Source organism: Mixophyes fleayi, chromosome 4 (assembly GCF_038048845.1).
Source record: "Mixophyes fleayi isolate aMixFle1 chromosome 4, aMixFle1.hap1, whole genome shotgun sequence".
NCBI lineage: Eukaryota > Metazoa > Chordata > Amphibia > Anura > Limnodynastidae > Mixophyes > Mixophyes fleayi.
In genome coordinates this window covers 295,050,929-295,123,017 of record NC_134405.1, presented here as the reverse complement: position 1 = coordinate 295,123,017, position 72,089 = coordinate 295,050,929, and positions in this window count along the sequence as shown.

Genomic DNA, 72,089 nt, shown 5'->3' with positions numbered 1-72,089 from the left:
TATACAATAGGATTTGGACACCATTTAGCATATACCAATGCTTTATATGGTATTTCTCCATATTGCTTTACACATTAGTTACAACTTAAGATTTCCAACACATGTTTAATGTTTTATGATAACATTGAAAAATATTACAATTCATTAGGATCTTTAGTATATAAGATGTCAATTATCTACAGGAAGCAAGTTCCTTGGAATCTCTGGAATCATCTGATTGAAAGTTTCATCCAAGCCATGCCTATTGTTATGCAGAGAGTGTCTTGTATGCATATGTAAATGAAATAGGCACCTCCATTTGTCTTAAAGCCAGATTGCCCCACCCCTCTATTGGGGAAAGACAAAGAAAAGGTCATCTCACTTCAGATTGGCTGGTGACTGTATTGTTTAGGCTTATAAAAGGATTACAAGTGCATGGGAATTTTAGTTTAACTTGGAACTCAAACTGAAGATCAACCTGTTAGAACAGCTCCACTTCTTGACTGTAGGTAAGCAATTACCCCATTTGAAATAGGATACATGTAAGACTAATACATTTTTTGAGTCTTTGAAATCTCTGACTTTTCAATTTCCAAATTAAGTGCTTTCTGTTTGGTTTATCTGGGAACTGTAAATTCTTATCCACAATGGTTTCAAATTAATAGAGCTAATAAAGTAAGTGTAGCAAACATATTTACAGAGACATGAATGTGTTTGGCTTTTCTCACTTGTATTCATTTATTGTTCCTGAATATTCAGATTTACATCTACATTCATCCCAAGCTTAAATCACCCAAAACAAAGCTCTCTCTTTTGTTCCATTTCTGGTGAGAAAGTGCTTCCTGTTTTGGGCATTGTAGGCATTGGGCAACATCTTCCAGTCTGATATATTTATTTTGAAATCGGATACATGTGAGACTATTTCATTTTATTTTCGTCTTTGAAATCTCTGACTTTTCAATTTGCAAATTGTTATCAGTATATTTTATTAGAGCTGAACTATATGAAATGCTTCCTAGTTTGAATGATGGGAAACGCAGCAGGAAATCTTGAAATATTGTCAATTTCCTTTATTTTCTATAATTCAGGCAAATAACAATGTATTCAACACTCTAAACTAAGCACTTTCCTGTGTATCTTTTATAGGACAGTGCTGTGTTGTTTAGGGCATTGTATATGCAAATTCATCCTGTCTGTATGGTGTCAAAATGTAAGGAACAACAATTTTATGCTTTTGTAAATGTGGCTTTAAACATGAAAAATTAGGTGTTTATCTTCAAACTGTAAATCTGATAGGCAACTTAACTTCAACAACATTGGAATTAACAAGTTATCTCTCAAGGCAACTGCCAAAAAAAGAAGGCTTTCAAAGATGGATCCACAAAGCATGCACGATCCACAAAGCACAATCCATATAAATTCATTCCAAGCTTAAATCACCCAAAACAAAGCTCTCTCTTTTGTTCCATTTCTGGTGAGAAAGTGCTTCCTGTTTTGGGCATTGTAGGCATTGGGCAACATCTTCCAGTCGGATATATTTATTTTGGGTTGTATTGCCTTTTAGGTTTTCTAGATTTACATAGAAATCTAACGTCAGTGCTTCCCTTGACCATTTTTGAGCTTGAAAATCTAGTTCTTATACTTAGCTTGTTTGCATTCAGTTGTTATTTTGGGCATGTTAAACATCCTGCTCTAGAAATGGTGCATCACTATATTTGTTTAATGGCACAACACTTTCTATCCATAGCATTTTTAAAGGATTAATGTTTTAATCTGTTCATACATATATTTGCCAGTATTATTTACTGCAACAAAGCACCACAAAATGTATAGTTGCTAGACAGATATATTTGGAATGTTCAGATTTAGGGACATTGTTATGATGTCTTCTAGAACACTTGCTGGTTCTAGAATGCTTATATACAATAGGATTTGGACACCATTTAGCATATACCAATGCTTTATATGGTATTTCTCCATATTGCTTTACACATTAGTTACAACTTAAGATTTCCAACACATGTTTAATGTTTTATGATAACATTGAAAAATATTACAATTCATTAGGATCTTTAGTATATAAGATGTCAATTATCTACAGGAAGCAAGTTCCTTGGAATCTCTGGAATCATCTGATTGAAAGTTTCATCCAAGCCATGCCTATTGTTATGCAGAGAGTGTCTTGTATGCATATGTAAATGAAATAGGCACCTCCATTTGTCTTAAAGCCAGATTGCCCCACCCCTCTATTGGGGAAAGACAAAGAAAAGGTCATCTCACTTCAGATTGGCTGGTGACTGTATTGTTTAGGCTTATAAAAGGATTACAAGTGCATGGGAATTTTAGTTTAACTTGGAACTCAAACTGAAGATCAACCTGTTAGAACAGCTCCACTTCTTGACTGTAGGTAAGCAATTACCCCATTTGAAATAGGATACATGTAAGACTAATACATTTTTTGAGTCTTTGAAATCTCTGACTTTTCAATTTCCAAATTGTTAAGTGCTTTCTGTTTGGTTTATCTGGGAACTGTAAATTCTTATCCACAATGGTTTCAAATTAATAGAGCTAATAAAGTAAGTGTAGCAAACATATTTACAGAGACATGAATGTGTTTGGCTTTTCTCACTTGTATTCATTTATTGTTCCTGAATATTCAGATTTACATCTACATTCATTCCAAGCTTAAATCACCCAAAACAAAGCTCTCTCTTTTGTTCCATTTCTGGTGAGAAAGTGCTTCCTGTTTTGGGCATTGTAGGCATTGGGCAACATCTTCCAGTCTGATATATTTATTTTGAAATCGGATACATGTGAGACTATTTCATTTTATTTTCGTCTTTGAAATCTCTGACTTTTCAATTTGCAAATTGTTATCAGTATATTTTATTAGAGCTGAACTATATGAAATGCTTCCTAGTTTGAATGATGGGAAACGCAGCAGGAAATCTTGAAATATTGTCAATTTCCTTTATTTTCTATAATTCAGGCAAATAACAATGTATTCAACACTCTAAACTAAGCACTTTCCTGTGTATCTTTTATAGGACAGTGCTGTGTTGTTTAGGGCATTGTATATGCAAATTCATCCTGTCTGTATGGTGTCAAAATGTAAGGAACAACAATTTTATGCTTTTGTAAATGTGGCTTTAAACATGAAAAATTAGGTGTTTATCTTCAAACTGTAAATCTGATAGGCAACTTAACTTCAACAACATTGGAATTAACAAGTTATCTCTCAAGGCAACTGCCAAAAAAAGAAGGCTTTCAAAGATGGATCCACAAAGCATGCACGATCCACAAAGCACAATCCATCTAAATTCATTCCAAGCTTAAATCACCCAAAACAAAGCTCTCTCTTTTGTTCCATTTCTGGTGAGAAAGTGCTTCCTGTTTTGGGCATTGTAGGCATTGGGCAACATCTTCCAGTCGGATATATTTATTTTGGGTTGTATTGCCTTTTAGGTTTTCTAGATTTACATAGAAATCTAACGTCAGTGCTTCCCTTGACCATTTTTGAGCTTGAAAATCTAGTTCTTATACTTAGCTTGTTTGCATTCAGTTGTTATTTTGGGCATGTTAAACATCCTGCTCTAGAAATGGTGCATCACTATATTTGTTTAATGGCACAACACTTTCTATCCATAGCATTTTTAAAGGATTAATGTTTTAATCTGTTCATACATATATTTGGCAGTATTATTTACTGCAACAAAGCACCACAAAATGTATAGTTGCTAGACAGATATATTTGGAATGTTCAGATTTAGGGACATTGTTATGATGTCTTCTAGAACACTTGCTGGTTCTAGAATGCTTATATACAATAGGATTTGGACACCATTTAGCATATACCAATGCTTTATATGGTATTTCTCCATATTGCTTTACACATTAGTTACAACTTAAGATTTCCAACACATGTTTAATGTTTTATGATAACATTGAAAAATATTACAATTCATTAGGATCTTTAGTATATAAGATGTCAATTATCTACAGGAAGCAAGTTCCTTGGAATCTCTGGAATCATCTGATTGAAAGTTTCATCCAAGCCATGCCTATTGTTATGCAGAGAGTGTCTTGTATGCATATGTAAATGAAATAGGCACCTCCATTTGTCTTAAAGCCAGATTGCCCCACCCCTCTATTGGGGAAAGACAAAGAAAAGGTCATCTCACTTCAGATTGGCTGGTGACTGTATTGTTTAGGCTTATAAAAGGATTACAAGTGCATGGGAATTTTAGTTTAACTTGGAACTCAAACTGAAGATCAACCTGTTAGAACAGCTCCACTTCTTGACTGTAGGTAAGCAATTACCCCATTTGAAATAGGATACATGTAAGACTAATACATTTTTTGAGTCTTTGAAATCTCTGACTTTTCAATTTCCAAATTGTTAAGTGCTTTCTGTTTGGTTTATCTGGGAACTGTAAATTCTTATCCACAATGGTTTCAAATTAATAGAGCTAATAAAGTAAGTGTAGCAAACATATTTACAGAGACATGAATGTGTTTGGCTTTTCTCACTTGTATTCATTTATTGTTCCTGAATATTCAGATTTACATCTACATTCATTCCAAGCTTAAATCACCCAAAACAAAGCTCTCTCTTTTGTTCCATTTCTGGTGAGAAAGTGCTTCCTGTTTTGGGCATTGTAGGCATTGGGCAACATCTTCCAGTCTGATATATTTATTTTGAAATCGGATACATGTGAGACTATTTCATTTTATTTTCGTCTTTGAAATCTCTGACTTTTCAATTTGCAAATTGTTATCAGTATATTTTATTAGAGCTGAACTATATGAAATGCTTCCTAGTTTGAATGATGGGAAACGCAGCAGGAAATCTTGAAATATTGTCAATTTCCTTTATTTTCTATAATTCAGGCAAATAACAATGTATTCAACACTCTAAACTAAGCACTTTCCTGTGTATCTTTTATAGGACAGTGCTGTGTTGTTTAGGGCATTGTATATGCAAATTCATCCTGTCTGTATGGTGTCAAAATGTAAGGAACAACAATTTTATGCTTTTGTAAATGTGGCTTTAAACATGAAAAATTAGGTGTTTATCTTCAAACTGTAAATCTGATAGGCAACTTAACTTCAACAACATTGGAATTAACAAGTTATCTCTCAAGGCAACTGCCAAAAAAAGAAGGCTTTCAAAGATGGATCCACAAAGCATGCACGATCCACAAAGCACAATCCATCTAAATTCATTCCAAGCTTAAATCACCCAAAACAAAGCTCTCTCTTTTGTTCCATTTCTGGTGAGAAAGTGCTTCCTGTTTTGGGCATTGTAGGCATTGGGCAACATCTTCCAGTCGGATATATTTATTTTGGGTTGTATTGCCTTTTAGGTTTTCTAGATTTACATAGAAATCTAACGTCAGTGCTTCCCTTGACCATTTTTGAGCTTGAAAATCTAGTTCTTATACTTAGCTTGTTTGCATTCAGTTGTTATTTTGGGCATGTTAAACATCCTGCTCTAGAAATGGTGCATCACTATATTTGTTTAATGGCACAACACTTTCTATCCATAGCATTTTTAAAGGATTAATGTTTTAATCTGTTCATACATATATTTGGCAGTATTATTTACTGCAACAAAGCACCACAAAATGTATAGTTGCTAGACAGATATATTTGGAATGTTCAGATTTAGGGACATTGTTATGATGTCTTCTAGAACACTTGCTGGTTCTAGAATGCTTATATACAATAGGATTTGGACACCATTTAGCATATACCAATGCTTTATATGGTATTTCTCCATATTGCTTTACACATTAGTTACAACTTAAGATTTCCAACACATGTTTAATGTTTTATGATAACATTGAAAAATATTACAATTCATTAGGATCTTTAGTATATAAGATGTCAATTATCTACAGGAAGCAAGTTCCTTGGAATCTCTGGAATCATCTGATTGAAAGTTTCATCCAAGCCATGCCTATTGTTATGCAGAGAGTGTCTTGTATGCATATGTAAATGAAATAGGCACCTCCATTTGTCTTAAAGCCAGATTGCCCCACCCCTCTATTGGGGAAAGACAAAGAAAAGGTCATCTCACTTCAGATTGGCTGGTGACTGTATTGTTTAGGCTTATAAAAGGATTACAAGTGCATGGGAATTTTAGTTTAACTTGGAACTCAAACTGAAGATCAACCTGTTAGAACAGCTCCACTTCTTGACTGTAGGTAAGCAATTACCCCATTTGAAATAGGATACATGTAAGACTAATACATTTTTTGAGTCTTTGAAATCTCTGACTTTTCAATTTCCAAATTGTTAAGTGCTTTCTGTTTGGTTTATCTGGGAACTGTAAATTCTTATCCACAATGGTTTCAAATTAATAGAGCTAATAAAGTAAGTGTAGCAAACATATTTACAGAGACATGAATGTGTTTGGCTTTTCTCACTTGTATTCATTTATTGTTCCTGAATATTCAGATTTACATCTACATTCATTCCAAGCTTAAATCACCCAAAACAAAGCTCTCTCTTTTGTTCCATTTCTGGTGAGAAAGTGCTTCCTGTTTTGGGCATTGTAGGCATTGGGCAACATCTTCCAGTCTGATATATTTATTTTGAAATCGGATACATGTGAGACTATTTCATTTTATTTTCGTCTTTGAAATCTCTGACTTTTCAATTTGCAAATTGTTATCAGTATATTTTATTAGAGCTGAACTATATGAAATGCTTCCTAGTTTGAATGATGGGAAACGCAGCAGGAAATCTTGAAATATTGTCAATTTCCTTTATTTTCTATAATTCAGGCAAATAACAATGTATTCAACACTCTAAACTAAGCACTTTCCTGTGTATCTTTTATAGGACAGTGCTGTGTTGTTTAGGGCATTGTATATGCAAATTCATCCTGTCTGTATGGTGTCAAAATGTAAGGAACAACAATTTTATGCTTTTGTAAATGTGGCTTTAAACATGAAAAATTAGGTGTTTATCTTCAAACTGTAAATCTGATAGGCAACTTAACTTCAACAACATTGGAATTAACAAGTTATCTCTCAAGGCAACTGCCAAAAAAAGAAGGCTTTCAAAGATGGATCCACAAAGCATGCACGATCCACAAAGCACAATCCATCTAAATTCATTCCAAGCTTAAATCACCCAAAACAAAGCTCTCTCTTTTGTTCCATTTCTGGTGAGAAAGTGCTTCCTGTTTTGGGCATTGTAGGCATTGGGCAACATCTTCCAGTCGGATATATTTATTTTGGGTTGTATTGCCTTTTAGGTTTTCTAGATTTACATAGAAATCTAACGTCAGTGCTTCCCTTGACCATTTTTGAGCTTGAAAATCTAGTTCTTATACTTAGCTTGTTTGCATTCAGTTGTTATTTTGGGCATGTTAAACATCCTGCTCTAGAAATGGTGCATCACTATATTTGTTTAATGGCACAACACTTTCTATCCATAGCATTTTTAAAGGATTAATGTTTTAATCTGTTCATACATATATTTGGCAGTATTATTTACTGCAACAAAGCACCACAAAATGTATAGTTGCTAGACAGATATATTTGGAATGTTCAGATTTAGGGACATTGTTATGATGTCTTCTAGAACACTTGCTGGTTCTAGAATGCTTATATACAATAGGATTTGGACACCATTTAGCATATTCCAATGCTTTATATGGTATTTCTCCATATTGCTTTACACATTAGTTACAACTTAAGATTTCCAACACATGTTTAATGTTTTATGATAACATTGAAAAATATTACAATTCATTAGGATCTTTAGTATATAAGATGTCAATTATCTACAGGAAGCAAGTTCCTTGGAATCTCTGGAATCATCTGATTGAAAGTTTCATCCAAGCCATGCCTATTGTTATGCAGAGAGTGTCTTGTATGCATATGTAAATGAAATAGGCACCTCCATTTGTCTTAAAGCCAGATTGCCCCACCCCTCTATTGGGGAAAGACAAAGAAAAGGTCATCTCACTTCAGATTGGCTGGTGACTGTATTGTTTAGGCTTATAAAAGGATTACAAGTGCATGGGAATTTTAGTTTAACTTGGAACTCAAACTGAAGATCAACCTGTTAGAACAGCTCCACTTCTTGACTGTAGGTAAGCAATTACCCCATTTGAAATAGGATACATGTAAGACTAATACATTTTTTGAGTCTTTGAAATCTCTGACTTTTCAATTTCCAAATTAAGTGCTTTCTGTTTGGTTTATCTGGGAACTGTAAATTCTTATCCACAATGGTTTCAAATTAATAGAGCTAATAAAGTAAGTGTAGCAAACATATTTACAGAGACATGAATGTGTTTGGCTTTTCTCACTTGTATTCATTTATTGTTCCTGAATATTCAGATTTACATCTACATTCATTCCAAGCTTAAATCACCCAAAACAAAGCTCTCTCTTTTGTTCCATTTCTGGTAAGAAAGTGCTTCCTGTTTTGGGCATTGTAGGCATTGGGCAACATCTTCCAGTCTGATATATTTATTTTGAAATCGGATACATGTGAGACTATTTCATTTTATTTTCGTCTTTGAAATCTCTGACTTTTCAATTTGCAAATTGTTATCAGTATATTTTATTAGAGCTGAACTATATGAAATGCTTCCTAGTTTGAATGATGGGAAACGCAGCAGGAAATCTTGAAATATTGTCAATTTCCTTTATTTTCTATAATTCAGGCAAATAACAATGTATTCAACACTCTAAACTAAGCACTTTCCTGTGTATCTTTTATAGGACAGTGCTGTGTTGTTTAGGGCATTGTATATGCAAATTCATCCTGTCTGTATGGTGTCAAAATGTAAGGAACAACAATTTTATGCTTTTGTAAATGTGGCTTTAAACATGAAAAATTAGGTGTTTATCTTCAAACTGTAAATCTGATAGGCAACTTAACTTCAACAACATTGGAATTAACAAGTTATCTCTCAAGGCAACTGCCAAAAAAAGAAGGCTTTCAAAGATGGATCCACAAAGCATGCACGATCCACAAAGCACAATCCATCTAAATTCATTCCAAGCTTAAATCACCCAAAACAAAGCTCTCTCTTTTGTTCCATTTCTGGTGAGAAAGTGCTTCCTGTTTTGGGCATTGTAGGCATTGGGCAACATCTTCCAGTCGGATATATTTATTTTGGGTTGTATTGCCTTTTAGGTTTTCTAGATTTACATAGAAATCTAACGTCAGTGCTTCCCTTGACCATTTTTGAGCTTGAAAATCTAGTTCTTATACTTAGCTTGTTTGCATTCAGTTGTTATTTTGGGCATGTTAAACATCCTGCTCTAGAAATGGTGCATCACTATATTTGTTTAATGGCACAACACTTTCTATCCATAGCATTTTTAAAGGATTAATGTTTTAATCTGTTCATACATATATTTGCCAGTATTATTTACTGCAACAAAGCACCACAAAATGTATAGTTGCTAGACAGATATATTTGGAATGTTCAGATTTAGGGACATTGTTATGATGTCTTCTAGAACACTTGCTGGTTCTAGAATGCTTATATACAATAGGATTTGGACACCATTTAGCATATACCAATGCTTTATATGGTATTTCTCCATATTGCTTTACACATTAGTTACAACTTAAGATTTCCAACACATGTTTAATGTTTTATGATAACATTGAAAAATATTACAATTCATTAGGATCTTTAGTATATAAGATGTCAATTATCTACAGGAAGCAAGTTCCTTGGAATCTCTGGAATCATCTGATTGAAAGTTTCATCCAAGCCATGCCTATTGTTATGCAGAGAGTGTCTTGTATGCATATGTAAATGAAATAGGCACCTCCATTTGTCTTAAAGCCAGATTGCCCCACCCCTCTATTGGGGAAAGACAAAGAAAAGGTCATCTCACTTCAGATTGGCTGGTGACTGTATTGTTTAGGCTTATAAAAGGATTACAAGTGCATGGGAATTTTAGTTTAACTTGGAACTCAAACTGAAGATCAACCTGTTAGAACAGCTCCACTTCTTGACTGTAGGTAAGCAATTACCCCATTTGAAATAGGATACATGTAAGACTAATACATTTTTTGAGTCTTTGAAATCTCTGACTTTTCAATTTCCAAATTAAGTGCTTTCTGTTTGGTTTATCTGGGAACTGTAAATTCTTATCCACAATGGTTTCAAATTAATAGAGCTAATAAAGTAAGTGTAGCAAACATATTTACAGAGACATGAATGTGTTTGGCTTTTCTCACTTGTATTCATTTATTGTTCCTGAATATTCAGATTTACATCTACATTCATTCCAAGCTTAAATCACCCAAAACAAAGCTCTCTCTTTTGTTCCATTTCTGGTGAGAAAGTGCTTCCTGTTTTGGGCATTGTAGGCATTGGGCAACATCTTCCAGTCTGATATATTTATTTTGAAATCGGATACATGTGAGACTATTTCATTTTATTTTCGTCTTTGAAATCTCTGACTTTTCAATTTGCAAATTGTTATCAGTATATTTTATTAGAGCTGAACTATATGAAATGCTTCCTAGTTTGAATGATGGGAAACGCAGCAGGAAATCTTGAAATATTGTCAATTTCCTTTATTTTCTATAATTCAGGCAAATAACAATGTATTCAACACTCTAAACTAAGCACTTTCCTGTGTATCTTTTATAGGACAGTGCTGTGTTGTTTAGGGCATTGTATATGCAAATTCATCCTGTCTGTATGGTGTCAAAATGTAAGGAACAACAATTTTATGCTTTTGTAAATGTGGCTTTAAACATGAAAAATTAGGTGTTTATCTTCAAACTGTAAATCTGATAGGCAACTTAACTTCAACAACATTGGAATTAACAAGTTATCTCTCAAGGCAACTGCCAAAAAAAGAAGGCTTTCAAAGATGGATCCACAAAGCATGCACGATCCACAAAGCACAATCCATCTAAATTCATTCCAAGCTTAAATCACCCAAAACAAAGCTCTCTCTTTTGTTCCATTTCTGGTGAGAAAGTGCTTCCTGTTTTGGGCATTGTAGGCATTGGGCAACATCTTCCAGTCGGATATATTTATTTTGGGTTGTATTGCCTTTTAGGTTTTCTAGATTTACATAGAAATCTAACGTCAGTGCTTCCCTTGACCATTTTTGAGCTTGAAAATCTAGTTCTTATACTTAGCTTGTTTGCATTCAGTTGTTATTTTGGGCATGTTAAACATCCTGCTCTAGAAATGGTGCATCACTATATTTGTTTAATGGCACAACACTTTCTATCCATAGCATTTTTAAAGGATTAATGTTTTAATCTGTTCATACATATATTTGCCAGTATTATTTACTGCAACAAAGCACCACAAAATGTATAGTTGCTAGACAGATATATTTGGAATGTTCAGATTTAGGGACATTGTTATGATGTCTTCTAGAACACTTGCTGGTTCTAGAATGCTTATATACAATAGGATTTGGACACCATTTAGCATATACCAATGCTTTATATGGTATTTCTCCATATTGCTTTACACATTAGTTACAACTTAAGATTTCCAACACATGTTTAATGTTTTATGATAACATTGAAAAATATTACAATTCATTAGGATCTTTAGTATATAAGATGTCAATTATCTACAGGAAGCAAGTTCCTTGGAATCTCTGGAATCATCTGATTGAAAGTTTCATCCAAGCCATGCCTATTGTTATGCAGAGAGTGTCTTGTATGCATATGTAAATGAAATAGGCACCTCCATTTGTCTTAAAGCCAGATTGCCCCACCCCTCTATTGGGGAAAGACAAAGAAAAGGTCATCTCACTTCAGATTGGCTGGTGACTGTATTGTTTAGGCTTATAAAAGGATTACAAGTGCATGGGAATTTTAGTTTAACTTGGAACTCAAACTGAAGATCAACCTGTTAGAACAGCTCCACTTCTTGACTGTAGGTAAGCAATTACCCCATTTGAAATAGGATACATGTAAGACTAATACATTTTTTGAGTCTTTGAAATCTCTGACTTTTCAATTTCCAAATTGTTAAGTGCTTTCTGTTTGGTTTATCTGGGAACTGTAAATTCTTATCCACAATGGTTTCAAATTAATAGAGCTAATAAAGTAAGTGTAGCAAACATATTTACAGAGACATGAATGTGTTTGGCTTTTCTCACTTGTATTCATTTATTGTTCCTGAATATTCAGATTTACATCTACATTCATTCCAAGCTTAAATCACCCAAAACAAAGCTCTCTCTTTTGTTCCATTTCTGGTGAGAAAGTGCTTCCTGTTTTGGGCATTGTAGGCATTGGGCAACATCTTCCAGTCTGATATATTTATTTTGAAATCGGATACATGTGAGACTATTTCATTTTATTTTCGTCTTTGAAATCTCTGACTTTTCAATTTGCAAATTGTTATCAGTATATTTTATTAGAGCTGAACTATATGAAATGCTTCCTAGTTTGAATGATGGGAAACGCAGCAGGAAATCTTGAAATATTGTCAATTTCCTTTATTTTCTATAATTCAGGCAAATAACAATGTATTCAACACTCTAAACTAAGCACTTTCCTGTGTATCTTTTATAGGACAGTGCTGTGTTGTTTAGGGCATTGTATATGCAAATTCATCCTGTCTGTATGGTGTCAAAATGTAAGGAACAACAATTTTATGCTTTTGTAAATGTGGCTTTAAACATGAAAAATTAGGTGTTTATCTTCAAACTGTAAATCTGATAGGCAACTTAACTTCAACAACATTGGAATTAACAAGTTATCTCTCAAGGCAACTGCCAAAAAAAGAAGGCTTTCAAAGATGGATCCACAAAGCATGCACGATCCACAAAGCACAATCCATCTAAATTCATTCCAAGCTTAAATCACCCAAAACAAAGCTCTCTCTTTTGTTCCATTTCTGGTGAGAAAGTGCTTCCTGTTTTGGGCATTGTAGGCATTGAGCAACATCTTCCAGTCGGATATATTTATTTTGGGTTGTATTGCCTTTTAGGTTTTCTAGATTTACATAGAAATCTAACGTCAGTGCTTCCCTTGACCATTTTTGAGCTTGAAAATCTAGTTCTTATACTTAGCTTGTTTGCATTCAGTTGTTATTTTGGGCATGTTAAACATCCTGCTCTAGAAATGGTGCATCACTATATTTGTTTAATGGCACAACACTTTCTATCCATAGCATTTTTAAAGGATTAATGTTTTAATCTGTTCATACATATATTTGGCAGTATTATTTACTGCAACAAAGCACCACAAAATGTATAGTTGCTAGACAGATATATTTGGAATGTTCAGATTTAGGGACATTGTTATGATGTCTTCTAGAACACTTGCTGGTTCTAGAATGCTTATATACAATAGGATTTGGACACCATTTAGCATATACCAATGCTTTATATGGTATTTCTCCATATTGCTTTACACATTAGTTACAACTTAAGATTTCCAACACATGTTTAATGTTTTATGATAACATTGAAAAATATTACAATTCATTAGGATCTTTAGTATATAAGATGTCAATTATCTACAGGAAGCAAGTTCCTTGGAATCTCTGGAATCATCTGATTGAAAGTTTCATCCAAGCCATGCCTATTGTTATGCAGAGAGTGTCTTGTATGCATATGTAAATGAAATAGGCACCTCCATTTGTCTTAAAGCCAGATTGCCCCACCCCTCTATTGGGGAAAGACAAAGAAAAGGTCATCTCACTTCAGATTGGCTGGTGACTGTATTGTTTAGGCTTATAAAAGGATTACAAGTGCATGGGAATTTTAGTTGAACTTGGAACTCCAACTGAAGATCAACCTGTTAGAACAGCTCCACTTCTTGACTGTAGGTAAGCAATTACCCCATTTGAAATAGGATACATGTAAGACTAATACATTTTTTGAGTCTTTGAAATCTCTGACTTTTCAATTTCCAAATTAAGTGCTTTCTGTTTGGTTTATCTGGGAACTGTAAATTCTTATCCACAATGGTTTCAAATTAATAGAGCTAATAAAGTAAGTGTAGCAAACATATTTACAGAGACATGAATGTGTTTGGCTTTTCTCACTTGTATTCATTTATTGTTCCTGAATATTCAGATTTACATCTACATTCATTCCAAGCTTAAATCACCCAAAACAAAGCTCTCTCTTTTGTTCCATTTCTGGTGAGAAAGTGCTTCCTGTTTTGGGTATTGTAGGCATTGGGCAACATCTTCCAGTCTGATATATTTATTTTGAAATCGGATACATGTGAGACTATTTCATTTTATTTTCGTCTTTGAAATCTCTGACTTTTCAATTTGCAAATTGTTATCAGTATATTTTATTAGAGCTGAACTATATGAAATGCTTCCTAGTTTGAATGATGGGAAACGCAGCAGGAAATCTTGAAATATTGTCAATTTCCTTTATTTTCTATAATTCAGGCAAATAACAATGTATTCAACACTCTAAACTAAGCACTTTCCTGTGTATCTTTTATAGGACAGTGCTGTGTTGTTTAGGGCATTGTATATGCAAATTCATCCTGTCTGTATGGTGTCAAAATGTAAGGAACAACAATTTTATGCTTTTGTAAATGTGGCTTTAAACATGAAAAATTAGGTGTTTATCTTCAAACTGTAAATCTGATAGGCAACTTAACTTCAACAACATTGGAATTAACAAGTTATCTCTCAAGGCAACTGCCAAAAAAAGAAGGCTTTCAAAGATGGATCCACAAAGCATGCACGATCCACAAAGCACAATCCATCTAAATTCATTCCAAGCTTAAATCACCCAAAACAAAGCTCTCTCTTTTGTTCCATTTCTGGTGAGAAAGTGCTTCCTGTTTTGGGCATTGTAGGCATTGGGCAACATCTTCCAGTCGGATATATTTATTTTGGGTTGTATTGCCTTTTAGGTTTTCTAGATTTACATAGAAATCTAACGTCAGTGCTTCCCTTGACCATTTTTGAGCTTGAAAATCTAGTTCTTATACTTAGCTTGTTTGCATTCAGTTGTTATTTTGGGCATGTTAAACATCCTGCTCTAGAAATGGTGCATCACTATATTTGTTTAATGGCACAACACTTTCTATCCATAGCATTTTTAAAGGATTAATGTTTTAATCTGTTCATACATATATTTGCCAGTATTATTTACTGCAACAAAGCACCACAAAATGTATAGTTGCTAGACAGATATATTTGGAATGTTCAGATTTAGGGACATTGTTATGATGTCTTCTAGAACACTTGCTGGTTCTAGAATGCTTATATACAATAGGATTTGGACACCATTTAGCATATACCAATGCTTTATATGGTATTTCTCCATATTGCTTTACACATTAGTTACAACTTAAGATTTCCAACACATGTTTAATGTTTTATGATAACATTGAAAAATATTACAATTCATTAGGATCTTTAGTATATAAGATGTCAATTATCTACAGGAAGCAAGTTCCTTGGAATCTCTGGAATCATCTGATTGAAAGTTTCATCCAAGCCATGCCTATTGTTATGCAGAGAGTGTCTTGTATGCATATGTAAATGAAATAGGCACCTCCATTTGTCTTAAAGCCAGATTGCCCCACCCCTCTATTGGGGAAAGACAAAGAAAAGGTCATCTCACTTCAGATTGGCTGGTGACTGTATTGTTTAGGCTTATAAAAGGATTACAAGTGCATGGGAATTTTAGTTTAACTTGGAACTCAAACTGAAGATCAACCTGTTAGAACAGCTCCACTTCTTGACTGTAGGTAAGCAATTACCCCATTTGAAATAGGATACATGTAAGACTAATACATTTTTTGAGTCTTTGAAATCTCTGACTTTTCAATTTCCAAATTGTTAAGTGCTTTCTGTTTGGTTTATCTGGGAACTGTAAATTCTTATCCACAATGGTTTCAAATTAATAGAGCTAATAAAGTAAGTGTAGCAAACATATTTACAGAGACATGAATGTGTTTGGCTTTTCTCACTTGTATTCATTTATTGTTCCTGAATATTCAGATTTACATCTACATTCATTCCAAGCTTAAATCACCCAAAACAAAGCTCTCTCTTTTGTTCCATTTCTGGTGAGAAAGTGCTTCCTGTTTTGGGCATTGTAGGCATTGGGCAACATCTTCCAGTCTGATATATTTATTTTGAAATCGGATACATGTGAGACTATTTCATTTTATTTTCGTCTTTGAAATCTCTGACTTTTCAATTTGCAAATTGTTATCAGTATATTTTATTAGAGCTGAACTATATGAAATGCTTCCTAGTTTGAATGATGGGAAACGCAGCAGGAAATCTTGAAATATTGTCAATTTCCTTTATTTTCTATAATTCAGGCAAATAACAATGTATTCAACACTCTAAACTAAGCACTTTCCTGTGTATCTTTTATAGGACAGTGCTGTGTTGTTTAGGGCATTGTATATGCAAATTCATCCTGTCTGTATGGTGTCAAAATGTAAGGAACAACAATTTTATGCTTTTGTAAATGTGGCTTTAAACATGAAAAATTAGGTGTTTATCTTCAAACTGTAAATCTGATAGGCAACTTAACTTCAACAACATTGGAATTAACAAGTTATCTCTCAAGGCAACTGCCAAAAAAAGAAGGCTTTCAAAGATGGATCCACAAAGCATGCGCGATCCACAAAGCACAATCCATCTAAATTCATTCCAAGCTTAAATCACCCAAAACAAAGCTCTCTCTTTTGTTCCATTTCTGGTGAGAAAGTGCTTCCTGTTTTGGGCATTGTAGGCATTGGGCAACATCTTCCAGTCGGATATATTTATTTTGGGTTGTATTGCCTTTTAGGTTTTCTAGATTTACATAGAAATCTAACGTCAGTGCTTCCCTTGACCATTTTTGAGCTTGAAAATCTAGTTCTTATACTTAGCTTGTTTGCATTCAGTTGTTATTTTGGGCATGTTAAACATCCTGCTCTAGAAATGGTGCATCACTATATTTGTTTAATGGCACAACACTTTCTATCCATAGCATTTTTAAAGGATTAATGTTTTAATCTGTTCATACATATATTTGCCAGTATTATTTACTGCAACAAAGCACCACAAAATGTATAGTTGCTAGACAGATATATTTGGAATGTTCAGATTTAGGGACATTGTTATGATGTCTTCTAGAACACTTGCTGGTTCTAGAATGCTTATATACAATAGGATTTGGACACCATTTAGCATATACCAATGCTTTATATGGTATTTCTCCATATTGCTTTACACATTAGTTACAACTTAAGATTTCCAACACATGTTTAATGTTTTATGATAACATTGAAAAATATTACAATTCATTAGGATCTTTAGTATATAAGATGTCAATTATCTACAGGAAGCAAGTTCCTTGGAATCTCTGGAATCATCTGATTGAAAGTTTCATCCAAGCCATGCCTATTGTTATGCAGAGAGTGTCTTGTATGCATATGTAAATGAAATAGGCACCTCCATTTGTCTTAAAGCCAGATTGCCCCACCCCTCTATTGGGGAAAGACAAAGAAAAGGTCATCTCACTTCAGATTGGCTGGTGACTGTATTGTTTAGGCTTATAAAAGGATTACAAGTGCATGGGAATTTTAGTTTAACTTGGAACTCAAACTGAAGATCAACCTGTTAGAACAGCTCCACTTCTTGACTGTAGGTAAGCAATTACCCCATTTGAAATAGGATACATGTAAGACTAATACATTTTTTGAGTCTTTGAAATCTCTGACTTTTCAATTTCCAAATTGTTAAGTGCTTTCTGTTTGGTTTATCTGGGAACTGTAAATTCTTATCCACAATGGTTTCAAATTAATAGAGCTAATAAAGTAAGTGTAGCAAACATATTTACAGAGACATGAATGTGTTTGGCTTTTCTCACTTGTATTCATTTATTGTTCCTGAATATTCAGATTTACATCTACATTCATTCCAAGCTTAAATCACCCAAAACAAAGCTCTCTCTTTTGTTCCATTTCTGGTGAGAAAGTGCTTCCTGTTTTGGGCATTGTAGGCATTGGGCAACATCTTCCAGTCTGATATATTTATTTTGAAATCGGATACATGTGAGACTATTTCATTTTATTTTCGTCTTTGAAATCTCTGACTTTTCAATTTGCAAATTGTTATCAGTATATTTTATTAGAGCTGAACTATATGAAATGCTTCCTAGTTTGAATGATGGGAAACGCAGCAGGAAATCTTGAAATATTGTCAATTTCCTTTATTTTCTATAATTCAGGCAAATAACAATGTATTCAACACTCTAAACTAAGCACTTTCCTGTGTATCTTTTATAGGACAGTGCTGTGTTGTTTAGGGCATTGTATATGCAAATTCATCCTGTCTGTATGGTGTCAAAATGTAAGGAACAACAATTTTATGCTTTTGTAAATGTGGCTTTAAACATGAAAAATTAGGTGTTTATCTTCAAACTGTAAATCTGATAGGCAACTTAACTTCAACAACATTGGAATTAACAAGTTATCTCTCAAGGCAACTGCCAAAAAAAGAAGGCTTTCAAAGATGGATCCACAAAGCATGCACGATCCACAAAGCACAATCCATCTAAATTCATTCCAAGCTTAAATCACCCAAAACAAAGCTCTCTCTTTTGTTCCATTTCTGGTGAGAAAGTGCTTCCTGTTTTGGGCATTGTAGGCATTGGGCAACATCTTCCAGTCGGATATATTTATTTTGGGTTGTATTGCCTTTTAGGTTTTCTAGATTTACATAGAAATCTAACGTCAGTGCTTCCCTTGACCATTTTTGAGCTTGAAAATCTAGTTCTTATACTTAGCTTGTTTGCATTCAGTTGTTATTTTGGGCATGTTAAACATCCTGCTCTAGAAATGGTGCATCACTATATTTGTTTAATGGCACAACACTTTCTATCCATAGCATTTTTAAAGGATTAATGTTTTAATCTGTTCATACATATATTTGCCAGTATTATTTACTGCAACAAAGCACCACAAAATGTATAGTTGCTAGACAGATATATTTGGAATGTTCAGATTTAGGGACATTGTTATGATGTCTTCTAGAACACTTGCTGGTTCTAGAATGCTTATATACAATAGGATTTGGACACCATTTAGCATATACCAATGCTTTATATGGTATTTCTCCATATTGCTTTACACATTAGTTACAACTTAAGATTTCCAACACATGTTTAATGTTTTATGATAACATTGAAAAATATTACAATTCATTAGGATCTTTAGTATATAAGATGTCAATTATCTACAGGAAGCAAGTTCCTTGGAATCTCTGGAATCATCTGATTGAAAGTTTCATCCAAGCCATGCCTATTGTTATGCAGAGAGTGTCTTGTATGCATATGTAAATGAAATAGGCACCTCCATTTGTCTTAAAGCCAGATTGCCCCACCCCTCTATTGGGGAAAGACAAAGAAAAGGTCATCTCACTTCAGATTGGCTGGTGACTGTATTGTTTAGGCTTATAAAAGGATTACAAGTGCATGGGAATTTTAGTTTAACTTGGAACTCAAACTGAAGATCAACCTGTTAGAACAGCTCCACTTCTTGACTGTAGGTAAGCAATTACCCCATTTGAAATAGGATACATGTAAGACTAATACATTTTTTGAGTCTTTGAAATCTCTGACTTTTCAATTTCCAAATTAAGTGCTTTCTGTTTGGTTTATCTGGGAACTGTAAATTCTTATCCACAATGGTTTCAAATTAATAGAGCTAATAAAGTAAGTGTAGCAAACATATTTACAGAGACATGAATGTGTTTGGCTTTTCTCACTTGTATTCATTTATTGTTCCTGAATATTCAGATTTACATCTACATTCATTCCAAGCTTAAATCACCCAAAACAAAGCTCTCTCTTTTGTTCCATTTCTGGTGAGAAAGTGCTTCCTGTTTTGGGCATTGTAGGCATTGGGCAACATCTTCCAGTCTGATATATTTATTTTGAAATCGGATACATGTGAAACTATTTCATTTTATTTTCGTCTTTGAAATCTCTGACTTTTCAATTTGCAAATTGTTATCAGTATATTTTATTAGAGCTGAACTATATGAAATGCTTCCTAGTTTGAATGATGGGAAACGCAGCAGGAAATCTTGAAATATTGTCAATTTCCTTTATTTTCTATAATTCAGGCAAATAACAATGTATTCAACACTCTAAACTAAGCACTTTCCTGTGTATCTTTTATAGGACAGTGCTGTGTTGTTTAGGGCATTGTATATGCAAATTCATCCTGTCTGTATGGTGTCAAAATGTAAGGAACAACAATTTTATGCTTTTGTAAATGTGGCTTTAAACATGAAAAATTAGGTGTTTATCTTCAAACTGTAAATCTGATAGGCAACTTAACTTCAACAACATTGGAATTAACAAGTTATCTCTCAAGGCAACTGCCAAAAAAAGAAGGCTTTCAAAGATGGATCCACAAAGCATGCACGATCCACAAAGCACAATCCATCTAAATTCATTCCAAGCTTAAATCACCCAAAACAAAGCTCTCTCTTTTGTTCCATTTCTGGTGAGAAAGTGCTTCCTGTTTTGGGCATTGTAGGCATTGGGCAACATCTTCCAGTCGGATATATTTATTTTGGGTTGTATTGCCTTTTAGGTTTTCTAGATTTACATAGAAATCTAACGTCAGTGCTTCCCTTGACCATTTTTGAGCTTGAAAATCTAGTTCTTATACTTAGCTTGTTTGCATTCAGTTGTTATTTTGGGCATGTTAAACATCCTGCTCTAGAAATGGTGCATCACTATATTTGTTTAATGGCACAACACTTTCTATCCATAGCATTTTTAAAGGATTAATGTTTTAATCTGTTCATACATATATTTGCCAGTATTATTTACTGCAACAAAGCACCACAAAATGTATAGTTGCTAGACAGATATATTTGGAATGTTCAGATTTAGGGACATTGTTATGATGTCTTCTAGAACACTTGCTGGTTCTAGAATGCTTATATACAATAGGATTTGGACACCATTTAGCATATACCAATGCTTTATATGGTATTTCTCCATATTGCTTTACACATTAGTTACAACTTAAGATTTCCAACACATGTTTAATGTTTTATGATAACATTGAAAAATATTACAATTCATTAGGATCTTTAGTATATAAGATGTCAATTATCTACAGGAAGCAAGTTCCTTGGAATCTCTGGAATCATCTGATTGAAAGTTTCATCCAAGCCATGCCTATTGTTATGCAGAGAGTGTCTTGTATGCATATGTAAATGAAATAGGCACCTCCATTTGTCTTAAAGCCAGATTGCCCCACCCCTCTATTGGGGAAAGACAAAGAAAAGGTCATCTCACTTCAGATTGGCTGGTGACTGTATTGTTTAGGCTTATAAAAGGATTACAAGTGCATGGGAATTTTAGTTTAACTTGGAACTCAAACTGAAGATCAACCTGTTAGAACAGCTCCACTTCTTGACTGTAGGTAAGCAATTACCCCATTTGAAATAGGATACATGTAAGACTAATACATTTTTTGAGTCTTTGAAATCTCTGACTTTTCAATTTCCAAATTGTTAAGTGCTTTCTGTTTGGTTTATCTGGGAACTGTAAATTCTTATCCACAATGGTTTCAAATTAATAGAGCTAATAAAGTAAGTGTAGCAAACATATTTACAGAGACATGAATGTGTTTGGCTTTTCTCACTTGTATTCATTTATTGTTCCTGAATATTCAGATTTACATCTACATTCATTCCAAGCTTAAATCACCCAAAACAAAGCTCTCTCTTTTGTTCCATTTCTGGTGAGAAAGTGCTTCCTGTTTTGGGCATTGTAGGCATTGGGCAACATCTTCCAGTCTGATATATTTATTTTGAAATCGGATACATGTGAGACTATTTCATTTTATTTTCGTCTTTGAAATCTCTGACTTTTCAATTTGCAAATTGTTATCAGTATATTTTATTAGAGCTGAACTATATGAAATGCTTCCTAGTTTGAATGATGGGAAACGCAGCAGGAAATCTTGAAATATTGTCAATTTCCTTTATTTTCTATAATTCAGGCAAATAACAATGTATTCAACACTCTAAACTAAGCACTTTCCTGTGTATCTTTTATAGGACAGTGCTGTGTTGTTTAGGGCATTGTATATGCAAATTCATCCTGTCTGTATGGTGTCAAAATGTAAGGAACAACAATTTTATGCTTTTGTAAATGTGGCTTTAAACATGAAAAATTAGGTGTTTATCTTCAAACTGTAAATCTGATAGGCAACTTAACTTCAACAACATTGGAATTAACAAGTTATCTCTCAAGGCAACTGCCAAAAAAAGAAGGCTTTCAAAGATGGATCCACAAAGCATGCACGATCCACAAAGCACAATCCATCTAAATTCATTCCAAGCTTAAATCACCCAAAACAAAGCTCTCTCTTTTGTTCCATTTCTGGTGAGAAAGTGCTTCCTGTTTTGGGCATTGTAGGCATTGGGCAACATCTTCCAGTCGGATATATTTATTTTGGGTTGTATTGCCTTTTAGGTTTTCTAGATTTACATAGAAATCTAACGTCAGTGCTTCCCTTGACCATTTTTGAGCTTGAAAATCTAGTTCTTATACTTAGCTTGTTTGCATTCAGTTGTTATTTTGGGCATGTTAAACATCCTGCTCTAGAAATGGTGCATCACTATATTTGTTTAATGGCACAACACTTTCTATCCATAGCATTTTTAAAGGATTAATGTTTTAATCTGTTCATACATATATTTGCCAGTATTATTTACTGCAACAAAGCACCACAAAATGTATAGTTGCTAGACAGATATATTTGGAATGTTCAGATTTAGGGACATTGTTATGATGTCTTCTAGAACACTTGCTGGTTCTAGAATGCTTATATACAATAGGATTTGGACACCATTTAGCATATACCAATGCTTTATATGGTATTTCTCCATATTGCTTTACACATTAGTTACAACTTAAGATTTCCAACACATGTTTAATGTTTTATGATAACATTAAAAAATATTACAATTCATTAGGATCTTTAGTATATAAGATGTCAATTATCTACAGGAAGCAAGTTCCTTGGAATCTCTGGAATCATCTGATTGAAAGTTTCATCCAAGCCATGCCTATTGTTATGCAGAGAGTGTCTTGTATGCATATGTAAATGAAATAGGCACCTCCATTTGTCTTAAAGCCAGATTGCCCCACCCCTCTATTGGGGAAAGACAAAGAAAAGGTCATCTCACTTCAGATTGGCTGGTGACTGTATTGTTTAGGCTTATAAAAGGATTACAAGTGCATGGGAATTTTAGTTTAACTTGGAACTCAAACTGAAGATCAACCTGTTAGAACAGCTCCACTTCTTGACTGTAGGTAAGCAATTACCCCATTTGAAATAGGATACATGTAAGACTAATACATTTTTTGAGTCTTTGAAATCTCTGACTTTTCAATTTCCAAATTAAGTGCTTTCTGTTTGGTTTATCTGGGAACTGTAAATTCTTATCCACAATGGTTTCAAATTAATAGAGCTAATAAAGTAAGTGTAGCAAACATATTTACAGAGACATGAATGTGTTTGGCTTTTCTCACTTGTATTCATTTATTGTTCCTGAATATTCAGATTTACATCTACATTCATTCCAAGCTTAAATCACCCAAAACAAAGCTCTCTCTTTTGTTCCATTTCTGGTGAGAAAGTGCTTCCTGTTTTGGGCATTGTAGGCATTGGGCAACATCTTCCAGTCTGATATATTTATTTTGAAATCGGATACATGTGAAACTATTTCATTTTATTTTCGTCTTTGAAATCTCTGACTTTTCAATTTGCAAATTGTTATCAGTATATTTTATTAGAGCTGAACTATATGAAATGCTTCCTAGTTTGAATGATGGGAAACGCAGCAGGAAATCTTGAAATATTGTCAATTTCCTTTATTTTCTATAATTCAGGCAAATAACAATGTATTCAACACTCTAAACTAAGCACTTTCCTGTGTATCTTTTATAGGACAGTGCTGTGTTGTTTAGGGCATTGTATATGCAAATTCATCCTGTCTGTATGGTGTCAAAATGTAAGGAACAACAATTTTATGCTTTTGTAAATGTGGCTTTAAACATGAAAAATTAGGTGTTTATCTTCAAACTGTAAATCTGATAGGCAACTTAACTTCAACAACATTGGAATTAACAAGTTATCTCTCAAGGCAACTGCCAAAAAAAGAAGGCTTTCAAAGATGGATCCACAAAGCATGCACGATCCACAAAGCACAATCCATCTAAATTCATTCCAAGCTTAAATCACCCAAAACAAAGCTCTCTCTTTTGTTCCATTTCTGGTGAGAAAGTGCTTCCTGTTTTGGGCATTGTAGGCATTGGGCAACATCTTCCAGTCGGATATATTTATTTTGGGTTGTATTGCCTTTTAGGTTTTCTAGATTTACATAGAAATCTAACGTCAGTGCTTCCCTTGACCATTTTTGAGCTTGAAAATCTAGTTCTTATACTTAGCTTGTTTGCATTCAGTTGTTATTTTGAGCATGTTAAACATCCTGCTCTAGAAATGGTGCATCACTTTATTTGTTTAATGGCACAACACTTTCTATCCATAGCATTTTTAAAGGATTAATGTTTTAATCTGTTCATACATACATTTGCCAGTATTATTTACTGCAACAAAGCACCACAAAATGTATAGTTGCTAGACAGATATATTTGGAATGTTCAGATTTAGGGACATTGTTATGATGTCTTCTAGAACACTTGCTGGTTCTAGAATGCTTATATACAATAGGATTTGGACACCATTTAGCATATACCAATGCTTTATATGGTATTTCTCCATATTGCTTTACACATTAGTTACAACTTAAGATTTCCAACACATGTTTAATGTTTTATGATAACATTGAAAAATATTACAATTCATTAGGATCTTTAGTATATAAGATGTCAATTATCTACAGGAAGCAAGTTCCTTGGAATCTCTGGAATCATCTGATTGAAAGTTTCATCCAAGCCATGCCTATTGTTATGCAGAGAGTGTCTTGTATGCATATGTAAATGAAATAGGCACCTCCATTTGTCTTAAAGCCAGATTGCCCCACCCCTCTATTGGGGAAAGACAAAGAAAAGGTCATCTCACTTCAGATTGGCTGGTGACTGTATTGTTTAGGCTTATAAAAGGATTACAAGTGCATGGGAATTTTAGTTTAACTTGGAACTCAAACTGAAGATCAACCTGTTAGAACAGCTCCACTTCTTGACTGTAGGTAAGCAATTACCCCATTTGAAATAGGATACATGTAAGACTAATACATTTTTTGAGTCTTTGAAATCTCTGACTTTTCAATTTCCAAATTAAGTGCTTTCTGTTTGGTTTATCTGGGAACTGTAAATTCTTATCCACAATGGTTTCAAATTAATAGAGCTAATAAAGTAAGTGTAGCAAACATATTTACAGAGACATGAATGTGTTTGGCTTTTCTCACTTGTATTCATTTATTGTTCCTAAATATTCAGATTTACATCTACATTCATTCCAAGCTTAAATCACCCAAAACAAAGCTCTCTCTTTTGTTCCATTTCTGGTGAGAAAGTGCTTCCTGTTTTGGGCATTGTAGGCATTGGGCAACATCTTCCAGTCTGATATATTTATTTTGAAATCGGATACATGTGAGACTATTTCATTTTATTTTCGTCTTTGAAATCTCTGACTTTTCAATTTGCAAATTGTTATCAGTATATTTTATTAGAGCTGAACTATATGAAATGCTTCCTAGTTTGAATGATGGGAAACGCAGCAGGAAATCTTGAAATGTTGTCAATTTCCTTTATTTTCTATAATTCAGGCAAATAACAATGTATTCAACACTCTAAACTAAGCACTTTCCTGTGTATCTTTTATAGGACAGTGCTGTGTTGTTTAGGGCATTGTATATGCAAATTCATCCTGTCTGTATGGTGTCAAAATGTAAGGAACAACAATTTTATGCTTTTGTAAATGTGGCTTTAAACATGAAAAATTAGGTGTTTATCTTCAAACTGTAAATCTGATAGGCAACTTAACTTCAACAACATTGGAATTAACAAGTTATCTCTCAAGGCAACTGCCAAAAAAAGAAGGCTTTCAAAGATGGATCCACAAAGCATGCACGATCCACAAAGCACAATCCATCTAAATTCATTCCAAGCTTAAATCACCCAAAACAAAGCTCTCTCTTTTAATAGAGCTAATAAAGTAAGTGTAGCAAACATATTTACAGAGACATGAATGTGTTTGGCTTTTCTCACTTGTATTCATTTATTGTTCCTAAATATTCAGATTTACATCTACATTCATTCCAAGCTTAAATCACCCAAAACAAAGCTCTCTCTTTTGTTCCATTTCTGGTGAGAAAGTGCTTCCTGTTTTGGGCATTGTAGGCATTGGGCAACATCTTCCAGTCTGATATATTTATTTTGAAATCGGATACATGTGAGACTATTTCATTTTATTTTCGTCTTTGAAATCTCTGACTTTTCAATTTGCAAATTGTTATCAGTATATTTTATTAGAGCTGAACTATATGAAATGCTTCCTAGTTTGAATGATGGGAAACGCAGCAGGAAATCTTGAAATGTTGTCAATTTCCTTTATTTTCTATAATTCAGGCAAATAACAATGTATTCAACACTCTAAACTAAGCACTTTCCTGTGTATCTTTTATAGGACAGTGCTGTGTTGTTTAGGGCATTGTATATGCAAATTCATCCTGTCTGTATGGTGTCAAAATGTAAGGAACAACAATTTTATGCTTTTGTAAATGTGGCTTTAAACATGAAAAATTAGGTGTTTATCTTCAAACTGTAAATCTGATAGGCAACTTAACTTCAACAACATTGGAATTAACAAGTTATCTCTCAAGGCAACTGCCAAAAAAAGAAGGCTTTCAAAGATGGATCCACAAAGCATGCACGATCCACAAAGCACAATCCATCTAAATTCATTCCAAGCTTAAATCACCCAAAACAAAGCTCTCTCTTTTGTTCCATTTCTGGTGAGAAAGTGCTTCCTGTTTTGGGCATTGTAGGCATTGGGCAACATCTTCCAGTCGGATATATTTATTTTGGGTTGTATTGCCTTTTAGGTTTTCTAGATTTACATAGAAATCTAACGTCAGTGCTTCCCTTGACCATTTTTGAGCTTGAAAATCTAGTTCTTATACTTAGCTTGTTTGCATTCAGTTGTTATTTTGAGCATGTTAAACATCCTGCTCTAGAAATGGTGCATCACTTTATTTGTTTAATGGCACAACACTTTCTATCCATAGCATTTTTAAAGGATTAATGTTTTAATCTGTTCATACATACATTTGCCAGTATTATTTACTGCAACAAAGCACCACAAAATGTATAGTTGCTAGACAGATATATTTGGAATGTTCAGATTTAGGGACATTGTTATGATGTCTTCTAGAACACTTGCTGGTTCTAGAATGCTTATATACAATAGGATTTGGACACCATTTAGCATATACCAATGCTTTATATGGTATTTCTCCATATTGCTTTACACATTAGTTACAACTTAAGATTTCCAACACATGTTTAATGTTTTATGATAACATTGAAAAATATTACAATTCATTAGGATCTTTAGTATATAAGATGTCAATTATCTACAGGAAGCAAGTTCCTTGGAATCTCTGGAATCATCTGATTGAAAGTTTCATCCAAGCCATGCCTATTGTTATGCAGAGAGTGTCTTGTATGCATATGTAAATGAAATAGGCACCTCCATTTGTCTTAAAGCCAGATTGCCCCACCCCTCTATTGGGGAAAGACAAAGAAAAGGTCATCTCACTTCAGATTGGCTGGTGACTGTATTGTTTAGGCTTATAAAAGGATTACAAGTGCATGGGAATTTTAGTTTAACTTGGAACTCAAACTGAAGATCAACCTGTTAGAACAGCTCCACTTCTTGACTGTAGGTAAGCAATTACCCCATTTGAAATAGGATACATGTAAGACTAATACATTTTTTGAGTCTTTGAAATCTCTGACTTTTCAATTTCCAAATTGTTAAGTGCTTTCTGTTTGGTTTATCTGGGAACTGTAAATTCTTATCCACAATGGTTTCAAATTAATAGAGCTAATAAAGTAAGTGTAGCAAACATATTTACAGAGACATGAATGTGTTTGGCTTTTCTCACTTGTATTCATTTATTGTTCCTGAATATTCAGATTTACATCTACATTCATTCCAAGCTTAAATCACCCAAAACAAAGCTCTCTCTTTTGTTCCATTTCTGGTGAGAAAGTGCTTCCTGTTTTGGGCATTGTAGGCATTGGGCAACATCTTCCAGTCTGATATATTTATTTTGAAATCGGATACATGTGAGACTATTTCATTTTATTTTCGTCTTTGAAATCTCTGACTTTTCAATTTGCAAATTGTTATCAGTATATTTTATTAGAGCTGAACTATATGAAATGCTTCCTAGTTTGAATGATGGGAAACGCAGCAGGAAATCTTGAAATGTTGTCAATTTCCTTTATTTTCTATAATTCAGGCAAATAACAATGTATTCAACACTCTAAACTAAGCACTTTCCTGTGTATCTTTTATAGGACAGTGCTGTGTTGTTTAGGGCATTGTATATGCAAATTCATCCTGTCTGTATGGTGTCAAAATGTAAGGAACAACAATTTTATGCTTTTGTAAATGTGGCTTTAAACATGAAAAATTAGGTGTTTATCTTCAAACTGTAAATCTGATAGGCAACTTAACTTCAACAACATTGGAATTAACAAGTTATCTCTCAAGGCAACTGCCAAAAAAAGAAGGCTTTCAAAGATGGATCCACAAAGCATGCACGATCCACAAAGCACAATCCATCTAAATTCATTCCAAGCTTAAATCACCCAAAACAAAGCTCTCTCTTTTGTTCCATTTCTGGTGAGAAAGTGCTTCCTGTTTTGGGCATTGTAGGCATTGGGCAACATCTTCCAGTCGGATATATTTATTTTGGGTTGTATTGCCTTTTAGGTTTTCTAGATTTACATAGAAATCTAACGTCAGTGCTTCCCTTGACCATTTTTGAGCTTGAAAATCTAGTTCTTATACTTAGCTTGTTTGCATTCAGTTGTTATTTTGGGCATGTTAAACATCCTGCTCTAGAAATGGTGCATCACTTTATTTGTTTAATGGCACAACACTTTCTATCCATAGCATTTTTAAAGGATTAATGTTTTAATCTGTTCATACATATATTTGCCAGTATTATTTACTGCAACAAAGCACCACAAAATGTATAGTTGCTAGACAGATATATTTGGAATGTTCAGATTTAGGGACATTGTTATGATGTCTTCTAGAACACTTGCTGGTTCTAGAATGCTTATATACAATAGGATTTGGACACCATTTAGCATATACCAATGCTTTATATGGTATTTCTCCATATTGCTTTACACATTAGTTACAACTTAAGATTTCCAACACATGTTTAATGTTTTATGATAACATTGAAAAATATTACAATTCATTAGGATCTTTAGTATATAAGATGTCAATTATCTACAGGAAGCAAGTTCCTTGGAATCTCTGGAATCATCTGATTGAAAGTTTCATCCAAGCCATGCCTATTGTTATGCAGAGAGTGTCTTGTATGCATATGTAAATGAAATAGGCACCTCCATTTGTCTTAAAGCCAGATTGCCCCACCCCTCTATTGGGGAAAGACAAAGAAAAGGTCATCTCACTTCAGATTGGCTGGTGACTGTATTGTTTAGGCTTACAAAAAGGATTACAAGTGCATGGGAATTTTAGTTTAACTTGGAACTCAAACTGAAGATCAACCTGTTAGAACAGCTCCACTTCTTGACTGTAGGTAAGCAATTACCCCATTTGAAATAGGATACATGTAAGACTAATACATTTTTTGAGTCTTTGAAATCTCTGACTTTTCAATTTCCAAATTGTTAAGTGCTTTCTGTTTGGTTTATCTGGGAACTGTAAATTCTTATCCACAATGGTTTCAAATTAATAGAGCTAATAAAGTAAGTGTAGCAAACATATTTACAGAGACATGAATGTGTTTGGCTTTTCTCACTTGTATTCATTTATTGTTCCTGAATATTCAGATTTACATCTACATTCATTCCAAGCTTAAATCACCCAAAACAAAGCTCTCTCTTTTGTTCCATTTCTGGTGAGAAAGTGCTTCCTGTTTTGGGCATTGTAGGCATTGGGCAACATCTTCCAGTCTGATATATTTATTTTGAAATCGGATACATGTGAGACTATTTCATTTTATTTTCGTCTTTGAAATCTCTGACTTTTCAATTTGCAAATTGTCATCAGTATATTTTATTAGAGCTGAACTATATGAAATGCTTCCTAGTTTGAATGATGGGAAACGCAGCAGGAAATCTTGAAATGTTGTCAATTTCCTTTATTTTCTATAATTCAGGCAAATAACAATGTATTCAACACTCTAAACTAAGCACTTTCCTGTGTATCTTTTATAGGACAGTGCTGTGTTGTTTAGGGCATTGTATATGCAAATTCATCCTGTCTGTATGGTGTCAAAATGTAAGGAACAACAATTTTATGCTTTTGTAAATGTGGCTTTAAACATGAAAAATTAGGTGTTTATCTTCAAACTGTAAATCTGATAGGCAACTTAACTTCAACAACATTGGAATTAACAAGTTATCTCTCAAGGCAACTGCCAAAAAAAGAAGGCTTTCAAAGATGGATCCACAAAGCATGCACGATCCACAAAGCACAATCCATCTAAATTCATTCCAAGCTTAAATCACCCAAAACAAAGCTCTCTCTTTTGTTCCATTTCTGGTGAGAAAGTGCTTCCTGTTTTGGGCATTGTAGGCATTGGGCAACATCTTCCAGTCGGATATATTTATTTTGGGTTGTATTGCCTTTTAGGTTTTCTAGATTTACATAGAAATCTAACGTCAGTGCTTCCCTTGACCATTTTTGAGCTTGAAAATCTAGTTCTTATACTTAGCTTGTTTGCATTCAGTTGTTATTTTGGGCATGTTAAACATCCTGCTCTAGAAATGGTGCATCACTTTATTTGTTTAATGGCACAACACTTTCTATCCATAGCATTTTTAAAGGATTAATGTTTTAATCTGTTCATACATATATTTGCCAGTATTATTTACTGCAACAAAGCACCACAAAATGTATAGTTGCTAGACAGATATATTTAGAATGTTCAGATTTAGGGACATTGTTATGATGTCTTCTAGAACACTTGCTGGTTCTAGAATGCTTATATACAATAGGATTTGGACACCATTTAGCATATACCAATGCTTTATATGGTATTTCTCCATATTGCTTTACACATTAGTTACAACTTAAGATTTCCAACACATGTTTAATGTTTTATGATAACATTGAAAAATATTACAATTCATTAGGATCTTTAGTATATAAGATGTCAATTATCTACAGGAAGCAAGTTCCTTGGAATCTCTGGAATCATCTGATTGAAAGTTTCATCCAAGCCATGCCTATTGTTATGCAGAGAGTGTCTTGTATGCATATGTAAATGAAATAGGCACCTCCATTTGTCTTAAAGCCAGATTGCCCCACCCCTCTATTGGGGAAAGACAAAGAAAAGGTCATCTCACTTCAGATTGGCTGGTGACTGTATTGTTTAGGCTTATAAAAGGATTACAAGTGCATGGGAATTTTAGTTTAACTTGGAACTCAAACTGAAGATCAACCTGTTAGAACAGCTCCACTTCTTGACTGTAGGTAAGCAATTACCCCATTTGAAATAGGATACATGTAAGACTAATACATTTTTTGAGTCTTTGAAATCTCTGACTTTTCAATTTCCAAATTAAGTGCTTTCTGTTTGGTTTATCTGGGAACTGTAAATTCTTATCCACAATGGTTTCAAATTAATAGAGCTAATAAAGTAAGTGTAGCAAACATATTTACAGAGACATGAATGTGTTTGGCTTTTCTCACTTGTATTCATTTATTGTTCCTGAATATTCAGATTTACATCTACATTCATTCCAAGCTTAAATCACCCAAAACAAAGCTCTCTCTTTTGTTTCATTTCTGGTGAGAAAGTGCTTCCTGTTTTGGGCATTGTAGGCATTGGGCAACATCTTCCAGTCTGATATATTTATTTTGAAATCGGATACATGTGAGACTATTTCATTTTATTTTCGTCTTTGAAATCTCTGACTTTTCAATTTGCAAATTGTTATCAGTATATTTTATTAGAGCTGAACTATATGAAATGCTTCCTAGTTTGAATGATGGGAAACGCAGCAGGAAATCTTGAAATATTGTCAATTTCCTTTATTTTCTATAATTCAGGCAAATAACAATGTATTCAACACTCTAAACTAAGCACTTTCCTGTGTATCTTTTATAGGACAGGGCTGTGTTGTTTATGGCATTGTATATGCAAATTCATCCTGTCTGTATGGTGTCAAAATGTAAGGAACAACAATTTTATGCTTTTGTAAATGTGGCTTTAAACATGAAAAATTAGGTGTTTATCTTCAAACTGTAAATCTGATAGGCAACTTAACTTCAACAACATTGGAATTAACAAGTTATCTCTCAAGGCAACTGCCAAAAAAAGAAGGCTTTCAAAGATGGATCCACAAAGCATGCACGATCCACAAAGCACAATCCATCTAAATTCATTCCAAGCTTAAATCACCCAAAACAAAGCTCTCTCTTTTGTTCCATTTCTGGTGAGAAAGTGCTTCCTGTTTTGGGCATTGTAGGCATTGGGCAACATCTTCCAGTCGGATATATTTATTTTGGGTTGTATTGCCTTTTAGGTTTTCTAGATTTACATAGAAATCTAACGTCAGTGCTTCCCTTGACCATTTTTGAGCTTGAAAATCTAGTTCTTATACTTAGCTTGTTTGCATTCAGTTGTTATTTTGGGCATGTTAAACATCCTGCTCTAGAAATGGTGCATCACTATATTTGTTTAATGGCACAACACTTTCTATCCATAGCATTTTTAAAGGATTAATGTTTTAATCTGTTCATACATATATTTGCCAGTATTATTTACTGCAACAAAGCACCACAAAATGTATAGTTGCTAGACAGATATATTTGGAATGTTCAGATTTAGGGACATTGTTATGATGTCTTCTAGAACACTTGCTGGTTCTAGAATGCTTATATACAATAGGATTTGGACACCATTTAGCATATACCAATGCTTTATATGGTATTTCTCCATATTGCTTTACACATTAGTTACAACTTAAGATTTCCAACACATGTTTAATGTTTTATGATAACATTGAAAAATATTACAATTCATTAGGATCTTTAGTATATAAGATGTCAATTATCTACAGGAAGCAAGTTCCTTGGAATCTCTGGAATCATCTGATTGAAAGTTTCATCCAAGCCATGCCTATTGTTATGCAGAGAGTGTCTTGTATGCATATGTAAATGAAATAGGCACCTCCATTTGTCTTAAAGCCAGATTGCCCCACCCCTCTATTGGGGAAAGACAAAGAAAAGGTCATCTCACTTCAGATTGGCTGGTGACTGTATTGTTTAGGCTTATAAAAGGATTACAAGTGCATGGGAATTTTAGTTTAACTTGGAACTCAAACTGAAGATCAACCTGTTAGAACAGCTCCACTTCTTGACTGTAGGTAAGCAATTACCCCATTTGAAATAGGATACATGTAAGACTAATACATTTTTTGAGTCTTTGAAATCTCTGACTTTTCAATTTCCAAATTAAGTGCTTTCTGTTTGGTTTATCTGGGAACTGTAAATTCTTATCCACAATGGTTTCAAATTAATAGAGCTAATAAAGTAAGTGTAGCAAACATATTTACAGAGACATGAATGTGTTTGGCTTTTCTCACTTGTATTCATTTATTGTTCCTGAATATTCAGATTTACATCTACATTCATTCCAAGCTTAAATCACCCAAAACAAAGCTCTCTCTTTTGTTCCATTTCTGGTGAGAAAGTGCTTCCTGTTTTGGGCATTGTAGGCATTGGGCAACATCTTCCAGTCTGATATATTTATTTTGAAATCGGATACATGTGAGACTATTTCATTTTATTTTCGTCTTTGAAATCTCTGACTTTTCAATTTGCAAATTGTTATCAGTATATTTTATTAGAGCTGAACTATATGAAATGCTTCCTAGTTTGAATGATGGGAAACGCAGCAGGAAATCTTGAAATATTGTCAATTTCCTTTATTTTCTATAATTCAGGCAAATAACAATGTATTCAACACTCTAAACTAAGCACTTTCCTGTGTATCTTTTATAGGACAGTGCCGTGTTGTTTAGGGCATTGTATATGGAAATTCATCCTGTCTGTATGGTGTCAAAATGTAAGGAACAACAATTTTATGCTTTTGTAAATGTGGCTTAAAACATGAAAAATTAGGTGTTTATCTTCAAACTGTAAATCTGATAGGCAACTTAACTTCAACAACATTGGAATTAACAAGTTATCTCTCAAGGCAACTGCCAAAAAAAGAAGGCTTTCAAGGATGGATCCACAAAGCATGCACGATCCACAAAGCACAATCCATCTAAATTCATTCCAAGCTTAAATCACCCAAAACAAAGCTCTCTCTTTTGTTCCATTTCTGGTGAGAAAGTGCTTCCTGTTTTGGGCATTGTAGGCATTGGGCAACATCTTCCAGTCGGATATATTTATTTTGGGTTGTATTGCCTTTTAGGTTTTCTAGATTTACATAGAAATCTAACGTCAGTGCTTCCCTTGACCATTTTTGAGCTTGAAAATCTAGTTCTTATACTTAGCTTGTTTGCATTCAGTTGTTATTTTGGGCATGTTAAACATCCTGCTCTAGAAATGGTGCATCACTATATTTGTTTAATGGCACAACACTTTCTATCCATAGCATTTTTAAAGGATTAATGTTTTAATCTGTTCATACATATATTTGCCAGTATTATTTACTGCAACAAAGCACCACAAAATGTATAGTTGCTAGACAGATATATTTGGAATGTTCAGATTTAGGGACATTGTTATGATGTCTTCTAGAACACTTGCTGGTTCTAGAATGCTTATATACAATAGGATTTGGACACCATTTAGCATATACCAATGCTTTATATGGTATTTCTCCATATTGCTTTACACATTAGTTACAACTTAAGATTTCCAACACATGTTTAATGTTTTATGATAACATTGAAAAATATTACAATTCATTAGGATCTTTAGTATATAAGATGTCAATTATCTACAGGAAGCAAGTTCCTTGGAATCTCTGGAATCATCTGATTGAAAGTTTCATCCAAGCCATGCCTATTGTTATGCAGAGAGTGTCTTGTATGCATATGTAAATGAAATAGGCACCTCCATTTGTCTTAAAGCCAGATTGCCCCACCCCTCTATTGGGGAAAGACAAAGAAAAGGTCATCTCACTTCAGATTGGCTGGTGACTGTATTGTTTAGGCTTATAAAAGGATTACAAGTGCATGGGAATTTTAGTTTAACTTGGAACTCAAACTGAAGATCAACCTGTTAGAACAGCTCCACTTCTTGACTGTAGGTAAGCAATTACCCCATTTGAAATAGGATACATGTAAGACTAATACATTTTTTGAGTCTTTGAAATCTCTGACTTTTCAATTTCCAAATTAAGTGCTTTCTGTTTGGTTTATCTGGGAACTGTAAATTCTTATCCACAATGGTTTCAAATTAATAGAGCTAATAAAGTAAGTGTAGCAAACATATTTACAGAGACATGAATGTGTTTGGCTTTTCTCACTTGTATTCATTTATTGTTCCTAAATATTCAGATTTACATCTACATTCATTCCAAGCTTAAATCACCCAAAACAAAGCTCTCTCTTTTGTTCCATTTCTGGTGAGAAAGTGCTTCCTGTTTTGGGCATTGTAGGCATTGGGCAACATCTTCCAGTCTGATATATTTATTTTGAAATCGGATACATGTGAGACTATTTCATTTTATTTTCGTCTTTGAAATCTCTGACTTTTCAATTTGCAAATTGTTATCAGTATATTTTATTAGAGCTGAACTATATGAAATGCTTCCTAGTTTGAATGATGGGAAACGCAGCAGGAAATCTTGAAATGTTGTCAATTTCCTTTATTTTCTATAATTCAGGCAAATAACAATGTATTCAACACTCTAAACTAAGCACTTTCCTGTGTATCTTTTATAGGACAGTGCTGTGTTGTTTAGGGCATTGTATATGCAAATTCATCCTGTCTGTATGGTGTCAAAATGTAAGGAACAACAATTTTATGCTTTTGTAAATGTGGCTTTAAACATGAAAAATTAGGTGTTTATCTTCAAACTGTAAATCTGATAGGCAACTTAACTTCAACAACATTGGAATTAACAAGTTATCTCTCAAGGCAACTGCCAACAAAAGAAGGCTTTCAAAGATGGATCCACAAAGCATGCACGATCCACAAAGCACAATCCATCTAAATTCATTCCAAGCTTAAATCACCCAAAACAAAGCTCTCTCTTTTGTTCCATTTCTGGTGAGAAAGTGCTACCTGTTTTGGGCATTGTAGGCATTGGGCAACATCTTCCAGTCGGATATATTTATTTTGGGTTGTATTGCCTTTTAGGTTTTCTAGATTTACATAGAAATCTAATGTCAGTGCTTCCCTTGACCATTTTTGAGCTTGAAAATCTAGTTCTTATACTTAGCTTGTTTGCATTCAGTTGTTATTTTGAGCATGTTAAACATCCTGCTCTAGAAATGGTGCATCACTTTATTTGTTTAATGGCACAACACTTTCTATCCATAGCATTTTTAAAGGATTAATGTTTTAATCTGTTCATACATACATTTGGCAGTATTATTTACTGCAACAAAGCACCACAAAATGTATAGTTGCTAGACAGATATATTTGGAATGTTCAGATTTAGGGACATTGTTATGATGTCTTCTAGAACACTTGCTGGTTCTAGAATGCTTATATACAATAGGATTTGGACACCATTTAGCATATACCAATGCTTTATATGGTATTTCTCCATATTGCTTTACACATTAGTTACAACTTAAGATTTCCAACACATGTTTAATGTTTTATGATAACATTGAAAAATATTACAATTCATTAGGATCTTTAGTATATAAGATGTCAATTATCTACAGGAAGCAAGTTCCTTGGAATCTCTGGAATCATCTGATTGAAAGTTTCATCCAAGCCATGCCTATTGTTATGCAGAGAGTGTCTTGTATGCATATGTAAATGAAATAGGCACCTCCATTTGTCTTAAAGCCAGATTGCCCCACCCCTCTATTGGGGAAAGACAAAGAAAAGGTCATCTCACTTCAGATTGGCTGGTGACTGTATTGTTTAGGCTTATAAAAGGATTACAAGTGCATGGGAATTTTAGTTTAACTTGGAACTCAAACTGAAGATCAACCTGTTAGAACAGCTCCACTTCTTGACTGTAGGTAAGCAATTACCCCATTTGAAATAGGATACATGTAAGACTAATACATTTTTTGAGTCTTTGAAATCTCTGACTTTTCAATTTCCAAATTGTTAAGTGCTTTCTGTTTGGTTTATCTGGGAACTGTAAATTCTTATCCACAATGGTTTCAAATTAATAGAGCTAATAAAGTAAGTGTAGCAAACATATTTACAGAGACATGAATGTGTTTGGCTTTTCTCACTTGTATTCATTTATTGTTCCTGAATATTCAGATTTACATCTACATTCATTCCAAGCTTAAATCACCCAAAACAAAGCTCTCTCTTTTGTTCCATTTCTGGTGAGAAAGTGCTTCCTGTTTTGGGCATTGTAGGCATTGGGCAACATCTTCCAGTCTGATATATTTATTTTGAAATCGGATACATGTGAGACTATTTCATTTTATTTTCGTCTTTGAAATCTCTGACTTTTCAATTTGCAAATTGTTATCAGTATATTTTATTAGAGCTGAACTATATGAAATGCTTCCTAGTTTGAATGATGGGAAACGCAGCAGGAAATCTTGAAATGTTGTCAATTTCCTTTATTTTCTATAATTCAGGCAAATAACAATGTATTCAACACTCTAAACTAAGCACTTTCCTGTGTATCTTTTATAGGACAGTGCTGTGTTGTTTAGGGCATTGTATATGCAAATTCATCCTGTCTGTATGGTGTCAAAATGTAAGGAACAACAATTTTATGCTTTTGTAAATGTGGCTTTAAACATGAAAAATTAGGTGTTTATCTTCAAACTGTAAATCTGATAGGCAACTTAACTTCAACAACATTGGAATTAACAAGTTATCTCTCAAGGCAACTGCCAAAAAAAGAAGGCTTTCAAAGATGGATCCACAAAGCATGCACGATCCACAAAGCACAATCCATCTAAATTCATTCCAAGCTTAAATCACCCAAAACAAAGCTCTCTCTTTTGTTCCATTTCTGGTGAGAAAGTGCTTCCTGTTTTGGGCATTGTAGGCATTGGGCAACATCTTCCAGTCGGATATATTTATTTTGGGTTGTATTGCCTTTTAGGTTTTCTAGATTTACATAGAAATCTAACGTCAGTGCTTCCCTTGACCATTTTTGAGCTTGAAAATCTAGTTCTTATACTTAGCTTGTTTGCATTCAGTTGTTATTTTGGGCATGTTAAACATCCTGCTCTAGAAATGGTGCATCACTTTATTTGTTTAATGGCACAACACTTTCTATCCATAGCATTTTTAAAGGATTAATGTTTTAATCTGTTCATACATATATTTGCCAGTATTATTTACTGCAACAAAGCACCACAAAATGTATAGTTGCTAGACAGATATATTTAGAATGTTCAGATTTAGGGACATTGTTATGATGTCTTCTAGAACACTTGCTGGTTCTAGAATGCTTATATACAATAGGATTTGGACACCATTTAGCATATACCAATGCTTTATATGGTATTTCTCCATATAACTTTACACATTAGTTACAACTTAAGATTTCCAACACATGTTTAATGTTTTATGATAACATTGAAAAATATTACAATTCATTAGGATCTTTAGTATATAAGATGTCAATTATCTACAGGAAACAAGTTCCTTGGAATCTCTGGAATCATCTGATTGAAAGTTTCATCCAAGCCATGCCTATTGTTATGCAGAGAGTGTCTTGTATGCATATGTAAATGAAATAGGCACCTCCATTTGTCTTAAAGCCAGATTGCCCCACCCCTCTATTGGGGAAAGACAAAGAAAAGGTCATCTCACTTCAGATTGGCTGGTGACTGTATTGTTTAGGCTTATAAAAGGATTACAAGTGCATGGGAATTTTAGTTTAACTTGGAACTCAAACTGAAGATCAACCTGTTAGAACAGCTCCACTTCTTGACTGTAGGTAAGCAATTACCCCATTTGAAATAGGATACATGTAAGACTAATACATTTTTTGAGTCTTTGAAATCTCTGACTTTTCAATTTCCAAATTGTTAAGTGCTTTCTGTTTGGTTTATCTGGGAACTGTAAATTCTTATCCACAATGGTTTCAAATTAATAGAGCTAATAAAGTAAGTGTAGCAAACATATTTACAGAGACATGAATGTGTTTGGCTTTTCTCATTTGTATTCATTTATTGTTCCTGAATATTCAGATTTACATCTACATTCATTCCAAGCTTAAATCACCCAAAACAAAGCTCTCTCTTTTGTTCCATTTCTGGTGAGAAAGTGCTTCCTGTTTTGGGCATTGTAGGCATTGGGCAACATCTTCCAGTCTGATATATTTATTTTGAAATCGGATACATGTGAGACTATTTCATTTTATTTTCGTCTTTGAAATCTCTGACTTTTCAATTTGCAAATTGTTATCAGTATATTTTATTAGAGCTGAACTATATGAAATGCTTCCTAGTTTGAATGATGGGAAACGCAGCAGGAAATCTTGAAATATTGTCAATTTCCTTTATTTTCTATAATTCAGGCAAATAACAATGTATTCAACACTCTAAACTAAGCACTTTCCTGTGTATCTTTTATAGGACAGTGCTGTGTTGTTTAGGGCATTGTATATGCAAATTCATCCTGTCTGTATGGTGTCAAAATGTAAGGAACAACAATTTTATGCTTTTGTAAATGTGGCTTTAAACATGAAAAATTAGGTGTTTATCTTCAAACTGTAAATCTGATAGGCAACTTAACTTCAACAACATTGGAATTAACAAGTTATCTCTCAAGGCAACTGCCAAAAAAAGAAGGCTTTCAAAGATGGATCCACAAAGCATGCACGATCCACAAAGCACAATCCATCTAAATTCATTCCAAGCTTAAATCACCCAAAACAAAGCTCTCTCTTTTGTTCCATTTCTGGTGAGAAAGTGCTTCCTGTTTTGGGCATTGTAGGCATTGGGCAACATCTTCCAGTCGGATATATTTATTTTGGGTTGTATTGCCTTTTAGGTTTTCTAGATTTACATAGAAATCTAACGTCAGTGCTTCCCTTGACCATTTTTGAGCTTGAAAATCTAGTTCTTATACTTAGCTTGTTTGCATTCAGTTGTTATTTTGGGCATGTTAAACATCCTGCTCTAGAAATGGTGCATCACTTTATTTGTTTAATGGCACAACACTTTCTATCCATAGCATTTTTAAAGGATTAATGTTTTAATCTGTTCATACATATATTTGCCAGTATTATTTACTGCAACAAAGCACCACAAAATGTATAGTTGCTAGACAGATATATTTAGAATGTTCAGATTTAGGGACATTGTTATGATGTCTTCTAGAACACTTGCTGGTTCTAGAATGCTTATATACAATAGGATTTGGACACCATTTAGCATATACCAATGCTTTATATGGTATTTCTCCATATTGCTTTACACATTAGTTACAACTTAAGATTTCCAACACATGTTTAATGTTTTATGATAACATTGAAAAATATTACAATTCATTAGGATCTTTAGTATATAAGATGTCAATTATCTACAGGAAGCAAGTTCCTTGGAATCTCTGGAATCATCTGATTGAAAGTTTCATCCAAGCCATGCCTATTGTTATGCAGAGAGTGTCTTGTATGCATATGTAAATGAAATAGGCACCTCCATTTGTTTTAAAGCCAGATTGCCCCACCCCTCTATTGGGGAAAGACAAAGAAAAGGTCATCTCACTTCAGATTGGCTGGTGACTGTATTGTTTAGGCTTATAAAAGGATTACAAGTGCATGGGAATTTTAGTTTAACTTGGAACTCAAACTGAAGATCAACCTGTTAGAACAGCTCCACTTCTTGACTGTAGGTAAGCAATTACCCCATTTGAAATAGGATACATGTAAGACTAATACATTTTTTGAGTCTTTGAAATCTCTGACTTTTCAATTTCCAAATTAAGTGCTTTCTGTTTGGTTTATCTGGGAACTGTAAATTCTTATCCACAATGGTTTCAAATTAATAGAGCTAATAAAGTAAGTGTAGCAAACATATTTACAGAGACATGAATGTGTTTGGCTTTTCTCACTTGTATTCATTTATTGTTCCTGAATATTCAGATTTACATCTACATTCATTCCAAGCTTAAATCACCCAAAACAAAGCTCTCTCTTTTGTTCCATTTCTGGTGAGAAAGTGCTTCCTGTTTTGGGCATTGTAGGCATTGGGCAACATCTTCCAGTCTGATATATTTATTTTGAAATCGGATACATGTGAGACTATTTCATTTTATTTTCGTCTTTGAAATCTCTGACTTTTCAATTTGCAAATTGTTATCAGTATATTTTATTAGAGCTGAACTATATGAAATGCTTCCTAGTTTGAATGATGGGAAACGCAGCAGGAAATCTTGAAATATTGTCAATTTCCTTTATTTTCTATAATTCAGGCAAATAACAATGTATTCAACACTCTAAACTAAGCACTTTCCTGTGTATCTTTTATAGGACAGGGCTGTGTTGTTTAGGGCATTGTATATGCAAATTCATCCTGTCTGTATGGTGTCAAAATGTAAGGAACAACAATTTTATGCTTTTGTAAATGTGGCTTTAAACATGAAAAATTAGGTGTTTATCTTCAAACTGTAAATCTGATAGGCAACTTAACTTCAACAACATTGGAATTAACAAGTTATCTCTCAAGGCAACTGCCAAAAAAAGAAGGCTTTCAAAGATGGATCCACAAAGCATGCACGATCCACAAAGCACAATCCATCTAAATTCATTCCAAGCTTAAATCACCCAAAACAAAGCTCTCTCTTTTGTTCCATTTCTGGTGAGAAAGTGCTTCCTGTTTTGGGCATTGTAGGCATTGGGCAACATCTTCCAGTCGGATATATTTATTTTGGGTTGTATTGCCTTTTAGGTTTTCTAGATTTACATAGAAATCTAACGTCAGTGCTTCCCTTGACCATTTTTGAGCTTGAAAATCTAGTTCTTATACTTAGCTTGTTTGCATTCAGTTGTTATTTTGGGCATGTTAAACATCCTGCTCTAGAAATGGTGCATCACTATATTTGTTTAATGGCACAACACTTTCTATCCATAGCATTTTTAAAGGATTAATGTTTTAATCTGTTCATACATATATTTGCCAGTATTATTTACTGCAACAAAGCACCACAAAATGTATAGTTGCTAGACAGATATATTTGGAATGTTCAGATTTAGGGACATTGTTATGATGTCTTCTAGAACACTTGCTGGTTCTAGAATGCTTATATACAATAGGATTTGGACACCATTTAGCATATACCAATGCTTTATATGGTATTTCTCCATATTGCTTTACACATTAGTTACAACTTAAGATTTCCAACACATGTTTAATGTTTTATGATAACATTGAAAAATATTACAATTCATTAGGATCTTTAGTATATAAGATGTCAATTATCTACAGGAAGCAAGTTCCTTGGAATCTCTGGAATCATCTGATTGAAAGTTTCATCCAAGCCATGCCTATTGTTATGCAGAGAGTGTCTTGTATGCATATGTAAATGAAATAGGCACCTCCATTTGTCTTAAAGCCAGATTGCCCCACCCCTCTATTGGGGAAAGACAAAGAAAAGGTCATCTCACTTCAGATTGGCTGGTGACTGTATTGTTTAGGCTTATAAAAGGATTACAAGTGCATGGGAATTTTAGTTTAACTTGGAACTAAAACTGAAGATCAACCTGTTAGAACAGCTCCACTTCTTGACTGTAGGTAAGCAATTACCCCATTTGAAATAGGATACATGTAAGACTAATACATTTTTTGAGTCTTTGAAATCTCTGACTTTTCAATTTCCAAATTAAGTGCTTTCTGTTTGGTTTATCTGGGAACTGTAAATTCTTATCCACAATGGTTTCAAATTAATAGAGCTAATAAAGTAAGTGTAGCAAACATATTTACAGAGACATGAATGTGTTTGGCTTTTCTCACTTGTATTCATTTATTGTTCCTGAATATTCAGATTTACATCTACATTCATTCCAAGCTTAAATCACCCAAAACAAAGCTCTCTCTTTTGTTCCATTTCTGGTGAGAAAGTGCTTCCTGTTTTGGGCATTGTAGGCATTGGGCAACATCTTCCAGTCTGATATATTTATTTTGAAATCGGATACATGTGAGACTATTTCATTTTATTTTCGTCTTTGAAATCTCTGACTTTTCAATTTGCAAATTGTTATCAGTATATTTTATTAGAGCTGAACTATATGAAATGCTTCCTAGTTTGAATGATGGGAAACGCAGCAGGAAATCTTGAAATATTGTCAATTTCCTTTATTTTCTATAATTCAGGCAAATAACAATGTATTCAACACTCTAAACTAAGCACTTTCCTGTGTATCTTTTATAGGACAGTGCTGTGTTGTTTAGGGCATTGTATATGGAAATTCATCCTGTCTGTATGGTGTCAAAATGTAAGGAACAACAATTTTATGCTTTTGTAAATGTGGCTTAAAACATGAAAAATTAGGTGTTTATCTTCAAACTGTAAATCTGATAGGCAACTTAACTTCAACAACATTGGAATTAACAAGTTATCTCTCAAGGCAACTGCCAAAAAAAGAAGGCTTTCAAGGATGGATCCACAAAGCATGCACGATCCACAAAGCACAATCCATCTAAATTCATTCCAAGCTTAAATCACCCAAAACAAAGCTCTCTCTTTTGTTCCATTTCTGGTGAGAAAGTGCTTCCTGTTTTGGGCATTGTAGGCATTGGGCAACATCTTCCAGTCGGATATATTTATTTTGGGTTGTATTGCCTTTTAGGTTTTCTAGATTTACATAGAAATCTAACGTCAGTGCTTCCCTTGACCATTTTTGAGCTTGAAAATCTAGTTCTTATACTTAGCTTGTTTGCATTCAGTTGTTATTTTGGGCATGTTAAACATCCTGCTCTAGAAATGGTGCATCACTATATTTGTTTAATGGCACAACACTTTCTATCCATAGCATTTTTAAAGGATTAATGTTTTAATCTGTTCATACATATATTTGCCAGTATTATTTACTGCAACAAAGCACCACAAAATGTATAGTTGCTAGACAGATATATTTGGAATGTTCAGATTTAGGGACATTGTTATGATGTCTTCTAGAACACTTGCTGGTTCTAGAATGCTTATATACAATAGGATTTGGACACCATTTAGCATATACCAATGCTTTATATGGTATTTCTCCATATTGCTTTACACATTAGTTACAACTTAAGATTTCCAACACATGTTTAATGTTTTATGATAACATTGAAAAATATTACAATTCATTAGGATCTTTAGTATATAAGATGTCAATTATCTACAGGAAGCAAGTTCCTTGGAATCTCTGGAATCATCTGATTGAAAGTTTCATCCAAGCCATGCCTATTGTTATGCAGAGAGTGTCTTGTATGCATATGTAAATGAAATAGGCACCTCCATTTGTCTTAAAGCCAGATTGCCCCACCCCTCTATTGGGGAAAGACAAAGAAAAGGTCATCTCACTTCAGATTGGCTGGTGACTGTATTGTTTAGGCTTATAAAAGGATTACAAGTGCATGGGAATTTTAGTTTAACTTGGAACTCAAACTGAAGATCAACCTGTTAGAACAGCTCCACTTCTTGACTATAGGTAAGCAATTACCCCATTTGAAATAGGATACATGTAAGACTAATACATTTTTTGAGTCTTTGAAATCTCTGACTTTTCAATTTCCAAATTAAGTGCTTTCTGTTTGGTTTATCTGGGAACTGTAAATTCTTATCCACAATGGTTTCAAATTAATAGAGCTAATAAAGTAAGTGTAGCAAACATATTTACAGAGACATGAATGTGTTTGGCTTTTCTCACTTGTATTCATTTATTGTTCCTGAATATTCAGATTTACATCTACATTCATTCCAAGCTTAAATCACCCAAAACAAAGCTCTCTCTTTTGTTCCATTTCTGGTGAGAAAGTGCTTCCTGTTTTGGGCATTGTAGGCATTGGGCAACATCTTCCAGTCTGATATATTTATTTTGAAATCGGATACATGTGAAACTATTTCATTTTATTTTCGTCTTTGAAATCTCTGACTTTTCAATTTGCAAATTGTTATCAGTATATTTTATTAGAGCTGAACTATATGAAATGCTTCCTAGTTTGAATGATGGGAAACGCAGCAGGAAATCTTGAAATATTGTCAATTTCCTTTATTTTCTATAATTCAGGCAAATAACAATGTATTCAACACTCTAAACTAAGCACTTTCCTGTGTATCTTTTATAGGACAGTGCTGTGTTGTTTAGGGCATTGTATATGCAAATTCATCCTGTCTGTATGGTGTCAAAATGTAAGGAACAACAATTTTATGCTTTTGTAAATGTGGCTTTAAACATGAAAAATTAGGTGTTTATCTTCAAACTGTAAATCTGATAGGCAACTTAACTTCAACAACATTGGAATTAACAAGTTATCTCTCAAGGCAACTGCCAAAAAAAGAAGGCTTTCAAGGATGGATCCACAAAGCATGCACGATCCACAAAGCACAATCCATCTAAATTCATTACAAGCTTAAATCACCCAAAACAAAGCTCTCTCTTTTGTTCCATTTCTGGTGAGAAAGTGCTTCCTGTTTTGGGCATTGTAGGCATTGGGCAACATCTTCCAGTCGGATATATTTATTTTGGGTTGTATTGCCTTTTAGGTTTTCTAGATTTACATAGAAATCTAACGTCAGTGCTTCCCTTGACCATTTTTGAGCTTGAAAATCTAGTTCTTATACTTAGCTTGTTTGCATTCAGTTGTTATTTTGGGCATGTTAAACATCCTGCTCTAGAAATGGTGCATCACTATATTTGTTTAATGGCACAACACTTTCTATCCATAGCATTTTTAAAGGATTAATGTTTTAATCTGTTCATACATATATTTGCCAGTATTATTTACTGCAACAAAGCACCACAAAATGTATAGTTGCTAGACAGATATATTTGGAATGTTCAGATTTAGGGACATTGTTATGATGTCTTCTAGAACACTTGCTGGTTCTAGAATGCTTATATACAATAGGATTTGGACACCATTTAGCATATACCAATGCTTTATATGGTATTTCTCCATATTGCTTTACACATTAGTTACAACTTAAGATTTCCAACACATGTTTAATGTTTTATGATAACATTGAAAAATATTACAATTCATTAGGATCTTTAGTATATAAGATGTCAATTATCTACAGGAAGCAAGTTCCTTGGAATCTCTGGAATCATCTGATTGAAAGTTTCATCCAAGCCATGCCTATTGTTATGCAGAGAGTGTCTTGTATGCATATGTAAATGAAATAGGCACCTCCATTTGTCTTAAAGCCAGATTGCCCCACCCCTCTATTGGGGAAAGACAAAGAAAAGGTCATCTCACTTCAGATTGGCTGGTGACTGTATTGTTTAGGCTTATAAAAGGATTACAAGTGCATGGGAATTTTAGTTTAACTTGGAACTCAAACTGAAGATCAACCTGTTAGAACAGCTCCACTTCTTGACTGTAGGTAAGCAATTACCCCATTTGAAATAGGATACATGTAAGACTAATACATTTTTTGAGTCTTTGAAATCTCTGACTTTTCAATTTCCAAATTGTTAAGTGCTTTCTGTTTGGTTTATCTGGGAACTGTAAATTCTTATCCACAATGGTTTCAAATTAATAGAGCTAATAAAGTAAGTGTAGCAAACATATTTACAGAGACATGAATGTGTTTGGCTTTTCTCACTTGTATTCATTTATTGTTCCTGAATATTCAGATTTACATCTACATTCATTCCAAGCTTAAATCACCCAAAACAAAGCCCTCTCTTTTGTTCCATTTCTGGTGAGAAAGTGCTTCCTGTTTTGGGCATTGTAGGCATTGGGCAACATCTTCCAGTCTGATATATTTATTTTGAAATCGGATACATGTGAGACTATTTCATTTTATTTTTGTCTTTGAAATCTCTGACTTTTCAATTTGCAAATTGTTATCAGTATATTTTATTAGAGCTGAACTATATGAAATGCTTCCTAGTTTGAATGATGGGAAACGCAGCAGGAAATCTTGAAATATTGTCAATTTCCTTTATTTTCTATAATTCAGGCAAATAACAATGTATTCAACACTCTAAACTAAGCACTTTCCTGTGTATCTTTTATAGGACAGTGCTGTGTTGTTTAGGGCATTGTATATGCAAATTCATCCTGTCTGTATGGTGTCAAAATGTAAGGAACAACAATTTTATGCTTTTGTAAATGTGGCTTTAAACATGAAAAATTAGGTGTTTATCTTCAAACTGTAAATCTGATAGGCAACTTAACTTCAACAACATTGGAATTAACAAGTTATCTCTCAAGGCAACTGCCAAAAAAAGAAGGCTTTCAAGGATGGATCCACAAAGCATGCACGATCCACAAAGCACAATCCATCTAAATTCATTCCAAGCTTAAATCACCCAAAACAAAGCTCTCTCTTTTGTTCCATTTCTGGTGAGAAAGTGCTTCCTGTTTTGGGCATTGTAGGCATTGGGCAACATCTTCCAGTCGGATATATTTATTTTGGGTTGTATTGCCTTTTAGGTTTTCTAGATTTACATAGAAATCTAACGTCAGTGCTTCCCTTGACCATTTTTGAGCTTGAAAATCTAGTTCTTATACTTAGCTTGTTTGCATTCAGTTGTTATTTTGGGCATGTTAAACATCCTGCTCTAGAAATGGTGCATCACTATATTTGTTTAATGGCACAACACTTTCTATCCATAGCATTTTTAAAGGATTAATGTTTTAATCTGTTCATACATATATTTGCCAGTATTATTTACTGCAACAAAGCACCACAAAATGTATAGTTGCTAGACAGATATATTTGGAATGTTCAGATTTAGGGACATTGTTATGATGTCTTCTAGAACACTTGCTGGTTCTAGAATGCTTATATACAATAGGATTTGGACACCATTTAGCATATACCAATGCTTTATATGGTATTTCTCCATATTGCTTTACACATTAGTTACAACTTAAGATTTCCAACACATGTTTAATGTTTTATGATAACATTGAAAAATATTACAATTCATTAGGATCTTTAGTATATAAGATGTCAATTATCTACAGGAAGCAAGTTCCTTGGAATCTCTGGAATCATCTGATTGAAAGTTTCATCCAAGCCATGCCTATTGTTATGCAGAGAGTGTCTTGTATGCATATGTAAATGAAATAGGCACCTCCATTTGTCTTAAAGCCAGATTGCCCCACCCCTCTATTGGGGAAAGACAAAGAAAAGGTCATCTCACTTCAGATTGGCTGGTGACTGTATTGTTTAGGCTTATAAAAGGATTACAAGTGCATGGGAATTTTAGTTTAACTTGGAACTCAAACTGAAGATCAACCTGTTAGAACAGCTCCACTTCTTGACTGTAGGTAAGCAATTACCCCATTTGAAATAGGATACATGTAAGACTAATACATTTTTTGAGTCTTTGAAATCTCTGACTTTTCAATTTCCAAATTAAGTGCTTTCTGTTTGGTTTATCTGGGAACTGTAAATTCTTATCCACAATGGTTTCAAATTAATAGAGCTAATAAAGTAAGTGTAGCAAACATATTTACAGAGACATGAATGTGTTTGGCTTTTCTCACTTGTATTCATTTATTGTTCCTAAATATTCAGATTTACATCTACATTCATTCCAAGCTTAAATCACCCAAAACAAAGCTCTCTCTTTTGTTCCATTTCTGGTGAGAAAGTGCTTCCTGTTTTGGGCATTGTAGGCATTGGGCAACATCTTCCAGTCTGATATATTTATTTTGAAATCGGATACATGTGAGACTATTTCATTTTATTTTTGTCTTTGAAATCTCTGACTTTTCAATTTGCAAATTGTTATCAGTATATTTTATTAGAGCTGAACTATATGAAATGCTTCCTAGTTTGAATGATGGGAAACGCAGCAGGAAATCTTGAAATATTGTCAATTTCCTTTATTTTCTATAATTCAGGCAAATAACAATGTATTCAACACTCTAAACTAAGCACTTTCCTGTGTATCTTTTATAGGACAGTGCTGTGTTGTTTAGGGCATTGTATATGCAAATTCATCCTGTCTGTATGGTGTCAAAATGTAAGGAACAACAATTTTATGCTTTTGTAAATGTGGCTTTAAACATGAAAAATTAGGTGTTTATCTTCAAACTGTAAATCTGATAGGCAACTTAACTTCAACAACATTGGAATTAACAAGTTATCTCTCAAGGCAACTGCCAAAAAAAGAAGGCTTTCAAGGATGGATCCACAAAGCATGCACGATCCACAAAGCACAATCCATCTAAATTCATTCCAAGCTTAAATCACCCAAAACAAAGCTCTCTCTTTTGTTCCATTTCTGGTGAGAAAGTGCTTCCTGTTTTGGGCATTGTAGGCATTGGGCAACATCTTCCAGTCGGATATATTTATTTTGGGTTGTATTGCCTTTTAGGTTTTCTAGATTTACATAGAAATCTAACGTCAGTGCTTCCCTTGACCATTTTTGAGCTTGAAAATCTAGTTCTTATACTTAGCTTGTTTGCATTCAGTTGTTATTTTGGGCATGTTAAACATCCTGCTCTAGAAATGGTGCATCACTATATTTGTTTAATGGCACAACACTTTCTATCCATAGCATTTTTAAAGGATTAATGTTTTAATCTGTTCATACATATATTTGCCAGTATTATTTACTGCAACAAAGCACCACAAAATGTATAGTTGCTAGACAGATATATTTGGAATGTTCAGATTTAGGGACATTGTTATGATGTCTTCTAGAACACTTGCTGGTTCTAGAATGCTTATATACAATAGGATTTGGACACCATTTAGCATATACCAATGCTTTATATGGTATTTCTCCATATTGCTTTACACATTAGTTACAACTTAAGATTTCCAACACATGTTTAATGTTTTATGATAACATTGAAAAATATTACAATTCATTAGGATCTTTAGTATATAAGATGTCAATTATCTACAGGAAGCAAGTTCCTTGGAATCTCTGGAATCATCTGATTGAAAGTTTCATCCAAGCCATGCCTATTGTTATGCAGAGAGTGTCTTGTATGCATATGTAAATGAAATAGGCACCTCCATTTGTCTTAAAGCCAGATTGCCCCACCCCTCTATTGGGGAAAGACAAAGAAAAGGTCATCTCACTTCAGATTGGCTGGTGACTGTATTGTTTAGGCTTATAAAAGGATTACAAGTGCATGGGAATTTTAGTTTAACTTGGAACTCAAACTGAAGATCAACCTGTTAGAACAGCTCCACTTCTTGACTGTAGGTAAGCAATTACCCCATTTGAAATAGGATACATGTAAGACTAATACATTTTTTGAGTCTTTGAAATCTCTGACTTTTCAATTTCCAAATTGTTAAGTGCTTTCTGTTTGGTTTATCTGGGAACTGTAAATTCTTATCCACAATGGTTTCAAATTAATAGAGCTAATAAAGTAAGTGTAGCAAACATATTTACAGAGACATGAATGTGTTTGGCTTTTCTCACTTGTATTCATTTATTGTTCCTGAATATTCAGATTTACATCTACATTCATTCCAAGCTTAAATCACCCAAAACAAAGCTCTCTCTTTTGTTCCATTTCTGGTGAGAAAGTGCTTCCTGTTTTGGGCATTGTAGGCATTGGGCAACATCTTCCAGTCTGATATATTTATTTTGAAATCGGATACATGTGAGACTATTTCATTTTATTTTCGTCTTTGAAATCTCTGACTTTTCAATTTGCAAATTGTTATCAGTATATTTTATTAGAGCTGAACTATATGAAATGCTTCCAAGTTTGAATGATGGGAAACGCAGCAGGAAATCTTGAAATGTTGTCAATTTCCTTTATTTTCTATAATTCAGGCAAATAACAATGTATTCAACACTCTAAACTAAGCACTTTCCTGTGTATCTTTTATAGGACAGTGCTGTGTTGTTTAGGGCATTGTATATGCAAATTCATCCTGTCTGTATGGTGTCAAAATGTAAGGAACAACAATTTTATGCTTTTGTAAATGTGGCTTTAAACATGAAAAATTAGGTGTTTATCTTCAAACTGTAAATCTGATAGGCAACTTAACTTCAACAACATTGGAATTAACAAGTTATCTCTCAAGGCAACTGCCAAAAAAAGAAGGCTTTCAAGGATGGATCCACAAAGCATGCACGATCCACAAAGCACAATCCATCTAAATTCATTCCAAGCTTAAATCACCCAAAACAAAGCTCTCTCTTTTGTTCCATTTCTGGTGAGAAAGTGCTTCCTGTTTTGGGCATTGTAGGCATTGGGCAACATCTTCCAGTCGGATATATTTATTTTGGGTTGTATTGCCTTTTAGGTTTTCTAGATTTACATAGAAATCTAACGTCAGTGCTTCCCTTGACCATTTTTGAGCTTGAAAATCTAGTTCTTATACTTAGCTTGTTTGCATTCAGTTGTTATTTTGGGCATGTTAAACATCCTGCTCTATAAATGGTGCATCACTTTATTTGTTTAATGGCACAACACTTTCTATCCATATCATTTTTAAAGGATTAATGTTTTAATCTGTTCATACATATATTTGCCAGTATTATTTACTGCAACAAAGCACCACAAAATGTATAGTTGCTAGACAGATATATTTGGAATGTTCAGATTTAGGGACATTGTTATGATGTCTTCTAGAACACTTGCTGGTTCTAGAATGCTTATATACAATAGGATTTGGACACCATTTAGCATATACCAATGCTTTATATGGTATTTCTCCATATTGCTTTACACATTAGTTACAACTTAAGATTTCCAACACATGTTTAATGTTTTATGATAACATTGAAAAATATTACAATTCATTAGGATCTTTAGTATATAAGATGTCAATTATCTACAGGAAGCAAGTTCCTTGGAATCTCTGGAATCATTTGATTGAAAGTTTCATCCAAGCCATGCCTATTGTTATGCAGAGAGTGTCTTGTATGCATATGTAAATGAAATAGGCACCTCCATTTGTCTTAAAGCCAGATTGCCCCACCCCTCTATTGGGGAAAGACAAAGAAAAGGTCATCTCACTTCAGATTGGCTGGTGACTGTATTGTTTAGGCTTATAAAAGGATTACAAGTGCATGGGAATTTTAGTTTAACTTGGAACTCAAACTGAAGATCAACCTGTTAGAACAGCTCCACTTCTTGACTGTAGGTAAGCAATTACCCCATTTGAAATAGGATACATGTAAGACTAATACATTTTTTGAGTCTTTGAAATCTCTGACTTTTCAATTTCCAAATTGTTAAGTGCTTTCTGTTTGGTTTATCTGGGAACTGTAAATTCTTATCCACAATGGTTTCAAATTAATAGAGCTAATAAAGTAAGTGTAGCAAACATATTTACAGAGACATGAATGTGTTTGGCTTTTCTCACTTGTATTCATTTATTGTTCCTGAATATTCAGATTTACATCTACATTCATTCCAAGCTTAAATCACCCAAAACAAAGCTCTCTCTTTTGTTCCATTTCTGGTGAGAAAGTGCTTCCTGTTTTGGGCATTGTAGGCATTGGGCAACATCTTCCAGTCTGATATATTTATTTTGAAATCGGATACATGTGAGACTATTTCATTTTATTTTCGTCTTTGAAATCTCTGACTTTTCAATTTGCAAATTGTTATCAGTATATTTTATTAGAGCTGAACTATATGAAATGCTTCCTAGTTTGAATGATGGGAAACGCAGCAGGAAATCTTGAAATATTGTCAATTTCCTTTATTTTCTATAATTCAGGCAAATAACAATGTATTCAACACTCTAAACTAAGCACTTTCCTGTGTATCTTTTATAGGACAGTGCTGTGTTGTTTAGGGCATTGTATATGCAAATTCATCCTGTCTGTATGGTGTCAAAATGTAAGGAACAACAATTTTATGCTTTTGTAAATGTGGCTTTAAACATGAAAAATTAGGTGTTTATCTTCAAACTGTAAATCTGATAGGCAACTTAACTTCAACAACATTGGAATTAACAAGTTATCTCTCAAGGCAACTGCCAAAAAAAGAAGGCTTTCAAGGATGGATCCACAAAGCATGCACGATCCACAAAGCACAATCCATCTAAATTCATTACAAGCTTAAATCACCCAAAACAAAGCTCTCTCTTTTGTTCCATTTCTGGTGAGAAAGTGCTTCCTGTTTTGGGCATTGTAGGCATTGGGCAACATCTTCCAGTCGGATATATTTATTTTGGGTTGTATTGCCTTTTAGGTTTTCTAGATTTACATAGAAATCTAACGTCAGTGCTTCCCTTGACCATTTTTGAGCTTGAAAATCTAGTTCTTATACTTAGCTTGTTTGCATTCAGTTGTTATTTTGGGCATGTTAAACATCCTACTCTAGAAATGGTGCATCACTATATTTGTTTAATGGCACAACACTTTCTATCCATAGCATTTTTAAAGGATTAATGTTTTAATCTGTTCATACATATATTTGCCAGTATTATTTACTGCAACAAAGCACCACAAAATGTATAGTTGCTAGACAGATATATTTGGAATGTTCAGATTTAGGGACATTGTTATGATGTCTTCTAGAACACTTGCTGGTTCTAGAATGCTTATATACAATAGGATTTGGACACCATTTAGCATATACCAATGCTTTATATGGTATTTCTCCATATTGCTTTACACATTAGTTACAACTTAAGATTTCCAACACATGTTTAATGTTTTATGATAACATTGAAAAATATTACAATTCATTAGGATCTTTAGTATATAAGATGTCAATTATCTACAGGAAGCAAGTTCCTTGGAATCTCTGGAATCATCTGATTGAAAGTTTCATCCAAGCCATGCCTATTGTTATGCAGAGAGTGTCTTGTATGCATATGTAAATGAAATAGGCACCTCCATTTGTCTTAAAGCCAGATTGCCCCACCCCTCTATTGGGGAAAGACAAAGAAAAGGTCATCTCACTTCAGATTGGCTGGTGACTGTATTGTTTAGGCTTATAAAAGGATTACAAGTGCATGGGAATTTTAGTTTAACTTGGAACTCAAACTGAAGATCAACCTGTTAGAACAGCTCCACTTCTTGACTGTAGGTAAGCAATTACCCCATTTGAAATAGGATACATGTAAGACTAATACATTTTTTGAGTCTTTGAAATCTCTGACTTTTCAATTTCCAAATTAAGTGCTTTCTGTTTGGTTTATCTGGGAACTGTAAATTCTTATCCACAATGGTTTCAAATTAATAGAGCTAATAAAGTAAGTGTAGCAAACATATTTACAGAGACATGAATGTGTTTGGCTTTTCTCACTTGTATTCATTTATTGTTCCTAAATATTCAGATTTACATCTACATTCATTCCAAGCTTAAATCACCCAAAACAAAGCTCTCTCTTTTGTTCCATTTCTGGTGAGAAAGTGCTTCCTGTTTTGGGCATTGTAGGCATTGGGCAACATCTTCCAGTCTGATATATTTATTTTGAAATCGGATACATGTGAGACTATTTCATTTTATTTTCGTCTTTGAAATCTCTGACTTTTCAATTTGCAAATTGTTATCAGTATATTTTATTAGAGCTGAACTATATGAAATGCTTCCTAGTTTGAATGATGGGAAACGCAGCAGGAAATCTTGAAATATTGTCAATTTCCTTTATTTTCTATAATTCAGGCAAATAACAATGTATTCAACACTCTAAACTAAGCACTTTCCTGTGTATCTTTTATAGGACAGTGCTGTGTTGTTTAGGGCATTGTATATGCAAATTCATCCTGTCTGTATGGTGTCAAAATGTAAGGAACAACAATTTTATGCTTTTGTAAATGTGGCTTTAAACATGAAAAATTAGGTGTTTATCTTCAAACTGTAAATCTGATAGGCAACTTAACTTCAACAACATTGGAATTAACAAGTTATCTCTCAAGGCAACTGCCAAAAAAAGAAGGCTTTCAAGGATGGATCCACAAAGCATGCACGATCCACAAAGCACAATCCATCTAAATTCATTCCAAGCTTAAATCACCCAAAACAAAGCTCTCTCTTTTGTTCCATTTCTGGTGAGAAAGTGCTTCCTGTTTTGGGCATTGTAGGCATTGGGCAACATCTTCCAGTCGGATATATTTATTTTGGGTTGTATTGCCTTTTAGGTTTTCTAGATTTACATAGAAATCTAACGTCAGTGCTTCCCTTGACCATTTTTGAGCTTGAAAATCTAGTTCTTATACTTAGCTTGTTTGCATTCAGTTGTTATTTTGGGCATGTTAAACATCCTGCTCTAGAAATGGTGCATCACTATATTTGTTTAATGGCACAACACTTTCTATCCATAGCATTTTTAAAGGATTAATGTTTTAATCTGTTCATACATATATTTGCCAGTATTATTTACTGCAACAAAGCACCACAAAATGTATAGTTGCTAGACAGATATATTTGGAATGTTCAGATTTAGGGACATTGTTATGATGTCTTCTAGAACACTTGCTGGTTCTAGAATGCTTATATACAATAGGATTTGGACACCATTTAGCATATACCAATGCTTTATATGGTATTTCTCCATATTGCTTTACACATTAGTTACAACTTAAGATTTCCAACACATGTTTAATGTTTTATGATAACATTGAAAAATATTACAATTCATTAGGATCTTTAGTATATAAGATGTCAATTATCTACAGGAAGCAAGTTCCTTGGAATCTCTGGAATCATCTGATTGAAAGTTTCATCCAAGCCATGCCTATTGTTATGCAGAGAGTGTCTTGTATGCATATGTAAATGAAATAGGCACCTCCATTTGTCTTAAAGCCAGATTGCCCCACCCCTCTATTGGGGAAAGACAAAGAAAAGGTCATCTCACTTCAGATTGGCTGGTGACTGTATTGTTTAGGCTTATAAAAGGATTACAAGTGCATGGGAATTTTAGTTTAACTTGGAACTCAAACTGAAGATCAACCTGTTAGAACAGCTCCACTTCTTGACTGTAGGTAAGCAATTACCCCATTTGAAATAGGATACATGTAAGACTAATACATTTTTTGAGTCTTTGAAATCTCTGACTTTTCAATTTCCAAATTAAGTGCTTTCTGTTTGGTTTATCTGGGAACTGTAAATTCTTATCCACAATGGTTTCAAATTAATAGAGCTAATAAAGTAAGTGTAGCAAACATATTTACAGAGACATGAATGTGTTTGGCTTTTCTCACTTGTATTCATTTATTGTTCCTAAATATTCAGATTTACATCTACATTCATTCCAAGCTTAAATCACCCAAAACAAAGCTCTCTCTTTTGTTCCATTTCTGGTGAGAAAGTGCTTCCTGTTTTGGGCATTGTAGGCATTGGGCAACATCTTCCAGTCTGATATATTTATTTTGAAATCGGATACATGTGAGACTATTTCATTTTATTTTCGTCTTTGAAATCTCTGACTTTTCAATTTGCAAATTGTTATCAGTATATTTTATTAGAGCTGAACTATATGAAATGCTTCCTAGTTTGAATGATGGGAAACGCAGCAGGAAATCTTGAAATATTGTCAATTTCCTTTATTTTCTATAATTCAGGCAAATAACAATGTATTCAACACTCTAAACTAAGCACTTTCCTGTGTATCTTTTATAGGACAGTGCTGTGTTGTTTAGGGCATTGTATATGCAAATTCATCCTGTCTGTATGGTGTCAAAATGTAAGGAACAACAATTTTATGCTTTTGTAAATGTGGCTTTAAACATGAAAAATTAGGTGTTTATCTTCAAACTGTAAATCTGATAGGCAACTTAACTTCAACAACATTGGAATTAACAAGTTATCTCTCAAGGCAACTGCCAAAAAAAGAAGGCTTTCAAGGATGGATCCACAAAGCATGCACGATCCACAAAGCACAATCCATCTAAATTCATTCCAAGCTTAAATCACCCAAAACAAAGCTCTCTCTTTTGTTCCATTTCTGGTGAGAAAGTGCTTCCTGTTTTGGGCATTGTAGGCATTGGGCAACATCTTCCAGTCGGATATATTTATTTTGGGTTGTATTGCCTTTTAGGTTTTCTAGATTTACATAGAAATCTAACGTCAGTGCTTCCCTTGACCATTTTTGAGCTTGAAAATCTAGTTCTTATACTTAGCTTGTTTGCATTCAGTTGTTATTTTGGGCATGTTAAACATCCTGCTCTAGAAATGGTGCATCACTATATTTGTTTAATGGCACAACACTTTCTATCCATAGCATTTTTAAAGGATTAATGTTTTAATCTGTTCATACATATATTTGCCAGTATTATTTACTGCAACAAAGCACCACAAAATGTATAGTTGCTAGACAGATATATTTGGAATGTTCAGATTTAGGGACATTGTTATGATGTCTTCTAGAACACTTGCTGGTTCTAGAATGCTTATATACAATAGGATTTGGACACCATTTAGCATATACCAATGCTTTATATGGTATTTCTCCATATTGCTTTACACATTAGTTACAACTTAAGATTTCCAACACATGTTTAATGTTTTATGATAACATTGAAAAATATTACAATTCATTAGGATCTTTAGTATATAAGATGTCAATTATCTACAGGAAGCAAGTTCCTTGGAATCTCTGGAATCATCTGATTGAAAGTTTCATCCAAGCCATGCCTATTGTTATGCAGAGAGTGTCTTGTATGCATATGTAAATGAAATAGGCACCTCCATTTGTCTTAAAGCCAGATTGCCCCACCCCTCTATTGGGGAAAGACAAAGAAAAGGTCATCTCACTTCAGATTGGCTGGTGACTGTATTGTTTAGGCTTATAAAAGGATTACAAGTGCATGGGAATTTTAGTTTAACTTGGAACTCAAACTGAAGATCAACCTGTTAGAACAGCTCCACTTCTTGACTGTAGGTAAGCAATTACCCCATTTGAAATAGGATACATGTAAGACTAATACATTTTTTGAGTCTTTGAAATCTCTGACTTTTCAATTTCCAAATTGTTAAGTGCTTTCTGTTTGGTTTATCTGGGAACTGTAAATTCTTATCCACAATGGTTTCAAATTAATAGAGCTAATAAAGTAAGTGTAGCAAACATATTTACAGAGACATGAATGTGTTTGGCTTTTCTCACTTGTATTCATTTATTGTTCCTGAATATTCAGATTTACATCTACATTCATTCCAAGCTTAAATCACCCAAAACAAAGCTCTCTCTTTTGTTCCATTTCTGGTGAGAAAGTGCTTCCTGTTTTGGGCATTGTAGGCATTGGGCAACATCTTCCAGTCTGATATATTTATTTTGAAATCGGATACATGTGAGACTATTTCATTTTATTTTCGTCTTTGAAATCTCTGACTTTTCAATTTGCAAATTGTTATCAGTATATTTTATTAGAGCTGAACTATATGAAATGCTTCCTAGTTTGAATGATGGGAAACGCAGCAGGAAATCTTGAAATGTTGTCAATTTCCTTTATTTTCTATAATTCAGGCAAATAACAATGTATTCAACACTCTAAACTAAGCACTTTCCTGTGTATCTTTTATAGGACAGTGCTGTGTTGTTTAGGGCATTGTATATGCAAATTCATCCTGTCTGTATGGTGTCAAAATGTAAGGAACAACAATTTTATGCTTTTGTAAATGTGGCTTTAAACATGAAAAATTAGGTGTTTATCTTCAAACTGTAAATCTGATAGGCAACTTAACTTCAACAACATTGGAATTAACAAGTTATCTCTCAAGGCAACTGCCAAAAAAAGAAGGCTTTCAAGGATGGATCCACAAAGCATGCACGATCCACAAAGCACAATCCATCTAAATTCATTCCAAGCTTAAATCACCCAAAACAAAGCTCTCTCTTTTGTTCCATTTCTGGTGAGAAAGTGCTTCCTGTTTTGGGCATTGTAGGCATTGGGCAACATCTTCCAGTCGGATATATTTATTTTGGGTTGTATTGCCTTTTAGGTTTTCTAGATTTACATAGAAATCTAACGTCAGTGCTTCCCTTGACCATTTTTGAGCTTGAAAATCTAGTTCTTATACTTAGCTTGTTTGCATTCAGTTGTTATTTTGGGCATGTTAAACATCCTGCTCTATAAATGGTGCATCACTTTATTTGTTTAATGGCACAACACTTTCTATCCATAGCATTTTTAACGGATTAATGTTTTAATCTGTTCATACATATATTTGCCAGTATTATTTACTGCAACAAAGCACCACAAAATGTATAGTTGCTAGACAGATATATTTGGAATGTTCAGATTTAGGGACATTGTTATGATGTCTTCTAGAACACTTGCTGGTTCTAGAATGCTTATATACAATAGGATTTGGACACCATTTAGCATATACCAATGCTTTATATGGTATTTCTCCATATTGCTTTACACATTAGTTACAACTTAAGATTTCCAACACATGTTTAATGTTTTATGATAACATTGAAAAATATTACAATTCATTAGGATCTTTAGTATATAAGATGTCAATTATCTACAGGAAGCAAGTTCCTTGGAATCTCTGGAATCATCTGATTGAAAGTTTCATCCAAGCCATGCCTATTGTTATGCAGAGAGTGTCTTGTATGCATATGTAAATGAAATAGGCACCTCCATTTGTCTTAAAGCCAGATTGCCCCACCCCTCTATTGGGGAAAGACAAAGAAAAGGTCATCTCACTTCAGATTGGCTGGTGACTGTATTGTTTAGGCTTATAAAAGGATTACAAGTGCATGGGAATTTTAGTTTAACTTGGAACTCAAACTGAAGATCAACCTGTTAGAACAGCTCCACTTCTTGACTGTAGGTAAGCAATTACCCAATTTGAAATAGGATACATGTAAGACTAATACATTTTTTGAGTCTTTGAAATCTCTGACTTTTCAATTTCCAAATTAAGTGCTTTCTGTTTGGTTTATCTGGGAACTGTAAATTCTTATCCACAATGGTTTCAAATTAATAGAGCTAATAAAGTAAGTGTAGCAAACATATTTACAGAGACATGAATGTGTTTGGCTTTTCTCACTTGTATTCATTTATTGTTCCTAAATATTCAGATTTACATCTACATTCATTCCAAGCTTAAATCACCCAAAACAAAGCTCTCTCTTTTGTTCCATTTCTGGTGAGAAAGTGCTTCCTGTTTTGGGCATTGTAGGCATTGGGCAACATCTTCCAGTCTGATATATTTATTTTGAAATCGGATACATGTGAGACTATTTCATTTTATTTTTGTCTTTGAAATCTCTGACTTTTCAATTTGCAAATTGTTATCAGTATATTTTATTAGAGCTGAACTATATGAAATGCTTCCTAGTTTGAATGATGGGAAACGCAGCAGGAAATCTTGAAATATTGTCAATTTCCTTTATTTTCTATAATTCAGGCAAATAACAATGTATTCAACACTCTAAACTAAGCACTTTCCTGTGTATCTTTTATAGGACAGTGCTGTGTTGTTTAGGGCATTGTATATGCAAATTCATCCTGTCTGTATGGTGTCAAAATGTAAGGAACAACAATTTTATGCTTTTGTAAATGTGGCTTTAAACATGAAAAATTAGGTGTTTATCTTCAAACTGTAAATCTGATAGGCAACTTAACTTCAACAACATTGGAATTAACAAGTTATCTCTCAAGGCAACTGCCAAAAAAAGAAGGCTTTCAAGGATGGATCCACAAAGCATGCACGATCCACAAAGCACAATCCATCTAAATTCATTCCAAGCTTAAATCACCCAAAACAAAGCTCTCTCTTTTGTTCCATTTCTGGTGAGAAAGTGCTTCCTGTTTTGGGCATTGTAGGCATTGGGCAACATCTTCCAGTCGGATATATTTATTTTGGGTTGTATTGCCTTTTAGGTTTTCTAGATTTACATAGAAATCTAACGTCAGTGCTTCCCTTGACCATTTTTGAGCTTGAAAATCTAGTTCTTATACTTAGCTTGTTTGCATTCAGTTGTTATTTTGGGCATGTTAAACATCCTGCTCTAAAAATGGTGCATCACTATATTTGTTTAATGGCACAACACTTTCTATCCATAGCATTTTTAAAGGATTAATGTTTTAATCTGTTCATACATATATTTGCCAGTATTATTTACTGCAACAAAGCACCACAAAATGTATAGTTGCTAGACAGATATATTTGGAATGTTCAGATTTAGGGACATTGTTATGATGTCTTCTAGAACACTTGCTGGTTCTAGAATGCTTATATACAATAGGATTTGGACACCATTTAGCATATACCAATGCTTTATATGGTATTTCTCCATATTGCTTTACACATTAGTTACAACTTAAGATTTCCAACACATGTTTAATGTTTTATGATAACATTGAAAAATATTACAATTCATTAGGATCTTTAGTATATAAGATGTCAATTATCTACAGGAAGCAAGTTCCTTGGAATCTCTGGAATCATCTGATTGAAAGTTTCATCCAAGCCATGCCTATTGTTATGCAGAGAGTGTCTTGTATGCATATGTAAATGAAATAGGCACCTCCATTTGTCTTAAAGCCAGATTGCCCCACCCCTCTATTGGGGAAAGACAAAGAAAGGGTCATCTCACTTCAGATTGGCTGGTGACTGTATTGTTTAGGCTTATAAAAGGATTACAAGTGCATGGGAATTTTAGTTTAACTTGGAACTCAAACTGAAGATCAACCTGTTAGAACAGCTCCACTTCTTGACTGTAGGTAAGCAATTACCCCATTTGAAATAGGATACATGTAAGACTAATACATTTTTTGAGTCTTTGAAATCTCTGACTTTTCAATTTCCAAATTAAGTGCTTTCTGTTTGGTTTATCTGGGAACTGTAAATTCTTATCCACAATGGTTTCAAATTAATAGAGCTAATAAAGTTAAGTGTAGCAAACATATTTACAGAGACATGAATGTGTTTGGCTTTTCTCACTTGTATTCATTTATTGTTCCTAAATATTCAGATTTACATCTACATTCATTCCAAGCTTAAATCACCCAAAACAAAGCTCTCTCTTTTGTTCCATTTCTGGTGAGAAAGTGCTTCCTGTTTTGGGCATTGTAGGCATTGGGCAACATCTTCCAGTCTGATATATTTATTTTGAAATCGGATACATGTGAGACTATTTCATTTTATTTTTGTCTTTGAAATCTCTGACTTTTCAATTTGCAAATTGTTATCAGTATATTTTATTAGAGCTGAACTATATGAAATGCTTCCTAGTTTGAATGATGGGAAACGCAGCAGGAAATCTTGAAATATTGTCAATTTCCTTTATTTTCTATAATTCAGGCAAATAACAATGTATTCAACACTCTAAACTAAGCACTTTCCTGTGTATCTTTTATAGGACAGTGCTGTGTTGTTTAGGGCATTGTATATGCAAATTCATCCTGTCTGTATGGTGTCAAAATGTAAGGAACAACAATTTTATGCTTTTGTAAATGTGGCTTTAAACATGAAAAATTAGGTGTTTATCTTCAAACTGTAAATCTGATAGGCAACTTAACTTCAACAACATTGGAATTAACAAGTTATCTCTCAAGGCAACTGCCAAAAAAAGAAGGCTTTCAAGGATGGATCCACAAAGCATGCACGATCCACAAAGCACAATCCATCTAAATTCATTCCAAGCTTAAATCACCCAAAACAAAGCTCTCTCTTTTGTTCCATTTCTGGTGAGAAAGTGCTTCCTGTTTTGGGCATTGTAGGCATTGGGCAACATCTTCCAGTCGGATATATTTATTTTGGGTTGTATTGCCTTTTAGGTTTTCTAGATTTACATAGAAATCTAACGTCAGTGCTTCCCTTGACCATTTTTGAGCTTGAAAATCTAGTTCTTATACTTAGCTTGTTTGCATTCAGTTGTTATTTTGGGCATGTTAAACATCCTGCTCTAGAAATGGTGCATCACTATATTTGTTTAATGGCACAACACTTTCTATCCATAGCATTTTTAAAGGATTAATGTTTTAATCTGTTCATACATATATTTGCCAGTATTATTTACTGCAACAAAGCACCACAAAATGTATAGTTGCTAGACAGATATATTTGGAATGTTCAGATTTAGGGACATTGTTATGATGTCTTCTAGAACACTTGCTGGTTCTAGAATGCTTATATACAATAGGATTTGGACACCATTTAGCATATACCAATGCTTTATATGGTATTTCTCCATATTGCTTTACACATTAGTTACAACTTAAGATTTCCAACACATGTTTAATGTTTTATGATAACATTGAAAAATATTACAATTCATTAGGATCTTTAGTATATAAGATGTCAATTATCTACAGGAAGCAAGTTCCTTGGAATCTCTGGAATCATCTGATTGAAAGTTTCATCCAAGCCATGCCTATTGTTATGCAGAGAGTGTCTTGTATGCATATGTAAATGAAATAGGCACCTCCATTTGTCTTAAAGCCAGATTGCCCCACCCCTCTATTGGGGAAAGACAAAGAAAAGGTCATCTCACTTCAGATTGGCTGGTGACTGTATTGTTTAGGCTTATAAAAGGATTACAAGTGCATGGGAATTTTAGTTTAACTTGGAACTCAAACTGAAGATCAACCTGTTAGAACAGCTCCACTTCTTGACTGTAGGTAAGCAATTACCCCATTTGAAATAGGATACATGTAAGACTAATACATTTTTTGAGTCTTTGAAATCTCTGACTTTTCAATTTCCAAATTGTTAAGTGCTTTCTGTTTGGTTTATCTGGGAACTGTAAATTCTTATCCACAATGGTTTCAAATTAATAGAGCTAATAAAGTAAGTGTAGCAAACATATTTACAGAGACATGAATGTGTTTGGCTTTTCTCACTTGTATTCATTTATTGTTCCTGAATATTCAGATTTACATCTACATTCATTCCAAGCTTAAATCACCCAAAACAAAGCTCTCTCTTTTGTTCCATTTCTGGTGAGAAAGTGCTTCCTGTTTTGGGCATTGTAGGCATTGGGCAACATCTTCCAGTCTGATATATTTATTTTGAAATCGGATACATGTGAGACTATTTCATTTTATTTTCGTCTTTGAAATCTCTGACTTTTCAATTTGCAAATTGTTATCAGTATATTTTATTAGAGCTGAACTATATGAAATGCTTCCTAGTTTGAATGATGGGAAACGCAGCAGGAAATCTTGAAATGTTGTCAATTTCCTTTATTTTCTATAATTCAGGCAAATAACAATGTATTCAACACTCTAAACTAAGCACTTTCCTGTGTATCTTTTATAGGACAGTGCTGTGTTGTTTAGGGCATTGTATATGCAAATTCATCCTGTCTGTATGGTGTCAAAATGTAAGGAACAACAATTTTATGCTTTTGTAAATGTGGCTTTAAACATGAAAAATTAGGTGTTTATCTTCAAACTGTAAATCTGATAGGCAACTTAACTTCAACAACATTGGAATTAACAAGTTATCTCTCAAGGCAACTGCCAAAAAAAGAAGGCTTTCAAGGATGGATCCACAAAGCATGCACGATCCACAAAGCACAATCCATCTAAATTCATTCCAAGCTTAAATCACCCAAAACAAAGCTCTCTCTTTTGTTCCATTTCTGGTGAGAAAGTGCTTCCTGTTTTGGGCATTGTAGGCATTGGGCAACATCTTCCAGTCGGATATATTTATTTTGGGTTGTATTGCCTTTTAGGTTTTCTAGATTTACATAGAAATCTAACGTCAGTGCTTCCCTTGACCATTTTTGAGCTTGAAAATCTAGTTCTTATACTTAGCTTGTTTGCATTCAGTTGTTATTTTGGGCATGTTAAACATCCTGCTCTATAAATGGTGCATCACTTTATTTGTTTAATGGCACAACACTTTCTATCCATAGCATTTTTAACGGATTAATGTTTTAATCTGTTCATACATATATTTGCCAGTATTATTTACTGCAACAAAGCACCACAAAATGTATAGTTGCTAGACAGATATATTTGGAATGTTCAGATTTAGGGACATTGTTATGATGTCTTCTAGAACACTTGCTGGTTCTAGAATGCTTATATACAATAGGATTTGGACACCATTTAGCATATACCAATGCTTTATATGGTATTTCTCCATATTGCTTTACACATTAGTTACAACTTAAGATTTCCAACACATGTTTAATGTTTTATGATAACATTGAAAAATATTACAATTCATTAGGATCTTTAGTATATAAGATGTCAATTATCTACAGGAAGCAAGTTCCTTGGAATCTCTGGAATCATTTGATTGAAAGTTTCATCCAAGCCATGCCTATTGTTATGCAGAGAGAGTCTTGTATGCATATGTAAATGAAATAGGCACCTCCATTTGTCTTAAAGCCAGATTGCCCCACCCCTCTATTGGGGAAAGACAAAGAAAAGGTCATCTCACTTCAGATTGGCTGGTGACTGTATTGTTTAGGCTTATAAAAGGATTACAAGTGCATGGGAATTTTAGTTTAACTTGGAACTCAAACTGAAGATCAACCTGTTAGAACAGCTCCACTTCTTGACTGTAGGTAAGCAATTACCCCATTTGAAATAGGATACATGTAAGACTAATACATTTTTTGAGTCTTTGAAATCTCTGACTTTTCAATTTCCAAATTGTTAAGTGCTTTCTGTTTGGTTTATCTGGGAACTGTAAATTCTTATCCACAATGGTTTCAAATTAATAGAGCTAATAAAGTAAGTGTAGCAAACATATTTACAGAGACATGAATGTGTTTGGCTTTTCTCACTTGTATTCATTTATTGTTCCTAAATATTCAGATTTACATCTACATTCATTCCAAGCTTAAATCACCCAAAACAAAGCTCTCTCTTTTGTTCCATTTCTGGTGAGAAAGTGCTTCCTGTTTTGGGCATTGTAGGCATTGGGCAACATCTTCCAGTCTGATATATTTATTTTGAAATCGGATACATGTGAGACTATTTCATTTTATTTTCGTCTTTGAAATCTCTGACTTTTCAATTTGCAAATTGTTATCAGTATATTTTATTAGAGCTGAACTATATGAAATGCTTCCTAGTTTGAATGATGGGAAACGCAGCAGGAAATCTTGAAATGTTGTCAATTTCCTTTATTTTCTATAATTCAGGCAAATAACAATGTATTCAACACTCTAAACTAAGCACTTTCATGTGTATCTTTTATAGGACAGTGCTGTGTTGTTTAGGGCATTGTATATGCAAATTCATCCTGTCTGTATGGTGTCAAAATGTAAGGAACAACAATTTTATGCTTTTGTAAATGTGGCTTTAAACATGAAAAATTAGGTGTTTATCTTTAAACTGTAAATCTGATAGGCAACTTAACTTCAACAACATTGAAATTAACAAGTTATCTCTCAAGGCAACTGCCAAAAAAAGAAGGCTTTCAAGGATGGATCCACAAAGCATGCACAATCCATCTAAATTCATTCCAAGCTTAAATCACCCAAAACAAAGCTCTCTCTTTTGTTCCATTTCTGGTGAGAAAGTGCTTCCTGTTTTGGGCATTGTAGGCATTGGGCAACATCTTCCAGTCGGATATATTTACTTTGGGTTGTATTGCCTTTTAGGTTTTTCAGATTTACATAGAAATCTAACGTCAGTGCTTCCCTTGAGCATTTTTGAGCTTGAAAATCGCGTTCTTATACTTAGCTTGCTTGCATTCAGTTGTTATTTTGGGCATGTTAAACATCCTGCTCTAGAAATGGTGCATCACTATATTTGTTTAATGGCACAACACTTTCTATCCATAGCATTTTTAAAGGATTAATGTTTTAATCTGTTCATACATATATTTGCCAGTATTATTTACTGCAACAAAGCACCACAAAATGTATAGTTGCTAGACAGATATATTTGGAATGTTCAGATTTAGGGACATTGTTATGATGTCTTCTAGAACACTTGCTGGTTCTAGAATGCTTATATACAATAGGATTTGGACACCATTTAGCATATACCAATGCTTTATATGGTATTTCTCCATATTGCTTTACACATTAGTTACAACTTAAGATTTCCAACACATGTTTAATGTTTTATGATAACATTGAAAAATATTACAATTCATTAGGATCTTTAGTATATAAGATGTCAATTATCTACAGGAAGCAAGTTCCTTGGAATCTCTGGAATCATCTGATTGAAAGTTTCATCCAAGCCATGCCTATTGTTATGCAGAGAGTGTCTTGTATGCATATGTAAATGAAATAGGCACCTCCATTTGTCTTAAAGCCAGATTGCCCCACCCCTCTATTGGGGAAAGACAAAGAAAAGGTCATCTCACTTCAGATTGGCTGGTGACTGTATTGTTTAGGCTTATAAAAGGATTACAAGTGCATGGGAATTTTAGTTTAACTTGGAACTCAAACTGAAGATCAACCTGTTAGAACAGCTCCACTTCTTGACTGTAGGTAAGCAATTACCCCATTTGAAATAGGATACATGTAAGACTATTACATTTTTTGAGTCTTTGAAATCTCTGACTTTTCAATTTCCAAATTGTTAAGTGCTTTCTGTTCGGTTTATCTGGGAACTGTAAATTCTTATCCACAATAGTTTCAAATTAATAGAGCTAATAAAGTAAGTGTAGCAAACATATTTACAGAGACATGAATGTGTTTGGCTTTTCTCACTTGTATTCATTTATTGTTCCTGAATATTCAGATTTACATCTACATTCATTCCAAGCTTAAATCACCCAAAACAAAGCTCTCTCTTTTGTTCCATTTCTGGTGAGAAAGTGCTTCCTGTTTTGGGCATTGTAGGCATTGGGCAACATCTTCCAGTCTGATATATTTATTTTGAAATCGGATACATGTGAGACTATTTCATTTTATTTTCGTCTTTGAAATCTCTGACTTTTCAATTTGCAAATTGTTATCAGTATATTTTATTAGAGCTGAACTATATGTAATGCTTCCTAGTTTGAATGATGGGAAACGCAGCAGGAAATCTTGAAATGTTGTCAATTTCCTTTATTTTCTATAATTCAGGCAAATAACAATGTATTCAACACTCTAAACTAAGCACTTTCCTGTGTATCTTTTATAGGACAGTGCTGTGTTGTTTAGGGCATTGTATATGCAAATTCATCCTGTCTGTATGGTGTCAAAATGTAAGGAACAACAATTTTATGCTTTTGTAAATGTGGCTTTAAACATGAAAAATTAGGTGTTTATCTTCAAACTGTAAATCTGATAGGCAACTTAACTTCAACAACATTGAAATTAACAAGTTATCTCTCAAGGCAACTGCCAAAAAAAGAAGGCTTTCAAGGATGGATCCACAAAGCATGCACAATCCTTCTAAATTCATTCCAAGCTTAAATCACCCAAAACAAAGCTCTCTCTTTTGTTCCATTTCTGGTGAGAAAGTGCTTCCTGTTTTGGGCATTGTAGGTATTGGGCAACATCTTCCAGTCGGATATATTTATTTTGGGTTGTATTGCCTTTTAGGTTTTTCAGATTTACATAGAAATCTAACGTCAGTGCTTCCCTTGAGCATTTTTGAGCTTGAAAATCTAGTTCTTATACTTAGCTTGCTTGCATTCAGTTGTTATTTTGGGCATGTTAAACATCCTGCTCTAGAAATGGTGCATCACTATATTTGTTTAATGGCACAACACTTTCTATCCATAGCATTTTTAAAGGATTAATGTTTTATTCTGTTCATACATATATTTGCCAGTATTATTTACTGCAACAAAGCACCACAAAATGTATAGTTGCTAGACAGATATATTTGGAATGTTCAGATTTAGGGACATTGTTATGATGTCTTCTAGAACACTTGCTGGTTCTAGAATGCTTATATACAATAGGATTTGGACACCATTTAGCATATACCAATGCTTTATATGGTATTTCTCCATATTGCTTTACACATTAGTTACAACTTAAGATTTCCAACACATGTTTAATGTTTTATGATAACATTGAAAAATATTAGAATTCATTAGGATCTTTAGTATATAAGATGTCAATTATCTACAGGAAGCAAGTTCCTTGGAATCTCTGGAATTATCTGATTGAAAGTTTCATCCAAGCCATGCCTATTGTTATGCAGAGAGTGTCTTGTATGCATATGTAAATGAAATAGGCACCTCCATTTGTCTTAAAGCCAGATTGCCCCACCCCTCTATTGGGGAAAGACAAAGAATAGGTCATCTCACTTCAGATTGGCTGGTGACTGTATTGTTTAGGCTTATAAAAGGATTACAAGTGCATGGGAATTTTAGTTTAACTTGGAACTCAAACTGAAGATCAACCTGTTAGAACAGCTCCACTTCTTGACTGTAGGTAAGCAATTACCCCATTTGAAATAGGATACATGTAAGACTATTACATTTTTTGAGTCTTTGAAATCTCTGACTTTTCAATTTCCAAATTGTTAAGTGCTTTCTGTTTGGTTTATCTGGGAACTGTAAATTCTTATCCACAATAGTTTCAAATTAATAGAGCTAATAAAGTAAGTGTAGCAAACATATTTACAGAGACATGAATGTGTTTGGCTTTTCTCACTTGTATTCATTTATTGTTCCTGAATATTCAGATTTACATCTACATTCATTCCAAGCTTAAATCACCCAAAACAAAGCTCTCTCTTTTGTTCCATTTCTGGTGAGAAAGTGCTTCCTGTTTTGGGCATTGTAGGCATTGGGCAACATCTTCCAGTCTGATATATTTATTTTGAAATCGGATACATGTGAGACTATTTCATTTTATTTTCGTCTTTGAAATCTCTGACTTTTCAATTTGCAAATTGTTATCAGTATATTTTATTAGAGCTGAACTATATGTAATGCTTCCTAGTTTGAATGATGGGAAACGCAGCAGGACATCTTGAAATGTTGTCAATTTCCTTTATTTTCTATAATTCAGGCAAATAACAATGTATTCAACACTCTAAACTAAGCACTTTCCTGTGTATCTTTTATAGGACTGTGCTGTGTTGTTTAGGGCATTGTATATGCAAATTCATCCTGTCTGTATGGTGTCAAAATGTAAGGAACAACAATTTTATGCTTTTGTAAATGTGGCTTTAAACATGAAAAATTAGGTGTTTATCTTCAAACTGTAAATCTGATAGGCAACTTAACTTCAACAACATTGAAATTAACAAGTTATCTCTCAAGGCAACTGCCAAAAAAAGAAGGCTTTCAAGGATGGATCCACAAAGCATGCACGATCCACAAAGCACAATCCATCTAAATTCATTCCAAGCTTAAATCACCCAAAACAAAGCTCTCTCTTTTGTTCCATTTCTGGTGAGAAAGTGCTTCCTGTTTTGGGCATTGTAGGCATTGGGCAACATCTTCCAGTCGGATATATTTACTTTGGGTTGTATTGCCTTTTAGGTTTTTCAGATTTACATAGAAATCTAACGTCAGTGCTTCCCTTGAGCATTTTTGAGCTTGAAAATCTAGTTCTTATACTTAGCTTGCTTGCATTCAGTTGTTATTTTGGGCATGTTAAACATCCTGCTCTAGAAATGGTGCATCACTATATTTGTTTAATGGCACAACACTTTCTATCCATAGCATTTTTAAAGGATCAATGTTTTATTCTGTTCATACATATATTTGCCAGTATTATTTACTGCAACAAAGCACCACAAAATGTATAGTTGCTAGATAGATATATTTGGAATGTTCAGATTTAGGGACATTGTTATGATGTCTTCTAGAACACTTGCTGGTTCTAGAATGCTTATATACAATAGGATTTGGACACCATTTAGCATATACCAATGCTTTATATGGTATTTCTCCATATTGCTTTACACATTAGTTACAACTTAAGATTTCCAACACATGTTTAATGTTTTATGATAACATTGAAAAATATTAGAATTCATTAGGATCTTTAGTATATAAGATGTCAATTATCTACAGGAAGCAAGTTCCTTGGAATCTCTGGAATCATCTGATTGAAAGTTTCATCCAAGCCATGCCTATTGTTATGCAGAGAGTGTCTTGTATGCATATGTAAATGAAATAGGCACCTCCATTTGTCTTAAAGCCAGATTGCCCCACCCCTCTATTGGGGAAAGACAAAGAAAAGGTCATCTCACTTCAGATTGGCTGGTGACTGTATTGTTTAGGCTTATAAAAGGATTACAAGTGCATGGGAATTTTAGTTTAATTTGGAACTCAAACTGAAGATCAACCTGTTAGAACAGCTCCACTTCTTGACTGTAGGTAAGCAATTACCCCATTTGAAATAGGATACATGTAAGACTATTACATTTTTTGAGTCTTTGAAATCTCTGACTTTTCAATTTCCAAATTGTTAAGTGCTTTCTGTTCGGTTTATCTGGGAACTGTAAATTCTTATCCACAATAGTTTCAAATTAATAGAGCTAATAAAGTAAGTGTAGCAAACATATTTACAAAGACATGAATGTGTTTGGCTTTTCTCACTTGTATTCATTTATTGTTCCTGAATATTCAGATTTACATCTACATTCATTCCAAGCTTAAATCACCCAAAACAAAGCTCTCTCTTTTGTTCCATTTCTGGTGAGAAAGTGCTTCATGTTTTGGGCATTGTAGGCATTGGGCAACATCTTCCAGTCTGATATATTTATTTTGAAATCGGATACATGTGAGACTATTTCATTTTATTTTCGTCTTTGAAATCTCTGACTTTTCAATTTGCAAATTGTTATCAGTATATTTTATTAGAGCTGAACTATATGAAATGCTTCCTAGTTTGAATGATGGGAAACGCAGCAGGAAAT